Source organism: Camellia sinensis, chromosome 11 (genome assembly GCF_055761805.1).
Source record: "Camellia sinensis isolate YWXY chromosome 11, ASM5576180v1, whole genome shotgun sequence".
Taxonomy (NCBI): Eukaryota; Viridiplantae; Streptophyta; class Magnoliopsida; order Ericales; family Theaceae; genus Camellia; species Camellia sinensis.
Genome location: NC_138971.1, coordinates 138,059,240 through 138,131,328, shown reverse-complemented (window position 1 = coordinate 138,131,328; position 72,089 = coordinate 138,059,240). Strand labels below are relative to the sequence as shown.

Genomic DNA, 72,089 nt, shown 5'->3' with positions numbered 1-72,089 from the left:
ATTTTTTACAAACATATAATTCTGAACGAATTTTACACATTGAATGGTTCAGATGATCAAAACGGGACTTGTGGTGGGACCCCATGGGCCCAACATTACCGTCCAAAATAGTGATTTTATATACGTAATTTTTTTTTCCCTGTCCACGGTGCTAAAGGGGTCAATTCAGTCCCGAAAAATGTGTAAAGTTGATTTGATTAAAATATTATATATATTAATTTTTTAATATTTTTAATTTGTGAATAGTGATAACTTTTTGAATTTTTTTTAACTTTTTGACTTTTTAAATTTTTTGAAACACCTCAAACCAGACCTAAAAATTATGCGTATTTTATTAAACAGTTATGCTATGTAGCTCAAATCAGCCTTTCCCTGAATCCCCTCGAAATCAAAACGACGTCGTTTCATTGTTTTGATTTTTTTTTTTCCAGAAGAAGAAAATCAAAAAGAAAAAGCAAGAAGAAGGAAGAAGAAGAGAGAGAGAGATTGAGACCCCGAGACCAAGAAGAAGAAGAAGAAGAAGAAGAAAAAGAAGAGAGAGAGAGAGAGAGAGACGGCGGAGGCGGGGGTGACGGCCTCGACCCTTCATTTCAGATCCAGAAAAAAAAAAACAAAAAACAAAATCGGGCTGGACCCTCGATCGGCGGAGGCGGAGATAGCGTCGATCGGTGACGGCCTCGACCCTCTCTCTCTCTCCCCATTCTCTCTTCCCCTCTCTTCTCTTTCTCTCTTTCTCTCCCCCTCCCTCTCTCTCTTCCTCTATGCATTTCAGATATAAAGGAGGAAAGAAAAAAAGGAAACTGCCCAAAACGATATCGTTTTGGACAGTTCGTGAAATTTGAGGAGGAAAAATTTGGGAGAAAAATCATTCTCCTTTATTAAAATAGAATAAAATAAAATTTGTTTTGTTTTTTATTTAAAAAAAAAATAGAGGTAGGTGATGTGATGTGTGCTCTAGAGAGGAGAGAGAGAGAGAGAGAGAGAGAGAGAGAGAGAGAGAGAGAGAGAGAGAGGAGAGGAGGAAACTGACGTGCGAGGGAAAGGGTTGATTGTGTGTCAGTTTGTGAGTGGTCCATGAGAGATGAGAGAGATTTGAGAGTTACCGGTAAAATGATAAATGATTATTAATTTTTCGAAAAATGTTTAATAATTTAAATTTTGTAATTTATATGACTTAAACGTATTAAAATAATATTATTTTACTCTTAAAATAACATTATTTTAAAATATTCAAGTTATTCAAATCATGAAAATATAAATTACTAAACATTGTTGTAATTTTCATACTGGCGTAATTTTCAAAGATTTCTCGTTAATTTGTGGTTTACATCCTCTGCGCCCACTCCAAGTAATTCCTCCTAACTTTAACATCATTGTTGTTTAATATCATAGGCCGTGGCTTCACTCTAATCCTATTAAGTTCGTAGGAGTTTATTACGGGTCTTATTTTGATAATTTGAACCGTTTAATGTATAGAATTTGTCGAGTACTATATACTTACAAAAAATCACGTTGGTAGAATATAGATAACTGTGTAATTAAATCAATTTTCTGTCAACCGTTTATTTTTTCACCGTCTATTTTTTTATACAAAACTGATTTGATCACGTAACTATCGATATCCGATCAATATGATTTTTTACAGGCATATAGTACTCGACGAGTTCTACATATTACATTGTTCAGATTATCAAAACGAGACCCGTGATAAACTTTCACAGGCCTAACAATACCCTCCAATCTAATTATGGATTGGAGGGAAGCTTAGCCCAATATCATATTAGTCGATCAATAAAGTCTTCAACTTTTAAAATTGAATAATACTTGGACCTTAAAATTTGTGACCCGATATTTTTAATTGATTCATAACCATTTATTATTTATATTTTTCCTCGCTCCTCCCTCTCTCTTATAAATGTGTGCGGAGGTGTGAGGGTCGTGGGATCCCTATTGAGTAATGTTAGGATCATGAAAAAAATATTATGAAAATAATTATGAAAGATTCTCCACCGCTAGATTATACATACGAGAAAACACCACATACTAATCAAAGAATGAAAAATTTTCATAAAACATTTTATGATATTTTTTTTTTATAATTCCTAATATTATTCATCCCTATCATAGTTGTTTAAAATTTGATGGGCCAATGCTATAATATTTTTTCCCTTAGGATTCATGTGCTAAGATAAGGTGAGCAGAGAGTCCAAACTAAAATTTCGTGATAATGGTTTATGAAAATAAAATTTGTGATTTTTAGCAAACATAACATATAAAGTAGTTCACTATGACTTCGTTTGGAAAGAATGGGTTGGGTGGGTTTGAGGCTATTTTAGTTACAAAAAGACAAAATAGATTTTTTAGCCCAACAAGACAAAACATCACATCCAGCCTATAATCATTATATTTTCTCTCACAAAAAGTCAAAAAATCATTTCCAAACGAGACTTTTTAACTTCAGGCTAAAAAAGTCAAAAAGTTAAAAAGTCAACTCACTTTCCAAACGAATCCTATAAAGTTCAAGAAAAATGCTTCAAAGCTCTAGAGTTGCTATAATGATGTGACAATTGTATAGGTCTCACCTTAATGTGATATTATGACTTAAGTTATTTATTTATTTATTTTTTTTTTGAATATGCCAACTCAGTAGAGCTCTGTTTATAACTCAACTTTTAGAGTTATGAATCACAGTTAAAATTTATAAAAAGGCAAAATAAGTTAAATTAGTCAATAAGATAAATTGTCATATTAAATTCATAATTATTTCATTTTTCTCTCACAAACATCACATCCAATTATAAAAAAATCCAACCATCTTCTCAAATACAAAAATTTTAATCTATTAAAATAGCTAAAAATTAAAATAACATACTAAAATAATTAACTTTCTAAATGAGGCCAAAGAATCATTTTGAGGACCACCAATGCAACCGACATTCAACTGATGAGCATCCCACCACTGCATTATCTCTTCCTTTAGAGGGGGAAAAAAAAAGAATTTAATTACATGACATGGCTTTTGATACATTGTATAAATTAAAAAAAAAAAATCTATTTTGTTAGAACTAACAACATAATATAATAACATATATAACACATACAACTAATGTTCGGTTGTAGAACAGGCTAACAGGTGATGCATAATGCTCTAACTAGCAATCACCCTATCTAGCTTGCTTGTTTCCCATCAAGTGGTAGACACTCGGCCAGTCGTCTACTAACCAGTTCCGAACATGGAGTCCATGCCTAAACCATCCATGGAAAGTGACGATAAGCTACACATAGTTATGCTCCCATGGTTAGCCTTTGGTCACATGATTCCTTTCCTAGAGCTTTCCAAGCTCATAGCTCAAAAGGGTCACACAGTCTCCTTTGTATCCACTCCTAGAAACATCGACAGACTCCCCAAAATGCCTCCAGATCTAGCCCCTCTCATCAATCTAGTGAAGCTTCAATTGCCTCAGGTCGAAAAACTCCCCAAAAACGCAGAGTCCACCACCGATCTTCCCTATGACAAGGTCAAGTATCTGAAGATGGCCTACGATCAACTCCAACAACCCATGACTCAGCTTCTAGCAGATATGGCTCCCGATTGGGTGATTTACGATTTCGCACCTTATTGGCTAGGCCCTGTTGCTGCCAAACTAGGCATTTCTAGAGTCTGCTTCAGCATCTTCATTGCCGCTACGTTGTGCTTTGCTGGTCCCATACCAGTCTTGAAGGGCGAAGATGATCGTACAACGCCCGAGGACTTCACTGTTACACCCAAATGGATCCCCTTTAAATCTAACATCGCATGCTTTCGGCTCTTTGAGGTTAAGCGTATCTTTGACGACCTAGCCAGTGTCGATGACGAAAACATTCCCGCTACATATCGGTTTGGAGCAGGCATCGAAGCTTGTGACGTATTGGTTGTGAGAAGCTCTTATGAGTTCGAACCCGAATGGTTAAAACTTCTTCAACAGATTCACCAGAAGCCGATTATACCCATCGGTCTACTTCCCACCACGGCGTATGATAGTAGTGACAGCGGTGAAGCTTGGACGGAGATTAAAGAGTGGCTTGACAAGCAATCTAAGAGGTCGGTTGTCTACGTTGCATTCGGGAGCGAAGCAAAGCCAAATCAAGCCGAACTCACTGAGATAGCTCTCGGGTTAGAGCTATCTGAGTTTCCATTTTTTTGGGTTCTGAGGAATCGGCGTGGTGTGGCTGATACTGAGGTGATCGAGTTACCAAACGGGTTTGAGGAGAGAACTAAGAAACGAGGTGTAGTTTGCACCAGTTGGGCGCCTCAACTCAAGATACTGAGTCATGACTCGGTGGGTGGGTTCTTGTCTCACGCTGGGTTGAGTTCAGTTGTTGAGGCTATACAGTTCAAGAAGCCACTCATTTTGTTGTCTTCCCTGGCGGACACAGGGTTGATCGCTAGGCTTTTGGAAGAGAGGAGAATGGCATACTTGATACCGAGAGAGGAGCAAGACGGGTCGTTCACGAGAGGCTCGGTGGCCGACTCACTGAGACTAGTGATAGTTGAGGATGAAGGCAGGATTTACCGGGAGAAGGTTAAAGAGATGAGTGGGTTGCTTGTTGACGATGCTGTACAAGATAAGTACGTTAATAATTTTTTGGATTATCTCAAAAAGCATAAACAGTGAGCTTAATAAGAAGAAAAATGAAGCTTCAGAAACATGTTAGAAGTGAATAGGCAATCAAAAAATTATTTTCAAAGTTATTTCGAAATTTATTTGTGTAAACTATGTTTTGCTTTGTGGCTGCTTCTTGAATATTGGTCTGGTTTGTATTGCTTTTGCTATCTGTAATGTTTTGCTTTCTAATTTGTATTTGTTGAGAATAATATAAATAAAGACAAATTACATCATTTTAGTTATTGTTATTTGAGTCACTCCAATTAATTAGTAGGCTCAATTTAGTTCTGAATTTTTTATTTTAACTCAAATTGGTTTAATTAATTTTAGTTCTTTTATTTTTACTATTATAAAAATAAAAAACTTTATTAACCAAAGAAACAAAGTACAAGAATGACTTACATCAATAAAGAAGAAAAATGCACTGAGTATCATAGCTAAACTCTAAAATTCTAACTAAGTTGATACCAAAAAACAAGTATCATATGCTAGCATCTAATCCAACCATTGGTGAGAGACCAATCAAGCAACAACCAAAGAAACAAAAATAATACAACAGTAACAAGATTGATTAAGCCCCAAAAGCTAGACAAACCAGGTCCCCTACAGTAGCAACAACCTTGAAGGATGGTATGCACACTTGGCTACACACACTCCTGTTTCAGATTTGAGACTATGGCTTATTTTGGCAACATGGCTAAAAGTCACTTTTTTTGGTTAGTAATAAAAGTCAAAAGTTGACTTTTTTGGCTTTTTTTTCATTTGGCAAGTTGGTTTTTAGCCAACGGTACAATTACAATTTTACCCCTCATGGGTCACAATGTGTTACGTAGGTTCAGTTGTAAATATTTTAAATAAATGGGGGTAGTTTAGTCATTTTATTATGATTTGACATCATAAACAAATATTAATCAAAAAAGTCAAAAGTTACTTTTTACCAACTTCCCAAATCATTTGTCTAAAAAAGCCAAAAATTTAATTAAAAGCCAAAAAATCACTTTTTACCATCTTCCCAAAACAACCCTATATCATGCACCAAGTACGTTCAAATGTGCACAGGAGTGATGCATATTATGCTTTAAGGAGCAATATTATAAACTTATCAATTCAATGACTAATTTAGTGAGCATCTTCTGTCAAAAACCTTAGCATAGGGATGGAAATGGATAACCTATCCTATGTGTATTCATAGAGACCCAATCTAAATATATGGATTTTCTTTTTCTTTTTTTTTTATCCATTGGGTAGGGTAAGTAATATTCTTTAAATATCCACAGGGGATGGGTCGGGGATGGGTACCCACTACTTTTCTCATATTTTTTTTTTATTTTTATTTTTTTATTTATTTTTTAAGATTCACAATCAAAGCTAAATATACATTCAATTTTTTTTTCTTTTATTTATTTATTTATTTTTTCAGGTTCACAAAGATTTTATTTATTTATTTTTTTATTTTAAGATTCACATCCATTTTTTATTTTTTTTTAATTTTTAAGATTCACAACCAAAGTTAAATATACATTCAATCTTTTTTTTTTTTTTTTTTTTAGGTTCGCAACCATTTTTTTTTTTTAGATTCATAACCAAAACTAAATATACGTTCAATCTTATTTTATTTTATTTGGCTCAACAACAAAATCAAATACTCATTAATTAACATTGTCACATTATTCTTGTCAAATTTTATGCACATCTAGAATTTTTTAATTTATTTTGAAAAATTCTATTCCTACAAAAAAATTTCATCTTCTTTTTTAAATTTTTTTTTTAATTATGTATCTCCTTCTCCTCTCTATTAATTGATCTTCGATAATCTGAAGGTGAATTATTGCTCTCGTTTCCATCATCATCATCATCATCATCTTCTTCTTCTTCTTCTTCTTCTTCTTCTTCTTTTTTAAAAATTTTTATTTGCATTTATAGAATGAATTTTCTTGTTTTAATATCTCCTGCAATTGTTTTATTGGATTTCTCTCTGATTTGATGGTAGCCTTAGATTGAATTTCCCAATTTTCATCTTAACTAGCGATCACCTTAATTAAAATTTTATACATTTTTGTCTTCAATTTTCATGTTTTGGTTATGATTAATTGCTTGTTTTTGATCGATAGTTACAATCTTGTCACCGCTAGATTGTCATCATCGCAAATCGCCATTGCCGTAGTGAGAGGATGAGAGAGAGTGAGAATTAGAATTCTAATTGTCAACAGAGTAGTGAAAACATATGGAGAAATTATTTTCCGATGTACCCAAAAAAAAAAAAAATTAGTGGGTACCCATCCCCGGTTGAGATTTAAAGAACATTACGTACCCTACCCGACGAACAAGAAAAAAGAGGAAACCCAAGTATTTGGGTTGGGTCTCCATGGATACCCACATGGTAGGTTATCCATTGTCATCCATACTCTATTGACAATTAGAGTTCTAATTCTCACTCTCTCTCATCCTCTCATTACGACAACGGTGATTTGCAATGACGACAATCTAGCGATGACAAGATTGTGACTGTCGATCAAAAACGTGCAATTAATCATAACCAAAACATGAAAATTGAAAACAAAATTGTACAAAATTTCAATTAAGGTGATCACTAGTTAAGATGAAAATTGAAAAATTTAATCTAAGATTACCATCAAATCAGAAAGAAATCCAATAAAAAAATTGCAGGAGATATTGAAACAAGAAAATTCATTCTATAAATGCAAATAATTTTTTTTTTTTTTTTAAAGGAAGAAGAAGAAGAAGATGGAAATGAGAGCAATAACTCACCTTCAGATTATCAAAGATTAATTAATAGAGAGGAGAAGGAGATACATAAAATTAAAAAAATAAAATAAAAAAGAAGATGGAATTTTTTTTTGTAGGAATAGAATTTTTCTAAATAAATTTAAAAAATTCTAGATATACATAAAATTTGACAATAATAATGTGGCAATGTTAATTAATGTGTATTTGATTTTGTTGTTGAGCCAAATAAAATAAAATAAGATTGAATGTATATTTAGCTTTGGTTGTGAATCTTAAAAAAAGAAATAAAAAATTGAATGTATATTTAGCTTTGGTTAAGATTGAATTTTTCGAAATAAATTTTAAAAATTCTAGATACACATAAAATTTGACAAGAATAATATGACAATGTTAATTAATGTGTATTTGATTTTGTTGTTGAGCAAAATAAAATAAAATAAGATTGAATATATATTTAATTTTGGTTGTGAATCTTAAAAAAAAAAAAAATTGTGAACCTTAAAAATTAAAAAAAAAAAGATTGAATATATATTTTGTTGTGGTTGTGAATCTTAAAAAAAAAATTAAAAAAAATAAAAAATAAAAAAATGGGGGGGTCAAGTTGGGTTGGGGAATATCCAAACCCATTAGGAGATGGGGAAGGTAGTACCCATGGGGAATGGGGAAAGGGGAAAAATAATTTTAGGGGAATGAGAATGGAGAATTAATATCCACCCCATTAACCCCCATTGTCATCCCTACCTAGCAATGTTATAAATAGGACTAAATTGACGCACAATACAAAATTAAGGATTAAAATTGAGTCAATTGTAATTATAGGGACCAAAATGACATAAGAAGTAAAATGTAAAGACTGACAATATAACTTGCCTTATAAATAATAATGTCGTCCGTCTCTTTCAATGTTTAATTAACTTTTTTATTTTTATTTTTTATCGACGAAAAAGAACTTTATTGATGAAATTCAAAATGATTACATATGAACCAAGATCAATAAGGGGGGGGGGTTGGGGGCACATAGTATCAAGTGAACCTTCCTAATCCTAACTAGGTTGGTACTAAAAAAGCCACACAATCATATGTTAACTCAAGCCAAAGTTGGTGAGAAACCAACAAAAAAGAAAGAACACAACAAAATGCTACAGACAGCAAGCAGAAACACCAAAGAAAAAAACTGCTGCAAGCAGCTACTACAAGCACTGGACACAAACATTCCTAGGTTTCCCTCAACAACCTCCCAAAGCATTCCAACTCTAATTTTTATAAGTTTACAAAGCTCCCATATATCTGGTGCTGCATTCTTAAATATACATTCATTTCTGAGTTTCCACAAGGACCAAAGAGTTATTGTTGGGATGGCTCCCCCCACCCAACACACATACACACACTAGAGATAGCCCACTGTGAACCCCACCAACTCAAAATGGCAGACACACCCTCCAAACAAAGGGACGATGTTGTAGCACGTGAAGTGATGATTCCTCTCGTTCTTGGACAAACCACAAAGTGTAGATGCATTGCCATTAAGGACTCCAATTCTCTGCAAGAACACTGTAGTTTTGACCTTATTCTTCCAAGCAAGCCACCTAAAAAACTGAACTTTAGGAGGAAGAGTATTATTCCATATCATTTTGCACAGCCTAGGATGAACGACAGGGCAAGTTAAGAAAGCCTTATAAAGAGATGAGAAAGAGAATATACCAGATGTTGAAGCTAACCATTTTGGGCCATCAATGATCTCCAACCTTAATTAGGGAGCTGAATTCAAGACATTTACAAGTCTAACCATCTCCAATTTTTTCCACTCAAAGATATTCCTTCTAAGAAACAAATTCCATTCCCCTGCTATTCCTTTCAGGTCAAAAAACATACTGGGAGAGACTTTCTTTTCCACTGACTGAAAATCCAAGGGAATTCATTTTTCAAACACAAATTGCCACACCAAATGTCCTCCCAAAATCTAACCATTTTGCCATCCCTAACCTCTATCTTGAAGTTGTTTAAATGCCCACCCCCATGACTGCTTTGAAGCAATTTCCCTAGGTGGTAACCAGCTGCAATCATCTAACTTGTACTTGCTACAGACCACTCTCCTCCACAGTGCTTTAGTTTCACGTGCAAATCTCCACCACCATATATACAAGCAGCAAAAATTGACATCTCTGACCCTTCTCATGACCAAAACACTCGGGGTCCACCCTTTCAGTTACTTCCTCCCATTTAACTAAATGAACCCTGGTTCACCCTCTCTGACCCTTTTTAAACAAGTTGGTGGTCTACCAATGAAGTTATTCTATTTATTTATTTTTTAAAAAAAAGCACACCTCTTCATTTGTGAGGCTAATAAGAGGATAATATTTCTATATAATTGCCCAAAATATTTATTCAAAATCACACCAAATTTAAGTATATAGTGCAAATTTTACGTTATTGTATGATCACACTTAAATTAAATTTGATTTCTTTATTTGATTTTAATTTTTAAAGAGACAAGATAATTTTTGAAGTACATGGAATTACTAGAAAGGAAATATGCCAGATTTATACAAAAACTTTATGATGGATTTTTAACCTTGTTGGCAAATTGTTCAAGGAGTTTTATATCCTGTTGGATTCTAGATCTATATTCTATCAGGATTGCTACTGTTGGTGGTTGATGATGCTTTGTTTGTTGTTGTTGTGCTTTCTTTTGGGTTTTGCTTATGTAGCGGTATATTCTTGGGTTGTTGGTTTGTTTGTTTTGGTTTTTTTCTCTATTTAAATTGGTTTGCCATCAGCATAGTGCTTTTATATGATCGGGCTTGTATTTCGATCACAACAAAGTTGGGATGGATTTGCTTTGCAATGATACTCTTGCACTTGCCCTTTTTTTTTATTGATATATAATTCTGGATTTTGTACTTTTATTGTTCATCAATAAAATTTCTTTGTTGTTGATTAAAAAAAATCAGGGAAGTTTTGCAATGAGAGACACCATATATGAATGAATGGCACAATGGCATTGGTAAACATGAAATCGAGGATCACGCTGTGCAACTTTGTGAGTTGTCGTGGAAGTTTGTCTCAAACATGTTTCAGTAATTCGAACTATTCATATTATAATGTTGGCCGAGTAGATTATTTATGTAAAAAAATCGAGTTGATTGAAAATGTGTGTGGAGGTGTAAGGGTCCCGGGTCCATATCACAGCTGTTTAAAATTTGATGGGCCAATGCTATAATATTTTTTCCCTTAGGATTCATGTGCTAAGATAAGGTGAGCAGAGGGTCCAAAGTAAAATTTCTTGATAACGATTTATGAAAATAAAATTCATGATTTCTAGCAAACATAACATTTAAAGTAATTCACTATAAAGTTCAAAGGCCCCTCTTGGGGAAGTGGATTTATGGCTTTTTTTTAGGTTAAAATTTATAAAAAGGCAAAATACGTTAAAATAGTTAATAAGACAAAATGTCACAATAAACCCATAATTATTTTATTTTTTTTCTCACAAACATCCCATCCAACTATAAAAAAATCCAATCATCTTCTCAAATATAAAAATTTTAGCCTATTGAAATAACTAAAAACGAAAATCACCTACTAAAATAATTAACTTTCCAAATGAGGCCAAAGAATCATTTTGAGGACCACCAATGCAACAGACATTCAACTGATGAGCATCCCCCACTGCATTATTTCTTCCTTTAGAGGGGAAAAAAAAAAGAATTTATTTACATGACATGGCTTTTGATACATTTTATAAATTATAAAAAAATTAAAAAAAAATCTATTTTGTTAGACCTAACAACATAATATAATATAATATATATATATATATATATATGTATATATATATATATTTATATATATTTGATTAGCAAACAAAGGACTATATTGATAATAGACATAGTTACATCAATAACAAGGTTGCATGCAAACGCATCAAAGCAGAGCAAATTGATCCCAACAAATTAGGCACCAATAAGCTAGCTCAAACAATTTGCTAGCATAACAACAAGTTGGTGAGAAGCCAACTAAAAGAACCAACCAAAACAAAGAAACAAAGAGAAGACAGCAAAAAACCACAGCGTAACAGCAGCAGAAGCAGAACAAAGGACAACAACAGCAGAACAAAGGGCAACAGCAAAACAAGAACAGAAACAGAGTGAAGACAGTAAAAACCCACAGGGGTAGCCCCATCCTACAGGAAACAGAAAACACAGCAAAAGCATCACATAGTGCAGACCAAGAAACGCACACCCAAACACATCACTGTTCCATCTTGTCGGAGCTTGCTTAACCTGCTGGAGTTTTTTAAGCATTATAAACCCTCCCCACCCAGTGATTTGTCACTCTTCGCACACCTTCCTTACCACTTTAGAAAAGGTAGGATTAACAGTCCAAGCATTCAAAAATCTGAAAGGTTTGGGGCCCTAATCCCTTTCATCTTCCATTAGCAAAATTGGGCAATGATCAGACACAATTTTTGGCAACCTCCACAATTTAACATTGAACTTCTCAATCCATTCAGGATCCAACAAAAACCTATCAATTCTGCTCCATAACGCACCCTCCTATGCATTACACCATGTAAATGTCCTTCCAATCATTGGGATATCTGTGAGCTCATAAGACTCAATAAAAAACATTAAAATCTATCATTCCTCTATCCCTCCTTGACACACCTATACGCTTACTAATTAGCCTAATTTCATTGAAGTCCCCCCCCCCCAAATACCACGGGTTGGGGAAAATGTTTCTAAGCTGTTTTATAGTGTCCCACAGCCTCCCCTTTTTGCTTACATCAGTAGGAGCATATACATTCATCAAAACGTAGACAAAAGAATGATAGATAGTACTTGTCAGGAGTAAAAATTTCCTGCTGCCATAACACTCCTGTAGCTGAAAAAACTCAGGATCCCAAACACAAATAAGACCACCCGCACTGCCTTGCGAACCAACCTCCATATATTCGAACCGAGCCCTCCCAAAATGATATAATATCCCATTCTGATAACATCGATCTCTTCGATTCCTGAAGGAGAAGCATCCCAATTTTTCTTTCCTTTACTAATTTCTTGATTTTACCCCTCTTCTCTGACTGACCCAACCCTTTGATATTCCACGAGAGTATCTTCCTTTAAAACTGCTAACCACACTAATAACCACCTACCTCCAAACTAGCTTACTCTGATGGACCAATTATGGCCCCCATTTTTTCTTTGTCCTGCTGTTCAAACACCACAATACGATCAACAATACTTGTTTCATCCTGCTCATACTTCACCCCAAGTAATTTACCCATATGCAGAGTTGCCTGAGCTTTATTCAGAATCAGATTCTCATTTCTTGAACCACTACTGTTTCGGTTAGCTAACGATCTGGACAAAGCAGCAGAGGCCGATTTGAACAAAGCTTCTTTTTTGGGAATTTCCTCTTGTTAAGGACTCACTCTGTCCTCTTCTCCTTAAACATATTTTTCTATGATTTTTTCCGGACCATCCTACAAGCTGTAGAAGCAGATTTTAGAATTTTTTGTGTAGATCCCCCTCCTAATGCCTTAGCACTTCCATCTTGGGCCAATTCCTTGTTATGACTAAAATTCTTGCCCACCAATCCAATATCATGACCTTGACTAGAACATGGCCCTACCGGCCCACCGAGCACAAACTCCCCAATTGGGCTTAAGAAAAACGCACCTCTAAATGGACTTTTGGCCAACTTCTATCTGCTGCACTAAGGCTCTTCATGAACCCATATGTGATCATGTGCCCATCAAGCTGCCCATCGAGCCGCACACCTATATCATCATCACACCTTTTTGTAGATGTTGTTTCTAATACAACCATCTTATCGGAGGCTTCTTTTAAATTACCACTGCTGTCAACAGTTTCAGCCACCATCAATGCATTCATCCAGTTAACATTGCCACCACTTCCCACGTCACTCGGAACAACCCTTAGAGCCTTTTCCACATCATCTTGCTTGACCACTCCGCATTGCCACATAAGCTTCTCCTTCATCCCTATTATGGCCGAAGACTGAGACCCCATCACTATTCCCAGCGGAGCCATGTAACCCATCATAACTTTGGTTGTCCAGATTCATGTATTTGGAAAATACCAATTGCTCTTCACAAATTCTAACTGGGTACACACCACTACTAGACTCTAGATTGATTGCTACATTGACAGCCTCCATGCATTTCGTTACTATCCAACCTTGCTGCATACGAATGACAACGAGTCACCAATATTTATTTGGTTTGTATTATTCTTTTGGCCCCTCCGAGAGAGGGCGAATTTTGTAATAAGCGTGCGTGTGTGTGATGCATGTCTTCCAAGCCCACGTCTTTCTTCCTTTTACTTACCTGCTTTCAATGGTTAGTCTTAGGGCACGTTTCAATTAGCATACTTATGATAGCATGTTTACATACATTCATTCGTATTGAACGCACCGGACTCGGCGCATCATACTAATTGCATAGTATTTCAATTCCAACTTGAATACGTGTATCGAGTTGTCGCATTTCACATGCCATTCTTAGGGTAGCCGAGCCTATCTTAGTTGCATTTTGCATGCGTTGCATTAGCCATTGCTAACATGAACTAGGATCATGCATTGATTACTAACTAGTTTTCTGTTTTGGCTTGGAGTACTAGGTAAGCGTTTATGCTTTAGCATCTTGCATGTATGTGAGTTTTGCCATGATAGCATGCTTACCATGAGGCTAAATTGCTTATGTGATATAACTACCTGAATGCCTATGGGTGAAGGTTGGATTGCTTGAATTGGAACAATTCATTGGAATCCGTGTTTTAGCCTACTTACGAGTAGCAAACTTCAAATCATTTTCCAAACAAACGGATATGCAATGCTTTGTTCCAAATTAGGCGATCTAGTCTATACTTGTTTTGATGTGCGCATCACATATTAAATTCTAGCTAATTAATCGGATTAAGAATGCATAATGTTTTCAAAACTATATATCATGGTTAGTAGAGGCCGATCTTTGATAGGGCGAGCGAGGGTGCTCATAGCTGACCTGCCCCAATCGTACCCAAGTTCTCGAGCCGAGGCAACTTTGGTGATGACGGACACGTGGCCTTAGGCAAACGAGTCAAGGTTTCCTAAATTCCCCCATAAAAAATATTTAGGTGGCGACTCTGTATCTGGCAAAGCAGTCCATGTTTGGCACTTCTTTCTAAAAATCAGTTTTCCAAAACGATTTGCCAGATTTGGACTCTTTGGTGATTTATCAGTCTTGCATTGCACTTTGCAAGATCAGATTAAGAACCGTAACATTGAGTCCGAACTATAGTGAGCCCAAACGAACAGAACGGGATTCCCTCCCGGGACGTTCGGGGACGTCTACAATCTTGATTTGCTTTGTCTTTAAAACTTGATCTGAACATTTCTCTAGATTGTATGCTAAATTTTATTTAGTTTTTTAACCTCTTGTTTGTATGCTGAGAAAATTTTAGGAACCAACCGAATTTCAAACTTTTACTATTATGCTTTTATGTTTGTTTGGCTAGAAAGCTCTGCTTTCTTGTTCTTCTGGACTACTCATTGAGGAGTTGGATGTTTCTTCAATGGCAACTTTATCTAACCACCTACATTTAGGAAGCGTGATAGAAAACAAATTACAAATTTTGTACTCAATAATATGGGTAACTAATTTTGAATACCTCACCAATGTGTTGGTTTAGTAGCCTCATTATTTTTCATGCTTTACATTAATGTATTGGTAATACATAATGGAGATTGTTTTTGATAGCTAGGGGTGGATAGACTAGACGGAGGTGGAAAGAAGGAATGAAAAATTGATTACAAAACATTGGAAATCATCCTTTTTTCTAGAATTTAGTAAATTATATATTAATACTAGTTTTCATTTTTAAAACAAAAATAGACTCTACAAACAAGTTTGGTTTCTAGTTTTCAGAACTAGTTTCCATTTTTAATGATTCATTCTGTTTTATTGTATTCACCATATTTAATCCTAATTTAATCCCAAAAAAGAAATCATAAAAATTCAAGAACTTTCTATGATTAAGACTATATTCTTGATCATGAATCATCTTGTGATGTAGAATTAATATAAAATAAACTACAAATGTCCATCAATATATAGAATCTGTGAATCATAGACAATAAAGTAATTCACTCACTCATCACCCTTCATGTCACTCTCTCCATGAACATCTGGAATTTATTGATCATATAAAGAGACCTATGGTTGATTCATATTTGACAGCAACATCACATTACTAATCCATTTGTCTAATTACGACATTAGTATTTACAAATTAATCTTCCAAAAGGGTGTTGGTGTTTGATGGTATTATTGTCTCAGTTGTTGAGGTCTTGGGTTCATCCATCTTACAGATGGATTACGTTTGTTGTGCTTTTTCTATATTTTTTAAAATGTATTGTTAGACTATAATATGTTTGGTGTAACTTTTTTTCAAACTGACAGATCAAAATAAAAAATTAGGATCTAAAAGTCTCCCCTTTCTCAGGTTCTAGATTACTAATTTTTTTCTAACTATTTATACTATTTCCATCTCATAAGCTACAAAACAAAGTTGCATCAAAACAAAGTGATTAAAATATCTATTAATTAGTTAGAACCTCTATACTTTCCGTATACTTGTTGAGATTTCTCTTTTTCATGTTTGGAAGTTTCTTTATATTAATTATGTATTGTATTTAGTTCAAGGACTTCTAAATTATGTTTTCCTTGTTATGATTATTGTGCATATTTGAATGTCCAATTCAATAGATTTCTCTAAATGTCCAAAAAAATAAAATGAGCCAACTAATGAACAAATTAAAGGTACAAATGATACAATGAAGTTGTAACAAATGAACAAATACAATAGATTTCTCTCATGTTTCGGCATAAAGCAGTGTTGGAGCATTCAAGTTCGATTTTGATTCAAGAGGTTAGAAGAAGTTACATACTATCCACCTTGTTGTTTCACCAAACTTTTTTTGAGTTCTTACAATGACTTTATTTTTCATGATCTCACAGTTGGATCCGTACACAAGGGGTGTTTTTTGACCAAGGGGTGTGATTTAATCATTTTAGGAAACTGATTTTATTATTTAAAAAGAAGACCATAAATTAATAGAAGCCATGTTTTTGACATATTGGCATTGAGAACATGAGTTTAATTTAGACTTGAGTTGTTCAAGTGAGCGTTGTGAAGGAAAATAGAATGTTTACTCACATAACTAAATGATTTGGATTACTTTAAACTTGGGTCTGGTGGAGCAATCCTCTACCATATGATGTCAGTTGAACTCTTTTGACATGGCTCTATTGATCTATCAACTCTCTTGAATTGATCTCATAACTAAATGTGTTGTTCTGATTTTGAGGTATGACTAAGGTTTTAGCATGTATAAGGATATATGCATATTTTTTTCTCATTAGTTTCTTAATAATCTATAGGGACTTTATAGAAGGGTGATAGATTTGCTAAAAGCTCCACCATTGGATGCAGAAGATATGTGTAACAATGTAGTGCATGTTTCCTTGTCTAACATAAAATCAATTTGTGAATGTTGTCTTTTTGATTCCGTAGGTGCAGAAGCAACGTTCTTTAGAAAGGACATATTGGCCCTTGAAAGAGGTATAGTTTACCATCCCATTTTTTTGATACTGCATTATTTAGAGAATAAGTTTAAGTTAATTTGTACCCATATGGAGCAATTATATCTCAGTAATGACTTATCGAACTTGGTTCTTGTCTACAAAATTTGTTGTGCCTGTATTGTGGCAGTCATGTGATAGCATAGCAATAGCAGACTTGAACATCCCTTATTGACCTTTGATTGCATAACTTTTTTGAATAATGAGAATATTGAGCATTCACCTGCATAAAGTATATGTTCTTCTGCACCTCCTTTTGGCACTCTTGTGAATTTTTACCACTAACAAAAGTATATGTTCTTTTATTTTCATATTTTGATTATGAAAAGGATATTTTGAGCCAACTTTTGCGCACCAAACTAAGTTTCTTTACAATGTTGAAATTTACTCGCTGCACAAGATAGAAGTATTATATGTTTCCCGCTAATGATGTTTTCGTAATTTCATTATTAAATGATTCTTTTTTTTTTTTTTTTGTCATTTAAGTACATAATTCTTTATGATTAGGAAAAGATTCTATGCACACAGTATTCCATCCATTGAAGTAGAAAACTTGGTAATGCTAAGTGTACAAAATTAAAAAATAAAACATATATTATTTGGTTGACATTTATATTTTGAATGTGACGTGAGTCATACTTCAAATAATATCTCAGCTACACATTACATTTATGTTTTCGTAATTTCATTATTCAACATTAAATTTATTCAAGATGTCTCTTACACAATGCCAATTATGTTAGAATCTATCTTGAACACTAGGAAACTCAAAGAAACCTGAAAGCTAGTCAATGCTTGGTTTTGTGAAACTCCACTAGATCTTTTAAATCTGACCCAAACAACATTCCATTAAATTGAAGATGAGAACCCAATTCTTAGCTTTGAAGGACTTGAATTAATGTTGAAGCATAACAGATATATTAACTCATGTTATGACAATTTTTTAAGCAGTTTCTAATCCTTGATGTGATGCAGATATACTAATTGTTTGCTCATCTTTGAGCCCTTAAAATTATGAACATTGGACTGCAGTCTGATGTAGAAGAAGTGAAGAGGGGTGATAGTTTTGTAATTACGAATGCCATATCTACAAATACAATGGACCTTTCCAAGCTAGGTTTGTGAAAACATATTTCAATCTAGAAAGAAGTGAAGAAGGTTGATAGAAGGTAGTAACATGAATCCTGTTAGAAAGATTTTGCCTCATCGAATTAAGTACTAGTGATGTTTAGGATTTCCCTCTGGGAGTGATACAGCCACCATCTTTCATGTCTCAACTTATGAGGAAGAAAGCACTAATGAGTTTATTTCTTGACATTATTTTAGGTGGTGCAAACTTTGGTCCTCCTAAAAGGATAGACTTTAATTTATGTCGATAAATACATGGGCGTACAGGTAGCAACATTGAGGTGAAGGAATGTAGTTTTCGTTTGTTTTGCTTTGATAGACATCATTTACGCACATGTGACGACCGTTTGGCACTATTATATAGTTTTCTTTTACATCTTAGAGAACCCTTAAAGTATGGTCCCATGATTGTGAATTGGCCAAATTAGCTATAGCTATTAGTGGTCAAATGACTTCTTTTGGGCATGACTTCAATTTGACTTTTCATTCTGTCAAGAACTTGTTTCTCTTGCCAAACAGAAGAACAAATATTGTTGTGTGGCATGTGCAATGCGTGTAGGCTGGATTGTCATGGTACTGTGATTTACACTGTTCAATATGGAATTGAATAGATTTTCTCCTCTAAACATTGAAAGTCAAATATTTTGATCATGGTTTGTTGTTTTAGAACTTCTGGAATAGATATAATAACAGATATAACAGATATAATAACTGGCCTGTTAAACCCATTCAACATGGTGCAACCATGTGAAATGTAGTTAATTCAATGTGAATTAGAACTTTCAAAAGCTTTGCTAACCACCCAATCTAGAGTATTTGTGTGATACCCCTGTTCCGTATTATGCTAATTTATCCTCCTTATGCATATGATTATGTGTTTGTTATGATTTTGAGTGCCATTTATATGAATATATGTGGTTTTGAATTTCTATCTGGTCATCGTAGGAATATCTGTTTGATTATCTGCTTCGGAATTTAAATTGAAGGCTTTATCGGCCACCGAAACCAAAATTGATTGCGCCATTGTGATTAGCAAAATTTTTAGAGCCTACGGTGAAGTTTAATTGAAAAATTGATTCAGACCAGATTAAGTTGATTAAATTGATGATTTAGTGCCCAATTATTTAATGTTATTAAATAATAGATAGTGGGGCCTTATGTGTGAGGCCATATACACTCTCATTGCCCCTTTTGAACTCAAAAATCTGAGTTATACCATTGTGAGAGAGAGAGAGGGCCGGCCATAGAGAGAGAGAGAGGGAGAGACTTGTGCAATTTTTGGCTCAAGCTTAGGAATTTGAAGATTGAACTCAAGAATTGGCTAGAACTTGGGTGTTTGAAGCTCCTAGGTGAGTAATATCTGATATCTGAAATATGTTGTTGTCCAAATTGCTTACTTCTACGTAAGTTTTATAAGTTCATTGATTCGTTTGGTGGACAATGGTTGTTATAATAAATGAATGGGCCAGAGGCCGTTTTGATAATAATAAATGAATGGGCCAGAGGCCATTTTGATAAGAATAAATGAATGGGCCAGAGGCCGTTTTGATAAGAATGAATGAATGGGCCGAAGGCCGTTTTGACATGAATGAATGGGCCGAAGGCTGTTTTGAGAAGAATAAATGATTGGACCGAAGGCCGATTGATATGAATGATTAGACCGAAGGCCGATTGATATGAAGGATTGGGCCGAAGACCGATTGACATGAATGATTGGGCCGAAGGCCGATTGACATGAATGATTGGGCCGAAGGTCGATTGACATGAATGGTTGGGCCAAAGGCCGTTTTGACACAAATGAAAGTTTGACATGCATAAATGGGTCAGTGGCCAGTTTGACATGCATGAATGGGCCAGAGGCCAGATGGACATGAATGAAAGTTTGAAAGGCCTAAAGGCCAATTTAATATGAAAGTTTGAAAGGCCTAAAGGCCAGTTTGATATGGAAGTTTGAAAAGGCCAAAGGCCAGTTTGACACGAATAACAGTTTGACACTAATGAATTGGGCCCAAGGCCGTATGATGTGTTTGGAACCGCAGTTGCTTAACTTACATATGTCTATGTATGTATGCATTAGTAGAAATGTAAATTGGGCCCAAGGCCGTTTGGTGTATATTATTCCAATGTGTATTCGTTATTTGATATTATTCACTGAGTTTTCGCTTACGCTCATTCATGTGTTTGTAGGTGAGCCAAGAGAAGTCCAAACCCAGCCCCAGTCCCAGTGAAATCTGTATGGAACAACTAAGGTTTTGAAGAGTCAGCCCTTGCATTTTACGCACGAGACACGTCTTCGCCCTTCTGCCATTCTATGTTATTTTGTCATGTTGGCGAGGTGTAGACGTCCCCGAACGTCCCGGGAGGGTGAGTCCCGTTCTGTTCATTTGGGGTCACTACAGCTCAGGACTCTCAAATTGTCACGGTTCTAAATCTGAACCAAAGAGTCCAAATCCGGCAAATCGTTTTGAGAAAACAGATTTTTGAAAGAAGTGCCAAACATGGACTGCTTTTCCAGATATAGAGTCGCTACCTAAATATTTTATTTTGGGAAATTTAGGAAACCCTGACTCGTTGCCTAAGGCCACGTGTCCGTCATCACCAAAGTTGCCTCGGCTCGGGAACTTGGGTACGATTGGGGAAGGTCACTTCGTGAGCACCCCCGCTCGCCCGATCAAAGATCGGCCTCTACTAACCATGATATCTATTTTTGAAAAACATTGTGTGTTCTTATTCCGGTTATTAGCCTAGATTTACTATGTGATGCGCACAGCATACAAGTATAGACTGGATCGCCTGAATTGGAACAAAACATTTCATGCTTGTTTTTGAAAGATGGTTTGATGGTGCTACTCGCAAGAGGCTAAGACGTGGATTTGCCACTCTCGGGTGGGCTTAGAAAACATGATTTTGCCACTATCTAGTGGGCTTAAAACACACATTTGATGAATTGTTCCAATCCAAATAACCCAACCTTCACCCACAGGCATTCAGGCAGTTATATCACATAAGCATATATCCTCATGGTAAGCATGCTATTCATGGCAATCACTCACACGCATGCAAGGATGCTAAAGCATAAAACTCACCGAGTACTCCAAGCCAAAACAAAAGCTAATTAGAAATCCATGCATGATCCTAATTATACAGAAATGCCTAATGCAACACATGCAAAATGCAACTATAGCAGGCTCGGCTATTCTAGACATGGCATATGAAATGCTACAGCTAACATGTATTCAACTTGGAATTGAAAATACAATGCAGTTAGTATGATGCGTCGAGCCCAGTGCATGCAAAACAGATGAATGATGCAAACATGCTATCATACTGTATGCTAATTGAAATATGCCCTAATCTAACCATCATAAGCTGGTAAATAAAAGGGAAGAAAGACGTGGGGTTGGAAGACATACATCACACACACGCACACTTATTACAGTTGTGCCCTCGCACAGAGGATCCGAATAAATATACAGTCCCAAATAAGTAATTACAGTCTCGAATAAATACAAAAATCCTAATTAATTTACAAATTAATCTAGGAAAGCTATAAACTGGCATGCAAGCCAGGGACTGCCTTGACTCTGATGAATGATGTATGTTTGGGCTGCCTTGCGCGGAAATCCACTGGGATGCCCCAATTAGCCTCTGTTTTGCAATGATTTCTTGGAAAGCGCGCCAAGCCCCGGAAGACCGCCGATTCTTGATTTGCTGCAACAGAGAGCAGGAAAGGGGCATAGCAATGTATTTTCACAAATGTATGCATGCCTCGATCCTCGTGCCACCAATCACGCATCTCGATGCATGATGGCCGAGGAGTCGAATTGTGCAACTTAATATAGAATGAATGCACATGAAAACAAAACAAAACCCAGACTCCATCATGGATAATCCGGAGTGTCGGCGACTGGGAATTGAGACACGTTCCGTCACTCGGAGTACGAAATGCACCTCGTTTCCCGTGCTCGGGCTAACTCCTATCCGAAGCACAATGCAATATGCATGACATGCATGAATGCAACTAATATACAACCTAGCATGCACGATGCTATGAAATGGCATACACGATGCACGAGGTAACATGGCATACACAATGCGCTAACATACAACCTAGCATACGCAATGCTATGAAACAAAATGGCATACACAATGCATAATGGACTTACACCAACATGAGTGGACCTCATCCACACTCACATAAGAGGCCATAGGATGAAAATGAGATAACTCGGAATGCGTGCACACATGCACGCAAACCGAGGACCGTACCTAAGGCACAAAATGCCACCCTAACAAGACATGGCAAGGCATGGAAAATGGCATACAAGCATGAAAATTTCACTACTAAAATATGCCCCAAAACAGTCCCGAATCATGACAATATAGCCCCCGATGCATGAAATGATCCCGAAATGCAAGATTAAGCACATGAAATGGCTTATAGCTACATCAAGCATGCATTATTTGACTATGATATGTGAAGACAGATTCAAGGCAGTCCCAAAATAAGTATGTTCACAGTTTTAAGCAAGACCAAACAGAAAACACAAACAGGGAAAAACTAGCATGCAAAAATGGCCCTAAATGCGAGATAAAGAAGGAACTCACAGTTACTGTCCCCAAACAGATTAGGGCCCTTCAACAAAGTTGAAGACGGGCCCAAAACATGATCTTTTACAGTTTATGGAAAACCACAAAAACCAGCACAGGTATGGATAAACTCTTATGCAAGAAATGGGCCAAAAGATGGCCAAAGAAGCAAGTGGTGGTTGCTGGCCTTAAACACAAAGGGACCCTTCAACGACATTGAAGAGGGGCCAAAAATAATGCATTTTACAGTTGATGGCCGGACCCAAAACAGTATGCAAATATGTTCAAAATGCTATCCAAAATGAGGCCAAAAAGAGAGATATAACACAAAGTATATAAAATATGCCTCAAACCATGAAAGACCCTTAATGAAACATGAAGAGGGTGTCAAAATAAGACTATTTTCAGTTCTGAAAAGAGCCCAAAAATAGAAGCACAATAGGCTAACAAATCATGCAAAAATGGAGCCAAAATAGAGATATAATGGCAAGTGATAAATGGAGGCCTAAAAAAGCAATGAGCCCTTCAACAATGTTGAAGAAGGGCTCAAAATAAGCAACTTTTCAGTTCATGACAGAGCTCAAAACAATTTATACACAGGCCAAAAATATTACACAAGAAAATGGCATATAAGAGGGATAATGAAGTAAGTGCACCAAGGAGGCCTCAAACGAAAAAAGTCCCTTAATGAAACATGAAATAGAGCTCAAAAAAACACTACTTTCAGTTATGGTCGGAGCTCAGATATACAAGAAAGAGAGGCTAAGAAATGTTGCAAAAAATGAGCTAGAAAGAGGGAAATGGTAACTCACCCTTGTAGACCAATCTTTAGCAACTTCTTGGACCAAATCTGCTGCCTCCTAGCCTTTGAGAAGACCCCCAAGCTGCTGGAAATGGAAGTGGTGGTGTGGTGCTAGGTGATGGTGTGTAAAAATGGTTAAGAACTTAAGGGGTTTTGAGGTTTAGAGTAGAGAGAGAGAGAAATTTAATGTGAGAGACTTATACAAAAATCTATCTCCTTCAAAACACAGCTGGGGTGGCTGTTATATAGACATAAGAGGGTGGAAAAGAGGGGGAAAAATGGAGGGGAAAAAATGGGGGGAAAACAATTCAAGTTTCCCCCCAAAAAGGCCAAAAAGTGGGATATAAAGGTAAGTGGTAGCTGCTGGACCCAAATGGCCGAGAGCCCTTCAACAAAGTTGAAGAGGGGCTCAAAACAAGACACTTTGTAGTTTATGACCAAGTCCGAAACAGCTCACAAGTAAGCCTAAAATACCGTGCAAAAATAGGCCTAAAAGGGCGTTAAAGAAGCAAGTGATAGGAGGAGATCTCAAACAGCAAAAGGTCCTTAATCAAACATGAAAAGGACCTCAAAATATGACTATCTCAAGTTCAGGTCGGGGCCCAAAAATGCAGAATGAAGGTTCGGGAGCCAAAACACGCAGTTCGGGGCCCCGAAAGTGGGCTATTAGGCACCGGAAGTGGTGTCCGACCACGAAGTTGGTCTCTCAGACCACAGTGTCCCTCAAAAGGGAGCAAATAAGATATATGCCAAAACCCAGGGCAAACGGAGGTGGTTAAGCGGTCCCGAACCGAGGCACACGGCCAACAGCTCCGAAAAACCAGAAACCGGACTCCAAACGGGCAAAATAGCCTATGACCACGAAACGTAGCCTACGGCCACTGAGAGATGATCTACGAGAACTCTCCCTCCCTTCGGGAAGAGAAACAGAGAAAACCGAGCCTGGTTCGCAAACCGAGGCAAGGTATGAAAGAGCCCGAAAGTCCGGAGGCAAGGCTCGCAGCCGAGACTCTGAAACTTCTGAGCAAGCACAATATACAATATCACTGAGTGCTCAACTGGTGACGTCTGAGTCTCAAGGTCGGTCAAAAATGGGGTGTCTACAGTTGCCCCTCTTTGACAAAACTCGGAAGTCACAAGTGACGGGAGTGAATGTCAAAGCCCAGAGACGACCCATTTTTGACAAGGCCGAAGACTTAGACTAATCATACAAAATAAACAGAGATGTGCCCGCAGGCATGCCCGCAGGCAGGGGCAAAATGCAAATGATAATGCAAGAAGCCGAACATAACTTATGATCATGCAAATGCAGCAAGCTGTAATGAAGCAAGTATTCGCAAATAGATGCAACAGTTTTAAGCAAAAATGCAAATCGAACTACATTTCATGCAGTTATGGTGCAATCTTAGCGAGCATGTGTGATAGATACACAAAAGTGAAGAGAGTGTGCTGAATACACTATATGAATAAAGTGTGATTGATACACCAAGTGAAGCAAAGTATGATGGATATACGCAAAGTGTGATAGGTGCACTATGTGAACAGAGTGTGATCGATACACTAAAAGCGAACACAAAGTGTGATAGATGCACTATGCGAACGAGTGTGTTGGATACACTAAAGGTGAATACAAAGTGTGATAGATGCAGTATGCGAACGAAATATGATAGATATGAATGAAGTGTGATTGATACACTAAATGTGAACACGAAGTGTGACAGATACACTTAGTGAACAGAGTATGATTGATATACTGAAAATGAACACAAAGTGTGATAGATGCACAATGTGAGCAGAGTATGATTGATATACTGAATGTGAACACGAAGTGTGATAGATGCACTTAGTGAACAGAGTATGATTGATATACTGATGAACACAAAGTGTGATAGATGCACAGTGTGAACAGAGTATGATTGATATACTGAAAATGAACACAAAGTGTGATAGATGCACAATGTGAACAGAGTATGATTGATATACTGAAAATGAACACAAAGTGTGATAGACGCACTTAGTGAACAGAGTATGATTGATATATTGAAAATGAACACAAAGTGTGATAGATGCACAATGTGAGCAGAGTATGATTGATATACTGAAAATGAACACAAAGTGTGATAGATGCACAATGTGAGCAGAGTATGATTGATATACTGAAAATGAACACAAAGTGTGATAGATGCACAATGTGAGCAGAGTATGATTGATATACTGAAAATGAACGCAAAGTGTGATAGATGCACAATGTGAGCAGAGTATGATTGATATACTGAAAATGAACACAAAGTGTGATAGATGCACAATGTGAGCAGAGTATGATTGATATGAATGAATGTGAACACAAAGTGTGATAGATGCACTTAGTGAATGAAGAAAGTGTGATAGATACACTAAAGAAGTGGTCTTAAACCGAACTTCTTTGAATGAACCGTACATACAATATCGTGCATGAATGGGAAGGAAACCTGATAGGTACAATGCAATACAATGCATGATGTTTAATGAACGCAATAAACAGGCGTAGCGGCGCTTTGGAAAGCTCCTCATGAGGTGAGTGGCGGTGAACCGCTCTTCTCCGATGGGGATCTCCCCTTGTGCTGTTCGAACACTTACCTTCAACTCACAGTACAAAGGCTCTGAAATACTGACAAGGATTCTTCACGTAGAACACTTTGGATGTTGCCTTTCTTCCTGATCATATTCACAACTTTCCCTATTCTCCAACGGAGTGACAGACTAGGTTGGTTCAATATCCAGAATTGAGGTGCATACACGCTATCTCAACCTATGGGGCTTCCATACAGGTTTCAAGCCGAGGACACGCCTCTGGGTATTTAAACCAGACTTTAGTCCCGGAAATCCCGAACCTTTACGTTCTAGGCATCAGCCATTCGAACTCTAGTTTCCACCGTTGCAGTTGGTCTCCTAGGAACTCATTGCGAACACAGCCAAGATGCCTCTGGCAGGGAACGGTACTCAGGGAGAGCACTTTTGATCGCCATTCTGGCTTGAAACAGACTTGATCTTGAGCTTGAGGTAGAGGCACACTCGTACTTCGGAGCATTGGCAAGACCTGAAGAGGTACACAAGGAATGTAGTCTCGGAACTTACTGAAGTTTGAACAAACTCAGATACCCGACATTTCCTCTTTTCTTTTGCTTTGTAGTCTGGAACCCATATAGCTTCAAATAGGTCCTAGTTTTGCTGTTCTGACATGACCTGGGCTGAACCCTGCGGTTTTATGAAAGAATGAATCTTGTTTTGCACAGATGTGGAGAACGGCACGGCACTCGGAGTGCAAAACGATTTTATTTTGGAATTGATAAATGAGCTCTTGACCGGGTATCGAGCCTACGACTGAACACAGCAAGACAACTCAACACGGAGATAAAAGGCACACAACCTAAACACCACTCAACAAAGGAAAAACAAAGTAAAACAACCTAAACACATCAAGACACGCTCGGAACGACTCAAAGCAAGAATCGAGACAAACAAAACAAAAGACACGACACACAGACGTGCACAGGGAGCCTGTTTCACCGGGTATTGTTCCCCACCCTCTCTCATTTGTGATCCTCACATCACTCGGCCCTCAAGCTCTATTTTTCTGAAAAAGCCCTTTTCTCACTTTTTCTCTCATCGCACATCTCTCTATTCTTCAATCTCTCATTTTTTCATCCCTCCCCTGGGTGGTTGAGGGATGAACAACAAATTGTGGGCTCGTGCCCCTAGTATTCTGCTAGATTCTCTTTCTTCCGCTCACAGCTAGTGAATTCCCCCCACGGAAGGGTTGCGCTACAACTGGGTGTGTGGCAAATCCGCAACTAACATCAGTTGATGATGCTTTGCTAGGGAGCTTGGACGTGATAAGATCTGTCCAGATGATGGAGTGGAATATCTTGCCCCATTCTAGTTCGTGCTTCGCACTTGGCTTGATACCTCGTTGGTTTGGAGGATGTGAGAGCTTTCTGCCCTTTGTTGTTAACTTCAGTTGTGCCCTATTCTGGCAGGTAGAGTGCCCTTCTTGGCAAGTATGTTGACAATGGGAAAGTCAGGAAGTCTGACTCAACTGTGCCCCTAGTTCATCATTTTGACCATTTTTTGTTTTTGCTTTCTACTAAAACAGTTTTGACCAACATGAGAGTTAGATTAACGCGCTTGTTCGATTTTCTGATTTAAAATCATGCAAGTTAGGCTGTGAGCACTGAGAGTTTTCCTTTTTTGGGTCCGAGAAATGGTCCAGTTTTGAAAAATGGAGTACTTTTCAAGAAGATTAGTCAACCTCAGTAAAAATTCTCAAAAACTATTTTTGCAAACGACCACTGCTCAACGAGCACGGAACCTACTCTCGAGATGCACAACCTCGGATCCATAGCAATGAAAAATTGCCCCTTGTCTGAAAGACACTGCATGGCAAAGGAAAGTTGCCCATTGTTTGAAATGACACTGCGGCGTTCTGAATGGCAACGGAAAGTTGCCCCTTGTTTGAATAGCACCGTAGCGCATTGAATGGCAACGGAAAGTTGCCCCTTGTTTGAACGGCACCGCGGCGCATTGAATGGCAACGAAAAGTTGCCCCTTGTTTGAATGACACCGCGGTGCATTGAATGGCAACGGAAAGTTGCCCCTTGTCTGAATGGCACCGTAGTGTATTGTAGTCAGTCCTCAGAGCGATGATTGCAACTGAACTCTCGGATATAGAGAAGGCAAAGATTATCAGAACCATTACATGGACATGATTGAGTTTGAAGTGTTTTATGGCTGAACTTCAGAATGAAGTTGCCTACGTATCCCAAAGATGGGAATCAAGCCTCATGTAGTTCTGGGTTAAGGTACGCTCGGGTATTAATCTCTCCTTTTTAGGCTCTAACTTTTGCCAAGGTGCCCGTTACGGGTTTTCGACCTTGCGAGCTTTGTTTTTCTTCTTTTCAATTTTCGTGTTCTTTTCTTTTCATTGATTTTCTTTTTTTTTTGTTCTTTTCTTTGCATCTTTCTTTTCTGTTCTTTTGTTCTTTTCTCTTTTTTTTGTTCTCTTTCTTCTTTTCTTGCTCTAACTTTTGCCTGGGCCGCCCTTCCGGGTTTTCGGCCCAGCGAGCCTCTCAAGGGTAAAAGTGTAACAAGTCCATGCCAAATGGTTTTAGGATCTCGAAGCCATCCGTATCCAAGAGAGTGGCTGTTAATTTGCAAGAGGACTCATCTTCAGCTCTTCGAGCATGTCTGATATCTTTGCCCCTAGTTCGAGGGGTACTCCTGTTCTAGCTTTGCAAGCTTCTTCTGATCTTCTGACCTTTTTTATCTGACTTTCTTGGCCTATTGTTCGAGGGCTGCTTCAAATCCGGCCACACAGGCCTCATATCGCGGTTGACCGTTGAACATTCTGAATCCAAGGTCAAGGTTTGAAAGCAAGGGCTCAAGTCTCGAGGCTGAGAGCGATCCTAAACTGCACAATCTCAAGAGTGATTCCACACAGGTCTTCGCAGGACCACGCAAAATATTTTGTTTTTGAAATTTTTTAAGAAAGCGACAAATCGCTCGCGCTGAAGATAGTGTGAAACCAGTCTGGATCAAGCCAGGGTCCTTCTTAGTACTCACGCTGACAAGCATGATTCCATTCATTAAGGGCTTAGCACGCCTTTCTTTCTCTCGCATGATCAAAGTTTTGCAAAACCCGAGGAATTCCTTCCTCTTTGTTTTCACCGCAGTGTTCAAAAAGTTTTGAAAAACTTAGGTCAATGCAATGATTTTGGGGTGCAGAAGAGTAGGTGAAAAATACTGCCGTTTCATTCAAACTTTCTGGCACAATTGGCGCACGACCGAGGCAAACACAAGAGTGTGAAAATCACTACTGTTTCATTCAAATCTGTTGGCACAACTGGCTCCCCGGCAGAAACAGACTCAAAAGAAAGCCAAAAAAGACAAGCTCAAAACAAGCAAGTGATGTCCGAGGTAACACCCCCGAAATCACCAGACTCCAACAAAACAAGACTGACTCGGTACAACAAGACAGACCCGACTGACTCAATATGAAAAGACTGACTCAATACAAAACGACAAAACTGACCGAATACCCAAGTCAGAAACTGGCATTTGCAAATGCTCAAAGCAGTGCCTGTCCTTCCCACATCTAGAGTAAATCGAGTGCCACCCGCAGCTGGTTCAACCTCTGATCAGATCACATTATCCCCCCACAAATTCACTGATCAAGCGCCGATAGACTTTGTAGGACCTGGTGCGGCAATGACCCCGTTGTCAAACAGACCTTGTACATCATGGCGCAGACGAAAGCAACTGTCGGTGTCATGACCGGTTTGTTGATGGTAAGCGCAGTATTTAGTCTGATCATGCTTTGCAGGGATAGGATCGGGTAGGGGCCGTTGTTCCAACGGTTTCAGATGCCCTTCCCGGATTAAGACCTCTAGAGACTTTGACAAAGGCATATGAAGTGGGGTAAAAACCCTCTTGACTCGAGGTGGGTATTTGGTTCCTTGTGAGCTACTTCCAGACGCACCGGTGAATGGGGTAGCTGTTTTTGATACGGTGGTGGTAACCATGCCCACATCAGAAGATCTTGCAGCTGCATCACCACTGGTGGTCGCATTTGAACTGCGGGAAAACGCCCTCCTGGGCTGCTCTTTCTCCTGGTCAAGAAGGCCCTGCTTCATAACGTCCTCAATTTGTACCCCCATCTCATGTAAATCAGAAAAGGTAGGGAAGGGGAGTACAATCATCTTTTGCATCAGTTTTGGCTGGAGATTGTGCACAATCATCCTGATCTGGTCCTTATCAGTAGGTCTCAGGGTCATCATTGAAGCTTTGGCCCTCCAGCGGGCTACGAAATCAGAAAAACTCTCCTTAGGCTCTTGCCTTGTTGTCTCAAGATCACGGGTTGTGACCTCGATTTGCGTGTTATAGGAGTACTACGCAACGAAGGCCTCGGCCATCTCATCCCAGCTTCGTTTTACTGAATCCTCCAATTTGGCATACCAGATGGCCGCAATACCCGACAGGGTCCTGCCAAAAAGGGAAAGCTTCTGTAATCTTGTCAAGCCCATCGGGCGTAGAACATCTGAAAACAAACTCAGGTGGACCATGGGATCTCCTGACCCGTCAAAACGGTCGATATGAGGCATCTTGAACCTGTCCGGTAGTGTCACAGCTGCGTCGGTGTACCTGTCCTCAATGTCCGGGATGAACTTTACCCCCTGGGATTTTTTGAACAACTTTTCCAGCTTGCTCAATTTCAACGCTGTATGGTCTACCTCGAACTCAAAGGGAGAATCCAGCGGGTTGATCGGTGCTTTAGACAACTGGGGTAAGATCGGGGGCGGAGCCGGTCCTCTCGAAATATTCGTATCTCCCTGGACATTTGGTGCCTACCCAGGCGCTGGAGCTCCTGGTGGGGGAGGGGCTTGGTGCGAAGCAGATGCTCCATTTTGCTGTTGTAGCCTAGTGATTAGCTCTGCCTGTTGGGCCATGACCGCAGCCTGCTGTTTGGCGAATTCAGCTTGGCGGACAACATCTTGCTGCATGAGTTTCATACTTTCTTGCATCTGGCGCATCATTGCCTCCATCCCTGATGTGTTCTGCTGATCCATCTAACTGACTGGTATCTATCCCTGTAGTAGAAACTGAGACCTCAGCCTGACTGTTCACTGGTGGGGTGGATAAGGGTCACCGATCTGGTAACCGCTGGACCGGTGATCTGTGCCTACCTGGCCCCTTTTACCCTGCCTCTGGCGGAGGAACACTGATTTGCCCTTGAACTGAATTTCAGACCTGACAAAGTCTATCAGCACAAGTTCGACGAACCTCGGGGGATATCGGAGCTTTCCGAAGCTATGGTTCCCAGACTACCCCTAGCAAAAGAGAAAACATGCAGCATCTCAGCCTGATTTCACCTGAACAGATATGAGCATAGTTGAATGAGTGTGCTCTCTACTGAATTCTGCCCAAAATTCCACCGGCGAACTGATACCCTCAGGTAAAACTGATTCCCAGATACTGATGTCCGCAGGCCTGATGCCCAAACTACTAAACTGGTGCCCGCAGGCCTGATGCCTAAACTTGTAGACTGATACATGCATTCATATAGAGACGCACTCTAAAAGCACATAACAAGCAAGTGAGAGCCAAAACACCCCTATGTTGGGGTAGGGTTTCCCTGTCCTATTTCGTCAAGAGCTAGGGTTTCACTACGCACGCAGCGGTTCAAACAACCTATATCGGGTAAGCAACCTGTCCTAGTTTGGAATGGTCACTATGGATTCCGAATATGCACTAGGCCGAATGGTCAAAAGGGGTGCCCCGGTAAAACCGGGGTTTGTGTTCCCATACTGGCAGAGCCCATAACCGGTCAGCCTTATGGTCATGCCTTGACAAGACAAGCCTCCGGCAAACCGTTCAGGAATAACAGATGGCAAACACGGTGTCCTAGGCGCACTAATGCAAATGCAATGCAAAGAAACACACAAGTGTAGTCAAAAACAGATATCACGAGTTCGAGCCAAGTTCTCTAAATCCCCAGCGGAGTCGCCAGAAACTGTAGACGTCCCCGAACGCCCCGGGAGGGTGAGTCCCGTTCTGTTCATTTGGGGTAACTACAACTCAGGACTCTCAAATTGTCACGGTTCTAAATCTGAACCAAAGAGTACAAATCCGGTAAATCGTTTTGAGAAAACAGATTTTTGAAAGAAGTGCCAAACATGGACTGCTTTTCCAGATATAGAGTCGCCACCTAAATATTTTATTTTGGGAAATTTAGGAAACCCTGACTCGTTGCCTAAGGCCACGTGTCCGTCATCACCAAAGTTGCCTCGGCTCGGGAACTTGGGTACGATTGGGGAAGGTCACTTCGTGAGCACCCCCGCTCGCCCGATCAAAGATCGGCCTCTACTAACCATGATATCTATTTTTGAAAAACATTGTGTGTTCTTATTCCGGTTATTAGCCTAGATTTACTATGTGATGCGCACAGCATACAAGTATAGACTGGATCGCCTGAATTGGAACAAAACATTTCATGCTTGTTTTTGAAAGATGGTTTGATGGTGCTACTCGCAAGAGGCTAAGACGTGGATTTGCCACTCTCGGGTGGGCTTAGAAAACATGATTTTGCCACTATCTAGTGGGCTTAAAACACACATTTGATGAATTGTTCCAATCCAAATAACTCAACCTTCACCCACAGGCATTCAGGCAGTTATATCACATAAGCATATATCCTCATGGTAAGCATGCTATTCATGGCAATCACTCACACGCATGCAAGGATGCTAAAGCATAAAACTCACCGAGTACTCCAAGCCAAAACAAAAGCTAATTAGAAATCCATGCATGATCCTAATTATACAGAAATGCCTAATGCAACACATGCAAAATGCAACTATAGCAGGCTCGGCTATTCTAGACATGGCATATGAAATGCTACAGCTAACATGTATTCAACTTGGAATTGAAAATACAATGCAGTTAGTATGATGCGCCGAGCCCAGTGCATGCAAAACAGATGAATGATGCAAACATGCTATCATACTGTATGCTAATTGAAATATGCCCTAATCTAACCATCATAAGCTGGTAAATAAAAGGGAAGAAAGACGTGGGGTTGGAAGACATACATCACACACACGCACACTTATTACAGTTGTGCCCTCGCACAGAGGATCCGAATAAATATACAGTCCCAAATAAGTAATTACAGTCTCGAATAAATACAAAAATCCTAATTAATTTACAAATTAATCTAGGAAAGCTATAAACTGGCATGCAAGCCAGGGACTGCCTTGACTCTGATGAATGATGTATGTTTGGGCTGCCTTGCGCGGAAATCCACTGGGATGCCCCAATTAGCCTCTGTTTTGCAATGATTTCTTGGAAAGCGCGCCAAGCCCCGGAAGACCGCCGATTCTTGATTTGCTGCAACAGAGAGCAGGAAAGGGGCATAGCAATGTATTTTCACAAATGTATGCATGCCTCGATCCTCGTGCCACCAATCACGCATCTCGATGCATGATGGCCGAGGAGTCGAATTGTGCAACTTAATATAGAATGAATGCACATGAAAACAAAACAAAACCCAGACTCCATCATGGATAATCCGGAGTGTCGGCGACTGGGAATTGAGACACGTTCCGTCACTCGGAGTACGAAATGCACCTCGTTTCCCGTGCTCGGGCTAACTCCTATCCGAAGCACAATGCAATATGCATGACATGCATGAATGCAACTAATATACAACCTAGCATGCACGATGCTATGAAATGGCATACACGATGCACGAGGTAACATGGCATACACAATGCGCTAACATACAACCTAGCATACGCAATGCTATGAAACAAAATGGCATACACAATGCATAATGGACTTACACCAACATGAGTGGACCTCATCCACACTCACATAAGAGGCCATAGGATGAAAATGAGACAACTCGGAATGCGTGCACACATGCACGCAAACCGAGGACCGTACCTAAGGCACAAAATGCCACCCTAACAAGACATGGCAAGGCATGGAAAATGGCATACAAGCATGCAAATTTCAGTACTAAAATATGCCCCAAAACAGTCCCGAATCATGACAATATAGCCCCCGATGCATGAAATGGTCCCGAAATGCAAGATTAAGCACATGAAATGGCTTGTAGCTACATCAAGCATGCATTATTTGACTATGATATGTGAAGACAGATTCAAGGCAGTCCCAAAATAAGCATGTTCACAGTTTTAAGCAAGACCAAACAGCAAACACAAACAGGGCAAAACTAGCATGCAAAAATGGCCCTAAATGCGAGATAAAGAAGGAACTCACAGTTTCTGTCCCCAAACAGATTAGGGCCCTTCAACAAAGTTGAAGACGGGCCCAAAACATGATCTTTTACAGTTTATGGAAAACCACAAAAACCAGCACAGGTATGGATAAACTCTTATGCAAGAAATGGGCCAAAAGATGGCCAAAGAAGCAAGTGGTGGTTGCTGGCCTTAAACACAAAGGGACCCTTCAACAACATTGAAGAGGGGCCAAAAATAATGCATTTTACAGTTGATGTCCGGACCCAAAACAGTATGCAAATATGTTCAAAATGCTATGAAATATGAGGCCAAAAAGAGAGATATAACACAAAGTATATAAAATATGCCTCAAACCATGAAAGACCCTCAATGAAACATGAAGACAGGGTCAAAATAAGACTATTTTCAGTTCTGGAAAGAGCCCAAAAATAGAAGCACAATAGGCTAACAAATCATGCAAAAATGGAGCCAAAATAGAGATATAATGGCAAGTGATAAATGGAGGCCTAAAAAAGCAATGAGCCCTTCAACAATGTTGAAGAAGGGCTCAAAATAAGCAACTTTTCAGTTTATGACAGAGCTCAAAACAATTTATACACAGGCCAAAAATATTACACAAGAAAATGGCATATAAGAGGGATAATGAAGTAAGTGCACCAAGGAGGCCTCAAACGACAAAAGTCCCTTAATGAAACATGAAATAGAGCTCAAAAAAACACTACTTTCAGTTATGGTCGGAGCTCAGATATACAAGAAAGAGAGGCTAAGAAATGTTGCAAAAAATGAGCTAGAAAGAGGGAAATGGTAACTCACCCTTGTAGACCAATCTTTAGCAACTTCTTGGACCAAATTTTCTGCCTCCTAGCCTTTGAGAAGACCTCCAAGCTGCTGGAAATGGAAGTGGTGGTGTGGTGCTAGGTGATGGTGTGTAAAAATGGTTAAGAACTTAAGGGGTTTTGAGGTTTAGAGTAGAGAGAGAGAGAAATTTAATGTGAGAGACTTATACAAAAATCTATCTCCTTCAAAACACAGCTGGGGGGGCTGTTATATAGACATAAGAGGGTGGAAAAGAGGGGAAAAAATGGGGGGAAAACAATTCAAGTTTCCCCCCAAAAAGGCCAAAAAGTGGGATATAAAGGCAAATGGTAGCTGCTGGACGCAAATGGCAGAGAGCCCTTCAACAAAGTTGAAGAGGAGCGAGGAGCTTAAAACAAGACACTTTGTAGTTTATGACCAAGTCCGAAACAGCTCACAAGTAAGCCTAAAATACCGTGCAAAAATAGGCCTAAAAGGGCGTTAAAGAAGCAAGTGATAGGAGGAGATCTCAAACAGCAAAAGGTCCTTAATCAAACATGAAAAGGACCTCAAAATATGACTATCTCAAGTTCAGGTCGGGGCCCAAAAATGCAGAATGAAGGTTCGGGAGCCAAAACACGCAGTTCGGGGCCCCGAAAGTGGGCTGTTAGGCACCGGAAGTGGTGTCCGACCACGAAGTTGGTCTCTCGGACCACAGTGTCCCTCAAAAGGGAGCAAATAAGATGTATGCCAAAACCCGGGGCAAACGGAGGTGGTTAAGCGGTCCCGAACCGAGGCACACGACCAACAGCTCCGAAAAACCAGAAACCGGACTTCAAACGGGAAAAATGGCCTATGACCACGAAACGTAGCCTACGGCCACTGAGAGATGATCTACGAGACCTCTCACTCCCTTCGGGAAGAAAAACAGAGAAAACCGAGCCTGGTTCGCAAACCGAGGCAAGGTATGAAAGAGCCCGGAAGTCCGAAGGCAAGGCTCGCAGCCGAGACTCTGAAACTTCTGAGCAAGCACAATATACAATATCACCGAGTGCTCAACTGGTGACGTCTGAGTCTCAAGGTCGGTCAAAAATGGGGTGTCTACACGAGGACTTTGGTGTACGTCTGTATATAGCTTTGATTTGGCTGACTTAGATTTGAATGATCCTGTCTGTATAGAACTTTATGTTACTATACTTTCTGTTGTGAGTTATTAACATATGTATGTATGGAATGTTATGATGTGCATGTAAGCACGGCTCTATGGACAAAGGTTTAAATTTGCTTCCGATTTGGCCCCTTTACTTTGATGAGTTTTGTCTTATTTGATTTGAGGCCGTAGGTAATCTCGTGATTCCTGGCCGGTTATGGCCTTAACCCATAGGGGCGGGTTCAGGTCGTGACAATTTGTATTAAGATGTTTCGGCCTCAAATATTTCCGTAACATCCTCTGTTTTTTTTTTTGTCAGGGTTTTTGTTATGTAAAATCATAATGACAAATCTATGCTCTGTAACCATTTTGATGTATACAATCGTTTTTTTATTATTGTAAAACCAAATAATATTAAAGGCAACTCATTTAGTATAGGTTCTGAAATTGTCTTTCATTTTTTGCTTGTTGCATTAATTACTGTAGATTAAGAAGTGGAATGAACAGCGAGAGAACGGAAATTTCGCAGGACCTCTTTAATCGAACATCTTCACTTGGCATGGAGTTTTTTAGATAGAATTTTGTGATTTGTTTGAAACTAATTGTTTGGTTTTATTTGAAGCATAAGGGATTAATAAGGCTCCTGAGACACTCTTCTTGAACATTGACACTTGATTATTGTTTGTGAGCAAGTTACTTAAGAGCTCGAAAGGGGCATGGCGTGTTTCTTTCTTTCTTTCTTTCTTTCTTTTTTTTCTTTTTTTTTTCTTTTTTTCTTTCTATTATGTTTTCATTTTCATTGTTTTTTTTTTTTTTTTGCCAAGTCCCATTTCATCTCCTGAACGAACATTACATTGTTATGTTTCTTGTTGGTACTTAATGGATATTGTTTTGGCCATGACTATTCCTAGAGTGCTTAACGTTACAACTTTTTTTTTTTTTTCGACAGTAACAAGATGGTCGCTAATACATTGTAGGCATTTTTTGAACTTTTGCTACAGTAAAACATTAGCCGCCATAAGTAGGTTAGGCAGTCGCAAATAGTTTGCGACTGTGGTTTTGCGGTCACAAAAAGTATTTGTCATCCTGTAAACACCCCATTTTTGACCGACCTTAAGACTCAGACATTACCAGTTGAGCGCTTGGTGATACTGCATATCGTGCTCGTCTAGAAGTTTTAGAGTCTCGGCTGCGAGCCTTGCCTCCGGACTTCCGGACTCTTTTGTGCTTTGCCTCGGTTTGCAAACCAGGCTTGGTTTTCTCTGTTTCTTTTCCTGAGGGGAGGGTGAGGTCCCGTAGACCATCTCTCAGTGGCCGTGGGCTACATTCTGTGGCTGTAGGCCATCTTTCCCATTTCGGAGCCCGGTTCCCAGTTTTCGGAGCCGTCAGGCCGTGTGCCTCGGCTCGGGACCGCTTAACCATCTCCTATTGCTCCGGTTTTTGGCATGCATCTTATTTACTCCCTTTTGAGGGACACTGAGGTCTGAGAGACCCACTTCGTGGTCGAACACTACTCCCGGTGCCTAACAGCCAGTTTTCGGGGCCTCGGGCTGCGCGTTTCGGCCCCTGAACCTTCATTTTGCATCGGTTTGGGCTCATTTTTGGTGGAGACCTTATTTTCACTATTAGAAAGCTTGTAGGAGGGTGGGAGGCCAGCAATTTTGCTGAAAAGCCAACTTCTTTTTGGTCAAAAGTGGTTCAGCATGAATCCGGGAAGGAGAAAAATCTGCGCGGCTTCACCGAAACGGGCGTAACTATTTGTACAAGAGGAATTAAGATATGAGGCCACCACCATTGGAAAGCTTACTTCCGGGGCTTCATTTTGCACTCAAGAATCTCCCAAGTCCAAGTCCGGGGGGGGGGGGAGATGTTGTTGGTTGAAGTCTGGTTGGACCGAATCTGCGCAGCTTCACGGAAAATGGCATAACTTTTTCTACAGGAGGAATTTTAATGCAAGGTTTGCGCCATTGGAAAGCTAACTTCTGGGGGCTTCATCCTAGGAGGTGGCCGGCCACTTTTTTCCCTTTGATCTAGCCGGCCGGCCACTTTTTCTGGCCGGCCGGCCACTTACCTGGTGGTTGACCTTTTTCTCCCTTTTAAACTGGCCGGCCATGATCCTCTCAATTTGCACTTTACAGCTGTATAGCTGTTTCCCCCAGAAAATATCTCAATCTGGGGGATATTTTGTGGGGGAAGACTTGCCTCCTTTTCCCCCACCTTTTCCCCTCCTTGTCTCTCCCTTTTTGGTCCTTATAACCAGCTGCAAGCATTGGTCTTGAGGGGGAGAAAAATTGGTCTTCAAGCTTGTATACAAAAATCCTCCTCCATTTCTCTCATTTTCCTTGAAAACCTCCAAGTCCTACACCACCATTTCTTCTACACCACCAACCCCACCCTTCCATCCTCCATTCCAGAAGTTTGAAGGTGTTCTCCAAGGTCTAAGGGTGCTACAAACTCAAGCCAAGAGTTGCTAAAGGCTTGTCTTCAAGGGTGGGTTGCATTTTCCCCTTTTTGGTCCATTTCTTGTATCTTTTGTAAGCCATACATGCTTACTGTTTTTAGCTCCGGCCCTAACTAAAAGTGGCCTTCTTTTGAGCTCTTTTTCACTTTTTCTTAAGGGCTCAACCCTGTTTGAGCCCCCCATCTTGCACTTGCTTCAATATCCTTCTTGAATGCCATTTTCTTGCATGATATTTTTAGCTTGTGTATGATCTGTTTTGGAGCATGATGTAAACTGTAAGTAGGCTTATTTTGAGCCCCTCTTCAACATTGAAGAAGGGTTCATCACCGTTTGGGACCTACATGTACCACTTGTCATTATATCCATCTTTGGTCCCCATTTTTGCATGACTTGGCAGCCCCTTGTGCTTCTGTTTTTGGTAATTTTACAGAGCTAGAAAAGGTCTTATTTCGGTCCATTATTCATGTTTCATTAAGGGCCTTTCATGGTTTGAGGCATCTTTCATATACTTTGTGTTGTATCTCTCTTTTAATCCCCATTTTTGCATGATTTGTTAGCCTATTGTGCTTCTGTTTTTGGTCATTTTACAGAGCTAGAAAAAGTCTTATTTTGGCCCATTCTTCATGTTTCATTAAGGGCCTTTCATGATTTGAGGCATCTTTTATACACTTCATGTTATATCTCTCTTTTGGACCTCATTTTGCATAGCATTTTTGACATATTTTCCTACTGTTTTGGGTCCGACCCTCAACTAAAAAATGCCTTATTTTTGGTCCCTCATCAGTATTGTAGAAGAGTATTTTTCTGTTTGGGCTTTGCATCTACCACTTCCTTCTTTGGCCATCTTTTGGCCCTTTTCTTGCATAAGAGTGTAGCTATACCTGTGTTTGTTTTTGGGATATTTTTAGAACTGAAAAAGATCATATTTTGGGCCCCTCTTCAACTTTTATGAAGGGCCCTAATTTGTTTGGGGACAGCAACTGTGAGTTGCTTCTTTATCTCTCTTTTAATCCCCATTTTTGCATGCTAGTTTTGCCCTGTTTGTGTTCACTGTTTGGCTTTGATATAAACTGAAAAAGTGCTTATTTTGGGGCTGCCTTGCTTCTGTCTATTCATTGCATGTCCATATTGTGCATGTTTGGTATAGCTATAGGCCATTTCGGGTGCCAAAATTCATGTTTCGGGACTATTCCATGCATCGGGTGTACTTTCGCCTCATTTCGGGGCTGTTTTTCCCCACATTTCAGTGCTGAAATTCCATTAGCATGTTTGCATATCATTTTCCATGCTATTGCATTGCGTATGCCATTGCCTCGATTTGCGTGCCCATGTGTACGCATTTCGAAGCACTTCATTTTCATCCACCGGCTTCTTATGTGAGTGTGGCTGAGGCTCTCTCATGTTAGTATAAGTCCATGTTGCATTTTTCATGCCATTTTAGCCATATTGCATTGCGTATGCCATTGCCTCGGTTTGCGTGCCCGTGTGCACGCATTTCGAGGCACTTCATTTTCATCCACCGACTTCTTATGTGAGTGTGGCTGAGGCTCTCTCATGTTAGTATAAGTCCATGTTGCATTCTATATGCCATCCCATGCCATTGCATTGCGTATGCCATTGCCTCGGTTTGCGTGCCCGTGTGCACGCATTTCGAGGCATCTCATTTTCACACCATAGTGTATACTAGGTTGTATCTTAGATCGCATTCATGCATTTTCTCAGTTTGCGTGCTCGTGTGCACGCATTTCGAGGCATCTCATTTCCATAGTATCGTGTATGTTAGGGTTGTATCTTAGTTGCATTTCATGCATGTCATGCATATCGCATCGTGTTCGGGATAGGAGTTAGCCCGGGCACGGGAAACGAGGCACATTTTGTACTCCGTGTGATGGAATGTATCTCAATTCCCTAGTCACCGACACTCCGGATTATCCATGATGGAGTTAGGTTTTTGTTGTGTTTTCATGTGCATTCATCCTATATTGAATTGTGCAATTCGACTCCTCGGCCATCATGCCTCGGTATGCGTGATTGGTGGCACGAGGATCGAGGCATGCATATATTTGTGAAAATACACTGCTATGCCCCTTTCCTGCTCTCTGTTGCAGCAAAATCAGGAATCAGCAGTCTTCCGGGGCTCGGCGCGCTTTCCAAGAATAAACTGCTAAATAGAGGCTAATTGGGGCATCCCGGTGGATTTCCGCGCAAGACAACCCGGACATGCATCATCCATCAGAAGCAAGGCAGTCCCTGGCTTGCATGCCAGTTTTATTTATTTTCTTAGTTGATTTGTTAATTAATTAGGAATATGTATATTATTTGTACTGTAATATTTGGACTGTAATATTCTTTTATTCGGAACTGTATTATTTATTTGGACCCTCTGCACGACGGCACAACTGTAATAAGTGTGCGTGTGTGTGTTGTATGTCTTCCAACCCCACGTCTTTCTCCCTTTTATTTACCTGCTTATGATGGTTAGATTAGGGTATGTTTAAATTAGCATACAGTACGACAGCATGTTTGCATCATTCATCTGTATTGCATGCACCGGGCTCGGCGCATCATACTAACTGCATTGTACTTTCAATTCCAAATTGAATACATGATAGTTGTAGCATTTCATATGCCATCTTAGAATAGCCGAGCCTACTATAGTTGCATTTTGCATGTGTTGCATTAGGCATTTCTGTATACTTAGGATCATGCATGATTTCTAATGTAAATTCTGTTTTGGCTTGGAGTACCCGGTGAGTTTTATGCTTTAGCATCCTTGCATGCGTGTGAGTGACTGCTATGATAGCATGCTTACCATGAGGCTATTTGCTTATGTGATATAACTGCCTGAATGCCTGTGGGTGAAGGTTGGGTTATTTGGATTGGAATAAATCATCAACTATTTGTTTTAAGCCCACTAGATAGTGGCAAAACCATCTTTTCTAAGCCCACCCGAGGGTGGCAAAATCTGCATTTTAAGCCTACTTGCGAGTAGCAAACCACCTTTCAAATAAACAAACATGAGATGTTTTGTTCCAATCCAGGCGACCTGGTCTATACTTGTATGCTGTGTGCATCACATAGTAACCTAGGCTAATAACCGGAATAAGGACACACAAAGTTTTCAAAAATAGATATCATGGTTAGTAGAGGCCGATCTTTGATCGGGCGAGCGGGGGTGCTCACGAAGTGACCTTCCCCAATCGTACCCAAGTTCCCGAGCCGAGGCAACTTTGGTGATGACGGACACGTGGCCTTTGGCACCGAGTCAGGGTTTCCTAAATTTCCCAAAACAAAATATTTAGGTGGCGACTCTGTATCTGGCAAAGCAGTCCATGTTTGACACTTCTTTCAAAAATCTGTTTTCTCAAAACGATTTACCGGATTTGGACTCTTTGGTTCAGATTTAGAACCGTAACACGAATCGAGTCCGAACTGTAGCGAGGTCCCCCGCGGACTTGTTACACATCCCCACATCTGCAACCCTCATTTGTCATCGTATGGGTCGTCACAAAAGATCTTTTGCAACTATATTTCTATTATTTGCGACGGCTTGTAGCAGTCGCAAAAAGTACTTTTTTTAGTAGTAGTAGGTGTTTGGGGAAATGGCTATTTTTAAGATTTTTGGCTTTTTGACTATTTTAGTAGGCTATTTTAGTTTTTATATTTGGGAAGATATAATAGATTTTTATTTGAGTTGTTGTATTGAGAAATATATTTGAAATGATGTTTGAAGCTGAAATGACAATTTTGTCCCCAACCTCACTTTTTTCAAATTTGGTCTAAAGGGGCAAAATTGTCATATACCAACAATGGGACAGCCTGCCAATGTGACAGTGGTAGGCTGTGCCTACACTATCACTGTGACAGCCCCACTGCCGAGCTGCTTTCTTCTTCTTTTATTTTATTTTTTTTGTATTTTTATTTAATATAAATCATTGGTTTAGGGGCTATTTGGCTCCCTTCTCTTTTTTTTTTTTTGGAGGTTATTTTAGCCTCAAACTTAGGTTCCCAAACAACCCCTTAAAATACCCTAAGATCATACACACAACTCACACCCTTCCTCCTATACAACTTCTAATCTGTAGAATATTGAACAAAAAATCATTGATAGAGTAGCATAGATCCTTGGATAAAGCTTTTGGCCAAATAGCTAATTTAAGGATGATTGATTCCTGCAATTCCTCCATCTTTGATTGAACACCATTAAACAAGCATTCATTCATGTGCTTCAGAAAGGACCAAAGGGTAACTAAAGGTATGACATTCCAGATTCTTTGAGTGTGTTTGGTAACGTTTACGTTTTCAGTTTATATTTACAAAAATTTTATGAACTGATTTTTGTTTATTTTTAGAAAAACATAAACTACAAACGCGTTTGGTAATTGACAAAATGTTTAAAAAAATTTAAAAATATAAAAAAAGAGTAAGAAATGGCAAGTGGTGGCAAGTGGCGGCGGAAGACGGTAGTGGAAAGTGGTGACGGAGGGTGGTGGGTAGCTGGTGGTGGTGGGTGGTGGCGGGTGGGTGACGGTGGCAGGTGGTGGGTGGTAATGAGTGGGAGGTGGTGGTGGCGGGTGGCGGGTGGTGGGTAGTGGTGGCAGGTGGGTGGCGAGTAGGTGGCATGTGGTGAGTGTTGAGTGGCCGATGGCGGGTGGTGGTGGGTGGCAGGTAGGTGGTGGTAGTGGGTGGGTGGGTGGGTGACGGTGGCGGGTGGTAGCGAGTGGGTGGTGGTGGTGGTGGCGGGCGGGTGGGTGGGTGGGTGGGTGGGTGACGGTGGCGTGTAATGGGTGGTAGCGAGTGGGTGGTGGTGGTAGCGGCGGGTGGTGGGTGGTGGTAGCAAGTGGGTGGCGGATGACGGGTGGTGTCGGGTAGGTGGCGGGTGGTGGTAGTGGTGGTGGTGGTGGGTGGGTGGGTGACGGTGGCGGTGGTAGGTGGTAGCGAGTGGGTGGTGGTGGTGGTGGTGGGTGGTGAGTGGTGGTGGAAGGTAGGTGGCGGGTGGTGGTGGTGGTGGGTGGGTGGGTGACGGTGGCGGTGGTAGGTGGTAGCGAGTGGGTGGTAGTGGTGGTGGTGGGTGGTGAGTGGTGGTGGCAGGTAAGTGGCGGGTGGTGGTGGTGGTGGGTGGGTGGGTGACGGTGGCGGGTAGTAAGTGGTAACGAGTGAGTGGTGGTGGTGGTGGTGGTGGTGGTGGGTAGGTAGTGGGTGGTGGGTGGTGGTGGCAAGTGGGTAGCGGGTGGATGGTGGGTGGTGGTGGTGGTGGTGGTGGTGGTGGCGGATGGGTGGCAGGTGGCAGGTGGTGAATGGTGGTGGCAGGTGGGTGGTGAGTGGTGGTTGCAAGTAAGTAGCGGGTGGTGGTGGCAGGCGGTGAATGGTAGTGGCAGGTGGTGGGTGGTGGCGGGTGGGGGGTGGTGGCGGGTGTTTGACAGGTGGGTGGTGGTGGTGGCGGCGAGGGATGGGTGGTGGTGGCGAGTGGGTGGCAGGTGGGTGGTAGTGGCGGGTGGTGGCTGGTGGTAGTAGGTGGGTGGTGAGTGGTGGTAGTGGCAGGTGGTGGTGGAGGGTGGATGGTGGGTGGTGGTGGCGGAATATGGTGGTGGAAAATGGTGACGGGTGGTGGCTAATGTTCGGTGATAAAAAAAAAAAAACTGAAAACTCAAAATGGAAACACATTTTTTGTGTTTTCATTTTTTCGCCAAATTTATAAACTGAGACCACTGATTTATAAATCAAAAATTTTATCAAACAAGTTTTTATTTGAATTTTTAAAATTTTTGTAAATATAAACAAAAAACTGAAAACGTAAGTGTTACCAAACGGCACCTTTCAGATTTCTTGAAGCAGTTGCCAGCCCACTAATGCAATAGACACATTGAGTTTGGTTATGCACCTTATTAGGCCTATTTCAGTACTTAATTCGATAATTTGAACCGTTCATATTTTAAAGGTATTAAGTAAAGTATACCTATAAAAAATCACGTCAATCGGATATCGTTGGGCTTTTTATCGAATTACATTCGTATTTTTAAAAAAAAAAGATAAATGTAATTTAAAATATAAAACTCAATGCAAATATAATTTGATGAAATAGATAACGATATTCGATTGACGTAATTTTTTACAATATATTTGACTCTATACCTTTTAAAATATAAATAATTTAAATTATCGAATTAGCCTCTAAAATAGGGCCAATAATAAGCATAACAGTTGTTGTTGCGCATTATGCACAGCAACAATCCCAACTGGATAGACATTCAACTGATCCAGGCACAACCATTGAGCACCCCACCACTGCATTGTTTCTTCCTTTTCGAGGAAAAAATAGAATTTAACAACATAATATAATAACACATATAACACATACAAGTACTGTTCGGTTGTGGTAACCATCTAACACGTGATGGATCCTGCTGTAAAATAGATAGAATTTTTAATATATAAATCTAATTTATATAAATTAATATTATTCAAAAAATATCAACAATATATTTAAAATGAAACTAATATTTACTACATTTAATAAAAATTTAAAGTATATATATATATATAACTTGCATAATTAAAATGGTTTGAAATTAATGTAAATAATAATTATTTAGAATTACTTTTTGAATGGAATAAAATTATTTTTATTTACTAAAAAATTTAGAGACTAATAAAAATTAAAACATTTACTCAAACTTAATAATAATAATAATAATAATAATAATAATAATAATAATATTCAAACCATATAAATGTTAACTTAGATTGTATAAATAAAAAATAATAATAAACCATACAAATCATAATTAAACATACAAATAATAATAATATTAGTTTATTTTGATAAATATTGTATAACTTTTAAACTATAAAATTTTTTGTTATAAAATTGATACTGTTAAGAATATATTGACAATGAGATTAATATTAAATATATTTACTAAATTTAACATAATAATTTAAAATAATTTAAAAATTACACTGTTTTAAAATATTTAAATGATTAAAATGAAATGTTAGATTAAAATTGATATGAACAAAAATTGAGCTGGTTTCAAATTGACAATTTTAATTGATTTTTTAAAAAATTTTACGAAAAACTTGTAAAAAAAGAAAGAAAGAGAGGAGTAATGCTAGAGACTCATAATTTGGATTCCTAATATGGCAAGAAAGGTAGATCCTATACAATTGAGTATATGATAAATCAAAAGTGGACATGTATCCTCTATTACATCAATGTGGATCAAATTGTAGGAGATTATGTGTGAGTCTTAAACATTTTTCTATAAACTATTTAAATTACTTAAACAAAAAAAAAAATAATTCAATTATTAATACTTTAAACACTAATGATCACTATTTGGTCACCTTCGCAAAATTATTTTTTAAACTACAAATAAGTTTGATGAAAAAGAAGAAGAATAAGATATTTTGTAAATCTTAAAATTACATTTTTTTAAATTTAAAAATATCTTTTTTAAATTTAAATTATCAAAAGTAATTTTTTGTACCAACTTTAGCCACACATCACATTTTAATTATTCAAATATTTCAAAATAATGCAACTTTTATTTTTTTTTTAAATTGTTATTTTATATCTTTTATTAAATATTTTTAATATTATTGTTTTTTTAAAAGTATGGTCCATATCATCACAATGTTATTAATTTATAAAAAATGAAATTTGTATTTTAAAATTTATACATAGTTTATAAAAATAACAATAAAAAAGTCACTAAAATTATCAATAAAAAAAATAGTTATCAACAAAAAATAATATTGAAACATAAAAATATTAACACAAATCATATACTAAAAACAGTTACAAAAATTAGTTTAAAAAAATTAATCACATAGTATATTTCAATATTATAAATAGTCATAAAAATAGCAAAAAATAGTCACAGAAAAATAATTCACAAAATATATTTTAGCTTTAAAAATATTTGTGCGGGGTGCCATTTAATTGCCTTGCAAGTCCAGTCTAGTTAAGGTGCAAGTCCAATTTCTGTGGGGTTCAAGTTTAGTCTGTATAGGGTGCAAGTTGAAGGTGCAAGTTTAGTTTGTGTGAAGTACAAGTCCAATATGTGTGGGATTGCAAGTCTAGTCTGTGTGGGATACAAGTTGAATATGTGTGCAATTTCAAGTGCAATTTGTGAATTAAGGTCCCGTTTGTTTTCAAAAGTAGAATGGATGGAATTGATAGTGAGGAAATTAATAGTAAGGGATTGTTAGTGAGGGGATTGATAGTGAAGGGATTAAGTAAAATTGTGTTTGTTTTGATGATAATTGTCAGTGTAAAGATTGTTAAATTATTTTTATATAAAATAATAAAACAAATACAAAAAATACAAAAACATTAAACATTAATGTTCAAAAAAAAAATGCCCAACATGTAAAAAATTAAAAAAAAAAATTCCAGAAAAAAATAAAACAAATAAAACAATAATTTTTACTTAACAAAAAATACAAAAAATTAAACATTAATGTTCAACAAAAAATACCTAACATGTAAAAAATAAAAATTAAAAATTAAAAAAAATTAAAAATTTCTAGTCTTTGTGACTATTTTTCTAATACCATCTCCATCTCCTCCATCTCAATCCTCTTCCAAGGCCTATCTTAATACCAAGTGAATCCTCTCTCCATCTCTTAAAACAAACATCCCATATAATGGATCTCACCTTACTATCAATCCCAATCCCCTCCCTATAATTCCAAACAAAGGGGCCTAATATTTGTATGGTCTGGATATATATATTTTTTATTTGTATGATTTGAATTAATATTTGTACCGGTGAAATATTATTTATTATTATTTTTACTAAAAGTTATACAATATAAAAATTATTTATAGTATAAAGTTGAAATATAATATAAAAATTAATTTTTGTAACTAATTTTGATTGAAGCTTAAAAGTTGAAATAATTAGTTTAAAAACATTACAAAACATTAATATTTGTAAATATTTATGAGATTTGATTTAATATTATGCAATTATTAAGAAAAATAATAATATATAATATTTCACCCGTATAAATATCAATTCAAATCATACAAATATTAATTTACAAAATTGGATTTGCACCCCCACACAGACTAGACTTGGACTTTCGACTTGCATCCCATATAAATTGGACTTGCAACCCCACATATATTCGACTTGCACCCTCAATAGACTGGACTTGCACCCCTACACACAGACTAAACTTGCACCTTACATAGATGGACTTGCACCGCCCACACACTAAATTGCACCCCACACAGATTAGACTTTCAATTATCATATTTGATTTAATTCTGTCTTATAAAATTTAAAAAAAATTACAAAAAGATACAATCATATGAAATATATTTTTTTTTAGAAAAATAGAAGACAAAATTCAATCAAAAATGATAAATTGAATTTCTCTTGTCTTAATTTTTTGAAACTATTTTTATTGCTAAAATATATGTGACTATTTTTTTTGATTATTTTTAATGAACTTTTTTGTATTAATTTGTCTTATTTTATTATATGATTTGAGTTGATAAAAATACAAAATAATATTTGTATGGTTTAATTATTATTAGTATTTGTATGATTTATTATTTTTTATTTATACAATCTGAGTTAACATTTGTGTGGTTAAATATTATTATTATTATTATTATTATTATTATTATTATTATTATTATGATGTACAACTTGAATTAATATTTTTAGTTTTATTAGTCTTTACGTAGTAAATAAAAATAAATACTTTTTTTTTATTGAAAAGGTAATTCTAAAGCATAGTGAAACCAAGCATATAGATCATTTTAATTATTTAATTTTTTTAATATAATTTTTTAAATTATTAATTTAAATTTTTATTAAATTTTTGAAACATTAGTCTTATTTTAAATATTTTGTTTATATTTTTTGAGTAATATTAATTTTATAAAAATTAAATTTATATATTAAGGGGTTCTTTGGGGTGTCCTAAATAAGTGCACTTTTTGTCTTTTTAGAAAAAGTTAAGGGAAAAAAGATGGATGTTTGGTTAAATTTTTAACTTTTTATGAAAAAATGTGTATTAAAAAATTGTATAAATAAGTGTGTAAGAGAAGAGAGTGGATTAGGCCGTACAGGTTGGGCAGGGTAGTGGGTTGGTTATGAGATGGGAAATGATTGCCTCCTTTTCGGACTTGAATTGGACGGTGTTATTCGGCTCGTGGGAGCCCACCACAGATCCCGTTTTGCTATTCGGAACCGTCAATGTGTAGAACTCGTCGAGTACTATATGCTTGTTAAAAATTGCATTGATTGGATATCGATGGCTATCTGATCGTGTTAGTTTTTTTTTTTGTCAATTGTTAATTATAACATCAATTTTTTATACAAAACTGATTTGATCATGTAGGTAGCGATATCCGATCAACGTGATTTTTTACAGACATATAATTCTAAACGAATTTTACACATTTAATGGTTTAGATGATCAAAACGGGACTCGTGGTGGGCCCTCACGGGCCCAACATTACCGTCGAAAATAGTGATTTTATATACGTAATTTTTTTTCCCCTGTCCACGGTACTAAAGGGGTCAATTCAGTCCCAAAAAATGAGTAAAGTTGGTTTGATTAAAATATTATGTATATTAATTTTTTAATATTTTTAATTTGTGAATAGTGATAATTTTTTGACTTTTTTTTAACTTTTTGACTTTTTAAATTTTTTGAAACACCTCAAACCAGACCTAAAAATTATGCGTATTTTATTAAATAGTTATGCTATGTAGCTCGAATCTGCCTTTCCTTAAATCCCCCCGAAATCAAAATGACGTCGTTTCGTCGTTTTGATTTTTTTTTTTTTCCAGAAGAAGAAAATCAAATAGAAAAAGCAAGAAGGAGGAAGAAGAGAGAGAGAGACTGAGACCCCGAGACCAAGAAGAAGAAGAAGAGAGAGAGAGACCGAGACGGCGGAGGCGGAGGCAGAGGCGCAGACGGAGGCGACGGCCTCGACCCTTCATTTCAGATCCAGAAAAAAAAAAACAAAAAACAAAAAACAAAATCTGGTTGGACCCTCAATCAGTGGAGGCGGAGACGGTGACGGCGTCGATCGGTGACGGCCTCGACCCTCTCTCTCTCCATTCTCTCTTCCCCTCTCTTCTCTTTCTCTCCCTCTCTCTCTTCCTCTCTGCGTTTCAGATATAAAGGAGGGAAAGAAAAAAGAAAAAAAAAAAAAAAGAAACTGTCCAAAATGATATCGTTTTGGACAGTTCGAGAGATTTGAGGAGGAAAAAAATTGAGGGAAAAATTTTCCTCTATTAAAATAGTATAAAATAAAATTTGTTTTGTTTTTTATTTAAAAAAAATAGAGGTAGGTGATGTGATGTGTGCTCTGGAGAGAGGGAGAGAGAGAGAGAGAGGAGGAAAGTGACGTGCGAGGGAAAGGGTTGATTGTGTCAGTTTGTGAGTGGGTCATGAGAGATGAGAGAGATTTGAGAGTTACAGGTAAAATGATAAATGATTATTAATTTTTCGAAAAATGTTTAATAATTTAAATTTGTATAATTTATATGGCTTAAATGTATTAAAATAATATTATTTTATTTTTAAAATAATATTATTTTCAAATATTCGAGTTAATCAAATCATGAAAATATAAATTACTAAACATTGTTGTAATTTTTCATACTGACATAATTTTCAAAGACTTCTCGTTAATTTGTGGTTTACATCTCCTGCGCCCACTGCCACGTAATTCCTCCTAACTTTAACATCATTGTTGTTTTATATCATAGGCAGTGGCTTCTCTTTAATCCGTGACCGGATTAGAGAGTACTATTAAGCTTGTAAGAGTTTATTATGGGTTTCATTTTGATAATTTGAACCGTTCAATATGTAAAATTTGTTGAATATTATATACTTACAAAAAATCACGTTGATAGAATATAGATAACTATGTAATCAAATTAGTTTTCTGTCAACCGTTTATTTTTTACCATCTATTTTTTTATACAAAACTGATTTGATCACGTAGCTATTGATATCCAATTAATATGATTTTTTACAGGCATATAGTACTCGACGAGTTCTACATATTAACGGTTCAGATTATCGAAACGAGACCTGTGATAAACTTTCACAGGCCTAACAATACCCTCCAATCTGATCATGGATTGGAGGGAAGCTTAGCCCAATATCATATTAGTCAATCAATAAAGTCTTCAACTTTTAAATTGAATAATACTTGGACCTTAAAATTTGTGACCCGATATTTTTAATTGATTTATAACCATTTATTATTTATATTTTTCCTCGCTCCTCCCTCTCTCTTATAAATGTGTGTGGAGCTGTGAGGGTCATGGGATCCCTATCGAGTAATGTTAGGACCATGACAAAAATATCATGAAATTAATTATGAAAGATTCTCCACCGCTGGATTATACATACGAGAAAACACCACACACTAATCAAAAAATGAAAAATTTTCATAAAATATTTTATGATATTTTTTTTTATAATTCCTAATATTATTCATCTCTATCATAGTTGTTTAAAATTTGATGGGCCAATGCTATAATATTTTTTCCCTCAGAATTCATGTGCTAAGATAAGGTGAGCAGAGAGTCCAAACTAAAATTTCGTGATAATGATTTATGAAAATAAAATTTGTGAATCCTAGCAAACATAACGGATAAAGTGGTTCACTATGACTTCGTTTGGGAAGAATGGGTTGGGTGGGTTTGAGGCTATTTTAGTTATAAAAAGACAAAATAGATTTTTTTGCCCAACAATACAAAACATCACATCCAACCCATAATCATTACATTTTCTCTCACAAAAAGTCAAAAAGTTAAAAAGCCACCAAACGAATCCTATGAAGTTCAAGAAAAATGCTTCAAAGCTCTAGAGTTGCTCTAATGATGTGACAATTGAATAGGTCTCACCTTAATGTGATATTATGACTTAAGTTATTTATTTATTTATTTATTTTTTGAATATACCAACTCAGTAGAGCTCTGTTTATAACTCGACTTTTAGAGTTATGAATCACGGTTGAAAGTTCAAAGGCTCTCAGGAAGTGGATTCATGGCTTTTTTTTAAGGTTAAAATTTATAAAAAGGCAAAATAAGTTAAATTAGTCAATAAGACAAATTGTCATATTAAGTTCATAATTATTTCATTTTTTCTCTCACAAACATCACATCCAATTATAAAAAAAAATCCAACCATCTTCTCAAATACAAAAATTTTAATCTATTAAAATAGCTAAAAATTAAAATAACATACTAAAATAATTAACTTTCCAAATGAGGCCAAATAATCATTTTGAGGACCACCAATGCAACAGACATTCAACTGATGAGCATCCCACCACTGCATTATTTCTTCCTTTAGAGGGGGAAAAAAAGAATTTATTTACATGACATGGCTTTTGATACATTTTATAAATTATTAAAAAAAAAAATCTATTTTGTTAGACCTAACAACATAATATAATAACATATATAACACATACAACTAATGTTCGGTTGTAGAACCGGCTAACAGGTGATGCATAATGCTCTAATGCATAATGCTCTAACTAGCAATCACCCTATCTAGCTTGCTTGTTTCCCATCAAGTGATAGACACTCGGCCAGTCGTCTACTAACCAGTTCCGAACATGGAGTCCATGCCTAAACCATCCATGGAAAGTGATGATAAGCTACACATAGTTATGCTCCCATGGTTAGCCTTTGGTCACATGATTCCTTTCCTAGAGCTTTCCAGGCTTATAGCTCAAAAGGGTCACACAGTCTCCTTTGTATCCACTCCTAGAAACATCGACAGACTCCCAAAAATGCCTCCAAATCTAGCCCCTCTCATCAATCTAGTGAAGCTTCAATTGCCTCAGGTCGAAAAACTCCCCAAAAACGCAGAGTCCACCACCGATCTTCCCTATGACAAGGTCAAGTATCTAAAGATGGCCTACGATCAGTTTAGTTGAAAGGAATCAAGACTTGGTTGTGGGTATGTCTGCTACAACTGCCCCGAAAAGGAAGATGCCTAAGAAGGTGAAAGGTAAAGGTATTGCAAGACTTTTGGAAGTAAAAAAGGTCCTATTCAAATTGGTGGTAAATCCTCTCCGAATCTGAGAAAGGGAGCCATTTTTAGGCCTGCTGTTGCAACAATCTCTTTGTCAATGGCAAGTAAATCGGGTAGTGGTCAGCGGTTGTTGAACGAAACAGAAGCAACGCTTTAAATTGGCAAGGTTTTGGGGCTGAATTGCGAAGGAAATGAGGATGAAGTTATGAGTAAACTAATGGAGATGGAAGCGCAAGATAAAGCAATGATGAGGAGGAGGGGTGAAGGTGCCGTCTGATCTGCAATCCCAGGTGGTTGGTGTTTTGAATTAGTTACTATGAAGATCTTATCTTGGAATGTAAGGGGGCTTGGCAAGCCTGCTAAAAGGAATAAAATCAGAAAGATATTCTTAGATAGAAAGGTTGATATGGTTCTGCTACAGGAAACAAAGAAGTCTTCCATTGATGAGGAGTTTGTGCATCAAATTTGGTCTGTAGATAAGCTGGAATTCATGGCAGTGGATTCGGATGGAGCAGCTGGCGGGTTACTTTGCATTTGGAATCCAGATGTCTTTCAGATGCTAGATTGTTGTTCAAACAAAAATTTCATTATCTTGTCAGGTACTCTCTTTTTTAGCTTTGAATGTGTTTTCCTTAACATTTATGGCCCTAATGATTGTGCTAGAAGGAAAAAGGTGTGGGATAGTTTAATTAGACTAAATCAAGTTCATGACAAACCTTGGTGTCTGGGGGGCGATTTTAATGAAATCAGATGTATATCCGAAAGGAAAGGTTGTTCTAGGAGAGATCGGGGTATCAGGGAGTTTAATGATCTAATTGACAACCTGGAAGTGTGTGATCTGCCAATGATGGGAAGGAAATTCACCTGGTGTAATTCGCAGGATGGAGAGAAGTGGAGTAGGATTGACAGGTTCTTGCTCAGTCCGGAGTGGATGCATAAGTTTAATTTTAAACTTTGGGGGTTACCAAGAAGAATCTCAGACCACTGCCCTATCTTGCTTATGGAAGATGAACGAGATTGGGGTCCAAAGCCTTTTAGATTTCTTAATGCCTGGCTCTTGCACCCAACTTTCTTAGCTTTTGTGGAAAAAACCTGGGCTGAAACCACTGTGGTCGGCTGGGTTGGTTTCCAATGTCTAAAGAAATTCCAATCACTCAAACTGGCCTTAAAAAAGTGGAATAATGATGTCTTTGGTAATGTGGAATACAATCTTAAGCTTCTAGAGGAGGAACTTCATAGTCTTGATCTGGCAGCTGAGGTTAGACCCTTGACTGATTCAGAGTTATCTAGAAGAAGGTTGGCTAAAGAGGAAGCCTGGAAATTGAGTAGAATGGTTGATTGGATTTGGATGCAAAAATCCAGAACTAATTGGGCATTAAAAGGGGATAGAAATACTAAATTTTTCCACATTTTGGCATCTTCCAGGAGCAACAAAAATGCATTAAGTTCAATAACTGTGGATGGGGTTATTAAGGAAGATTCTGGAGATGTTAGGGCTGAAGTTCTGCAGCACTTTAAAAATCAATTTGCAGAATATTGGCCAAGTAGACCAAGCTTATCTGGCCCTTTTAAGTCCATTGGGGGAGCTGATGTTAGAGCTACATTAGAAGCTGATTTTACTGAAGCAGAAATAGTAGCAGTTGTAAAGGGTTGTGCAGGGAACAAGGCTCCTGGGCCTGATGGATTCAATATGATGTTGTTTCAAAAATGTTGGTCAACAGTTAAAGGCGATGTGATAAAGTTTGTTAAGGAATTCCATAAGAATTCTAAATTGGTTCAAGGCCTTAACAGTTCCTTTGTGACTTTAATTCCAAAATCTGACAATCCTTCTTGCCTTAATGATTTCAGGCCTATTAGTCTAATAGGTTCTTTGTATAAAATTCTTGCCAAAATTTTGTCAAACAGGATGAAGAAGGTAATGCCATGCATTATTAGTGAAACTCAATCAGCATTCATTGGAGGTAAAAATATTTTGGATGGTGTATTGATTGCGAATGAAATAGTGGATGGATGGAAGAAGAATCAGAAGAAGGGCATTGTACTAAAACTTGATTTTCAGAAAGCCTTTGACTCCATTAACTGGGCTTTCCTCCTTTCTATGCTATCTAACTTTGGGTTTGGTATTAGTTGGATTCAAGAATGCTTAACATCAGCAAAAATTTCTATCTTTGTAAATGAATCTCCCACATCTGAGTTTACTCCGGGGAGGGGACTGCGTCAAGGGGACCCATTATCACCATTTCTGTTTAATATTGTGGCTGAGGTTCTTAATATTCTGTTACTGAGAGCTCTACAGAAGGGATTGATTAAAGGGGCAGTGGTAGGAGCAAATGACGTTAGGATCACCCATCTTCAGTTTGCAGACGATACAATTCTATTTTGTGAGGCTGATTGGGGCGAGATAGTTGCAATCAAAAGGATTTTGAGGTGTTTTGAAGTACTATCCGAGCTGAAGATTAACTATCATAAGAGTGTGGTATGTGGGGTTGGGTTAGATGATGAACTTACAAAGGAGTTTGCTACCAAATTGAATTGCCTTCAACAAAGTCTGCCTCTTAAATACTTGGGTTTGCCATTAAGAGCTAGTCCAAGAAGAAGAAGGACATGGCAACCAGTGATTGATAAATGCAAACAGAAATTGGCTACTTGGAAGAGAAGGTTCCTATCCTTTGCTGGTAGATTGACACTTATAAAATCTGTGTTGTCCAGTTTACCAATCTTTTTCTTATCTTTGTTTAAGATGCCAGCGGGTGTTGCAAAGGAAATAGTCAAAATTCAATCTAGATTTTTATGGGGTGGTGATGAGCTTAGAAGGAAAGTTCATTTGATCAGTTGGAAGGAGATTTCACAGAGGAAAAGCCAAGGAGGCCTTGGAATCAAGAGACTTACATTTATGAATGATTGTCTTCTTTTGAAGTGGTGGTGGAGGTTTGGTTCTGAAAATGATGCCTTATGGAAACAGGTGATCTGTAGTAAATACAGCGAGGCTGGTAAAGGCTGGTGGCCATTACCTGTGGTAAATTCCAAGTCTTCCCAGATATGGAAGGGTATTATGGGTGTTGCTTGGCATAATCCTGACCTGGTTGGCTTCTTCAAGAGCAAGTTAAGCTTAGTTATTGGGGATGGGAGAAGAGCACAATTTTGGGAGGATATCTGGATCGGCAATGTCTGCTTAAAAGAGGAATTTCCTAGATTGTACTCCTTATCAGTGGACAAAGCTGAATCTGTGCATTTGGTGCTCAGTAGGTGGGTTGGTTTGGTGGAGGATAATCTATGCTTCAGACGAGTTCTGTACCAGTGGGAGGGTGAGGACTTGAGGAGGTTATATGAGATGCTCTCCAATGCACCTGCTCTTGTAGAAGGGACTCCTGATAGATTATCATGGGCTGCTGATTCATCAGGGCTCTTCTCTGTTGCCTCTGCATACAAGGGGTGTGAGTTGAGTCTTGTTAACAATAGTAAAATAGCAGATTTCATTTGGAAGAATGTCTCTCCACCTAAAGTTCAATTTTTTGGTTGGTTAGCTTGGAAAGGTAGGATTAAGACTTCTTACTATCTCAAAAGAATTGGAGTTCTCAGTGGTGGGTTTGATCCTCGTTGTATGTTCTGTAAAGGTGAGGTGGAGAATATTAATCATGTGTTATTATTTTGTCCCTTCACTTGGAGGATTTGGTCTAGAATCTTACAATGGTGGGGTATTCAGTGGGTTTTGCCTGGGTTTATCAGTTGTCTGTTTAACTGGTGCATTGGTATTAAGCTTCAAAAGCAAGAGCAGATGATCTGGAGAGCAATCCCCCTAGCAGTGCTATGGTCAGTTTGGAAACGTAGAAATGAGTGTATCTTCGGTAATGCTCAGGTGGATATTGATGAACTATGTGAATCCATTAAGGTTAGGATTGCTTTGTGGGTTAAATCTTCTTGCCCTTCCATCAATTACTCTGTTATTGACTTAGTACATCGCCTTCAGCAAGTTAGAATCTGCATTAGGAGTGGGTCTTGAGTTGGTTTCTGCAGCTGCTAGTATGGCAATTGTTGCTGGTATGGTTCTGCTTCTGATGCTTCTAGTATGAATTTGCAGCTGTTGAATGTTAAATCTGTAGCTATTTGGCCACCACCTTCAGCCAGTTAGAATCATCTACTGGTATCTACAGCTATTGGTATGGCAATTGTTAGAATCTAAATGATGGTTGTGATGCTTTCCCTGTTGTTGCTGGTGTATCATCTGTTGGCCTGGGTGCTTTGGGTGTTTTTTTCTCTCTTTTCCTGTTGGTTTCTCACCAACTTTTCGGTGGTGCTAGCAAATGATTAGGTATCCTCCTTGGTGCCAACCTAGTTGGGATTGGGGGGTGTACTTTGATGCTTTTTGCACCTCCTCTCTTTATTGATGTTTTTCCATATGTACTATATGATTTCTCATCAATAAAGTTCTTTTTTTGCTGATCAAAAAAAAAAAATGACTCAGCTTCTAGCAGATATGGCTCCCGATTGGGTGATTTACGATTTCGCACCTTATTGGCTAGGCCCTGTTGCTGCCAAACTTGGCATTTCTAGAGTCTGCTTCAGCATCTTCATTGCCGCTACGTTGTGCTTTGCTGGTCCCATACCAGTCTTGAAGGGCGAAGATGATCGTACAACGCCCGAGGACTTCACTGTTACACCCAAATGGATCCCCTTTAAATCTAACATCGCATGCTTTCGGCTCTTTGAGGTTAAGCGTATCTTTGACGACCTAGCCAGTGTCGATGACGAAAACATTCCCGCTACATATCGGTTTGGAGCAGGCATCAAAGCTTGTGACGTGTTGGTTGTGAGAAGCTCTTATGAGTTCAAACCCGAATGGTTAAAACTTCTTCAACAGATTCACCAGAAGCCGATTATACCCATCGGTCTACTTCCCACCACGGCGTATGATAGTAGTGACAGCGGTGAAGTTTGGACGGAGATTAAAGAGTGGCTTGACAAGCAATCTAAGAGGTCGGTAGTCTACGTTGCATTCGGGAGCGAAGCAAAGCCAAATCAAGCCGAACTCACAGAGATAGCTCTCGGGTTAGAGCTATCTGAGTTTCCATTTTTTTGGGTTCTGAGGAATCAGCGTGGTGTGGCTGATACTGAGGTGATCGAGTTACCAAACGGGTTTGAGAAGAGAACTAAGGAACGAGGTGTAGTTTGCACCAGTTGGGCGCCTCAACTCAAGATACTGAGTCATGACTCGGTGGGTGGGTTCTTGTCTCACGCTGGGTTGAGTTCAGTTGTTGAGGCTATACAGTTCAAGAAGCCACTCATTTTGTTGTCTTCCCTGGCGGACACAGGGTTGATCGCTAGGCTTTTGGAAGAGAAGAGAATGGCATACTTGATACCAAGAGAGGAGCAAGACGGGTCGTTCACGAGAGACTCGGTGGCCGACTCACTGAGACTAGTGATAGTTGAGATGAAGGCAGGATTTACCGGGAGAAGGTTAAAGAGATGAGTGGGTTGCTTGTTGACGATGCTGTACAAGATAAGTACGTTAATAATTTTTTGGATTATCTCAAAAAGCATAAACAGTGAGCTTAATAAGAAGAAAAATTAAGCTAAGATTGGTGCCTAGAAACATGTTAGAAGTGAATAGGCAATCAAAAAATTATTTTCAAAGTTATTTCGAAATTTATTTGTGTAAACTATGTTTTGCTTTGTGGCTGCTTCTTGAATATTGGTCTAGTTTGTATTGCTTTTGCTATCTGTAATGTTTTGCTTTCTAATTTGTATTTGTTGAGAATAATATAAATAAAGACAAATTACATCATTTTAGTTATTGTTATTTGAGTCACTCCAATTAATTAGTAGGCTCAATTTAGTTCTGAATTTTTTATTTTTACTCAAATTGGTTCAATTAATTTTAGTTCTTTTATTTTTATTATTATAAAAATAAAAAACTTTATTGACCAAAGAAACAAAGTACAAGAATGACTTACATCAATAAAGGAGAAAAATGCACTGAGTATCATAGTTAAACTCTAAAATTTTAACTAAGTTGATACTAAAAAACAAGTATCATATGCTAGCACCTAATCCAACGATTGGTGAGAGACCAATCAAGCAACAACCAAAGAAACAAAAATAATATCCAACAGTAACAAGACTGATTAAGCCCCAAAAGCTAGACAAACCAGGTCCCCTACAGTAGCAACAACCTTGAAGGATGGTATGCTCACTTGGCTACACACACTCCTGTTTCAGATTTGAGACTATATCATGCACCAAGTACGTTCAAATGTGCACAGGAGTGATGCATATTATGCTTTAAGGAGCAATATTATAAACTTATCAATTCAATGACTAATTTAGTGAGCATCTTCTGTCAAAAACCTTGGCATAGGGATGGAAATGGATAACCTATCCTGTGGGTATCTATAGAGACCCAATTTAAATATATGGATTTTCTTTTTCTTTTTTTCTTATCCATTGGGTAGGGTAAGTGATATTCTATAGAGACCCAATTTAAATATATGGATTTTCTTTTTCTTTTTTTCTTATCCATTGGGTAGGGTAAGTGATATTCTTTAAATATCCACAGGGGATGGGTCGGGGATGGGTACCCACTACTTTTCTCATATATATATATATATATATTTATTATTTTTATTTATTTATTTATTTATTTTTAAGATTCACAATCAAAGCTAAATATACATTCAATTTTTTTTTCTTTTATTTATTTATTTATTTTTTCAGGTTCACAAAGATTTTATTTATTTATTTTTTTATTTTAAGATTCACATCCATTTTTATTTTTTTTAAAATTTTTAAGATTCACAGCCAAAGTAAAATATACATTCAATCTTTTTTTTTTTTTTTTTTTTTTAAGGTTCGCAACCAATTTTTTTTTAGATTCATAACCAAAATTAAATATACGTTCAATCTTATTTTATTTTATTTGGCTCAACAACAAAATCAAATACTCATTAATTAACATTGTCACATTATTCTTGTCAAATTTTATGCACATCTAGAATTTTTTAATTTATTTTGAAAAATTCTATTCCTACAAAAAAATTTCATCTTCTTTTTTAATTTTTTTTTTAATCTTATGTATCTCCTTCTCCTCTCTATTAATTGATCTTCGATAATCTGAAGGTGAATTATTGCTCTCGTTTCCATCATCATCATCATCATCTTCTTCTTCTTCTTCTTTTTTAAAATTTTTTATTTGCATTTATAGAATGAATTTTCTTGTTTTAATATCTCCTGCAATTATTTTATTGGATTTCTCTCTGATTTGATGGTAGCCTTAGATTGAATTTCCCAATTTTCATCTTAACTAGCGATCACCTTAATTAAAATTTTATACATTTTTGTCTTCAATTTTCATGTTTTGGTTATGATTAATTGCTTGTTTTTGATCGATAGTCACAATCTTGTCACCGCTAGATTGTCATCATCGCAAATCGCCATTGCCGTAGTGAGAGGATGAGAGAGAGTGAGAATTAGAACTCTAATTGTCAACAGAGTAGTGAAAACATATGGAGAAATTATTTTCCAATGTACCCAAAAAAAAATATGGGAAAATTAGTGGGTACCCATCCCCTGTTGAGATTTAAAGAACATTACTTACCCTACCCGACGAACAAGAAAAAAGAGGAAACCCAAGTATTTGGATTGGGTCTCCATGGATACCCACATGGTAGGTTATCCATTGTCATCCCTACTCTATTGACAATTAGAGTTCTAATTCTCACTCTCTCTCATCCTCTCACTACAACAACGGTGATTTGCAATGACGACAATCTAGCGGTGACAAGATTGTAACTGTCGATCTGTAGACACCCCATTTTTGACCGACCTTAAGACTCAGACGTCACCGATTGAGCGCTTGGTGATGTTGCATATCGTGCTCGTTCAGAGGTTTCAGAGTCTCGGCTGCGAGCCTTGCCTCCGGACTTCCGGACTCTTTCATGCTTTGCCTCGGTTTGCAAACCAAGCTCTGTTTTCTCTGTTTTCTCTTCCCAAAGGGAGGGAGAGGTCTCGTAGATCATCTCTCAGTGGCCATAGGCTATGTTTCGTGGTCGTAGGCCATTTTGCCCGTTTGGAGTTCGGTTTTCGATTTTTCGGAGCCGTTGGCCTTGTGCCTCGGTTCGGGACCGCTTAACCGCCTCCGTTTGCTCCGGTTTTTGGCATGCATCTTATTTGCTCCCTTTTGAGGGACACTGTGGCTCGAGAGACCAACTTGGTGGTCGAACACCACTTCCGGTGCCTAACAGTCAGTTTTCGGGGCCTCAGGCTGCGCGTTTCGGCTCCCGAACCTTCATTTTGCATCGGTTTGAGTTCATTTTTGGCAGGGACCTCTGTTTCATTGTTAGGAAGGTCGTAGAAGGGTGGGAGGCCAGCAATTGTTCTGACAACCATTTTTATTCCTCCGTCGCCCTCCGTCTCCCGTTTTTTCCACTTGAAAGCCAATGTTGACCACCCTAGGGCCACTTTTTCCAACCCTAAACCACATATTTGTGTTGTACACACCTGGGAGGCCACCAATATCACATGGCCGGCCAGTAATTGTGTGTGACCCTTTTGAACCCCTCCTAAAAGTGGCCTTTTCTCTCTCCTGGTTCATTCTCTCCAGTTTTTGACCACATGGTTGTGTTGTGCACACATGAGAGACCCTCTTTTTGGCATGGCCGGCCATTAATATTCATTGACCCTTTTGACCCTTGGCCGACCGGCCATGGGGAAGGCCGACCGGCCACCTAAACCCTAGGAAATCGGCCGGCCATGATCCTCTCTCCAGGTACTTTACAAAAGTGTATTCTGTTTCCCCCCAGACTGTGTATCCGGAGGGGCCAACTTTTGGGGGGAAACTTGAATTCCATTCCCCCCCTTTTTTCCCCCTCTTTTCCCCCCTCTTTTCCCTATATAACAGCACCTCCAGCTGCATTAGAAAGGAGAAATTTTTTTTTTTAAGCCTCCTACATTTAATTTCTCTCTCTCTATATTCCAAGCATCAAAACCCTTTTGTTTTTTTTTTTTTGGCCCCTTTCTACACCACCACATAGCACCACCTCACCACCATCCTTTCCAACACTTGGAGCTGGTTTTCCAGAGGCAAGGAGCACCTTTTCTCAAGCCAAGAGTTGTTGAAGCATTGGTCTTCAAGGGTAAATCTTATATCCCTCTCTTTGGTCCTATTTTTGCTCAATATATTAGCTCCTCTTGCTTGCATATTTGGGCTCCGACCCTAACTGAAAATAGCATTATTTTGAGCTCCTTTTCATGTTTGTTTAAGGGCCTCTCCCTTTTTGAGGCTTTCTTTTTACACTTGCTTCTTTACCTCTCTTGTATGCCTCTTTCTTGCATAGTATTTTAGGCTCATTTGTAAATTGTTTCGAGTTTGGTTATAAACTGAAAATTAGCTTATTTTGATCCCTTATTCAACATTGTTGAAGGGTTCTTCACTGTTTGAGGCTTTCTTTTGTCACTTGCCTCTTTATCCCTCTTTTGGCCTTATTTTCGCATGTTTTGTTAGCCCCTTGTGCTTGTATTTTTGGGCTCCGACCCAAACTGAAAATAGTCATATTTTGACTCCCTCTTCATGTTTGATCAAGGGTCTTTTTCTGTTTGAGGCTCCCTTTTTACACTTTGTGTTTAAACCTTCTTTTAGGCCTATTTTTTGCATAGTGTTTTAAGCTTACTTGTGCACTGTTTTGGACTTGGTCATAAACTGTAAAGTATATTATTTTGAGCCCCTCTTCAACTTTGTTAAAGGGCTCTTCTTTTTTGGGGGCCAGCTGCTGTCCCTTTGTGTTTAATCTCTATTTTAGGCCTTTTCTTGCATGATAGATTAGCCCTATTTGCATTCGTTTTTGGACTTGTTATAAACTGAAAATATGCATGTTTTGGGACTTTCTTTCTTCTGTCTTCATACTTCATGATCAAATAATGCATGTTTTGTATAGCTATAGGCCAATGCATATGCCTAGTTTTGTGTTTCGGGTTCATTCCATGCATCGGATGCCATGTTTCCATGTTTCGGGGCTGTTTTGTATCATATTTTGCTACTGAAATTTGCATGCTAGTATGCCATATTCCATGCCTTGCCATGTCTTGTTAAAGTGGCATTTGGTGCCTTAGGGTCGATCTTCGGTTCGCGTGCACGTGGACACGCATTTCAAGTTGTCTCATTTTCATCGTATGGCTACTAATGTGAGTGTGGCTGAGGTCCACTCATGTTGGTGTAAGTCCATTGCGCATTGTGTATGCCATTTCATTTCATAGCATTATGTATGTTAGGTTGTATGTTAGAGCATTGTGTATGCCATGTTACCTTGTGCACCGTGTATGCCGTTCCATAGCATTGTGCATGCTAGGTTGTATGTTAGTTGCATTCATGCATGTCATGCATATCGCATTGTGCTTGGGATAGGAGTTAGTCCGAGCACGGGAAACGAGGGACGTTTCGTACTTCGAGTGACAGAACGTGTCTCAATTCCCAGTCACCGACACTCCGGATTATCCATGATGGAGTTTAGGTTTTGTTGTGTTTATATGTGCATTCATTTCATATTGAGTTGTGCAATTCGACTCCTCGGCCATCATGCATCGATATGCGTGATTGGTGGCACGAGGATCGAGGACTACACTCCCTGAAGGGTAGTCATGCATACATATGTGAAAATACTTTGCCATGCCCTTTTTTTGCTCTCTGTTACAGCAAATCAAGAGTCAGCAGCCTTCTAGAGCTTGGCACGCATTCCAAGAACAATTGCAAACAGAGGCAAACCGGGGCATCGCGAGGGATTCTCCGCACAAGGCAACCCGAGCATGCATCATTCATCATCCGAAGCAGATTTGAACCAGTCCCTGGCTTGCATGCCAATTTATTGCTTTCCTAATTTAATTTGTTAATCAATTAGGGTTTTGTATATATTTGGACTGTAATTATTCATTTGGGACTGTATATTATTTATTCAGACCCTCTGCGCGAGGGCACAACTGTAATAAGTGTGCGTGTGTGTGATGTATGTCTTCCAACCCCATGTCTTTCTCTCTTTTATTTACCCGCTTATGATGGTTAGATTAGGGCATGTTTCAATTAGCATACAGTATGATAGCATGTTTGTATTCATTCATCTGTTTTGCATGCACCGGGCTCGGCGCATCATACTAACTGCATTGTATTTTCAATTCCAAGTTGAATACATGTTAGCTGTAGCATTTCATATGCCATGTTTAGAATACCCGAGCCTGCTATAGTTGCATTTTTGCATGTGTTGCATTAGGCATTTCCGTATAATTAGGATCATGCATGGATTTCTAATTAGCTTCTGTTTTGGCTTGGAGTACTCGGTAAGTTTTATGCTTTAGCATCCTTGCATGCGTGTGAGTGACTGCCATGAATAGCATGCTTACCATGAGGCTATATGCTTATGTGATATAACTGCCTGAATGCCTGTGGGTGAAGGTTGGGTTATTTGAATTGGAAAAATTCATCAAATGTGTGTTTTAAGCCCACTAGATAGTGGCAAAATCATGTTTTTCTAAGCCCACCCGAGAGTGGCAAATCCACGTCTTAGCCTACTTGCGGGTAGCACCATCAAACCATTTTCAAAACAAACAAACACAAAATGTTTTGTTCCAATTCAGGCGATACAGTCTATACTTGTATGCTGTGCGCATCACATAGTAATCTAGGCTAATAACCGGAATAAGAACACATAATGTTTTCAAAAATAGATATCATGGTTAGTAGAGGCCGATCTTTGATCGGGCGAGCGGGGGTGCTCACGAAGTGACCTTCCCCAATCGTACCCAAGTTCCCGAGCCGAGGCAACTTTGGTGATGACGGACACGTGGCCTTAGGCAACGAGTCAGGGTTTCCTAAATTTCTCCAAAATAAAATATTTAGGTGGCGACTCTGTATCTGGCAAAGCAGTCCATGTTTGGCACTTCTTTTCTAAAAATCTGTTTTCTCAAAACGATTTGTCGGATTTGGACTCTTTGGTTCAGATTAAGAACCGTGACAATTTGAGAGTCCCGAACTGTAGTGAACCCCAAATGAACAGAACGGGGGACTCATCCCTCCCGGGGCGTTCGGGGATGTCTACACGGTAAAAAATGTTCAATTAATCATAACCAAAACATGAAAATTGAAAACAAAATTGTACAAAATTTCAATTAAGGTGATCACTAGTTAAGATGAAAATTGAAAAAATTAATCCAAGATTACCATCAAATCAAAAAGAAATCCAATAAAAAAATTGCAGGAGATATTGAAACAAGAAAATTCATTCTATAAATGCAAATATTTTTTTTTTAAAAAAAAAAAAAGGGAAAAAGAAGAAGAAGATGGAAATGAGAGCAATAACTCACCTTCAGATTATCAAAAATTAATTAATAGAGAGGAGAAGGAGATACACAAAATTAAAAAAATAAAATAAAAAAGAAGATGGAATTTTTTTTTTGTAGGAATAAAATTTTTCTAAATAAATTTAAAAAATTCTAGATATACATAAAATTTGACAATAATAATGTGACAATGTTAATTAATGTGTATTTGATTTTGTTGTTGAGCCAAATAAAATAAAATAAGATTGAATGTATATTTAGCTTTGGTTGTGAATCTTAAAAAAAGAAATAAAAAATTGAATGTATATTTAGCTTTGGTTAAGATTGAATTTTTCGAAATAAATTTTAAAAATTCTAGATATACATAAAATTTGACAAGAATAATGTGACAATGTTAATTAATGTGTATTTGATTTTGTTGTTGAGCAACATAAAATAAAATAAAATAAGATTGAATATATATTTAATTTTGGTTGTGAATCTTAAAAAAAAAATGGTTGTGAACCTTAAAAAAAAAAAAAAAAGAGTTGTGAACCTTAAAAATAAAAAAAAAATTAAAAAAAAAAAGATTGAATATATATTTAGTTGTGGTTGTGAATCTTAAAAAAAAAATAAAATAAAATAAAAAAATGGGAGGGTCAAGTTGGGTTGGGGAATATCCAAACCCATTAGGAGATGGGGAAGGTAGTACCCATGGGGAATGGGGAATGGGAAAAAATAATTTTAGGGGAATGAGGATGGAGAATTAATATCCACCCCATTAACCCCCATTGCCATCCCTACCTAGCAATGTTATAAATAGGACTAAATTGACGCACAAAAATCAAAATTAAGGATTAAAATTGAGTCAATTGTAATTATGGGGACCAAAATGACATAAGAAGTAAAATGTAAAGACTGACAATATAACTTGCCTTATAAATAATAATGTCGTCCATCTCTTTCAGTGTTTAATTAACTTTTTTATTTTTATTTTTTATCAACGAAAAAGAACTTTATTGATGAAATTCAAAATGATTACATATGAACCAAGATCAATAGGGGGGGGGTTGGGGGCACATAGTATCAAGTGAACCTTCCTAATCCTAACTAGGTTGGTACTAAAAAAGCCACACAATCATATGTTAACTCAAGCCAAAGTTGGTGAGAAACCAACAAAAAAGAAAGAACACAACAAAATGCTATAGACAGCAAGCAAAAACACCAAAGAAAAAAACTGCTGCAAGCAGCCACTACAAGCACTGCACACAAACATTCCTAGGTTTCCCTCACCAACCTCCCAAAGCATTCCAACTCTAATTGTTATAAGTTTACAAAGCTCCCATATATCTGGTGCTGCATTCTTAAATATACATTCATTTCTGAGTTTCCACAAAGACCAAAGAGTTATTGTTGGGATGGCTCCCCCACCCAACACACATACACACACTAGAGATAGCCCACTGTGAACCCCACCAACTCAAAATGGCAGACACACCCTCCAAACAAAGGGACGATGTTGTAGCATGTGAAGTGATGATTCCTCTCGTTCTTGGACAAACCACAAAGTGTAGATGCATTGCCATTAAGGACTCCAATTCTCTGCAAGAACACTGTAGTTTTGACCTTATTCTTCCAAGCAAGCCACCTAAAAAACTGAACTTTAGGAGGAAGAGTATTATTCAATATCATTTTGCACAGCCTAGGATGAACGACAGGGCAAGTTAAGCAAGCCTTATAAAGAGATGAGAAAGAGAATATACCAGATGTTGAAGCTAACCATTTTGGGCCATCAATGATCTCCAACCTTAATTAGGGAGCTGAATTCAAGACATTTACAAGTCTAACCATCTCCAATTTTTCCCACTCAAAGATATTCCTTCTAAGAAACAAATTCCATTCCCCTGCTATTCCTTTCAGGTCAAAAAACATACTGGGAGAGACTTTCTTTTCCACCGACAGACTGAAAATCCAAGGGAATTCATTTTTCAAACACAAATTGCCACACCAAATGTCCTTCCAAAATCTAACCATTTTGCCATCCCTAACCTCTATCTTGAAGTTGTTTAAATGCCCACCCCCATGACTGCTTTGAAGTAATTTCCCTAGGTGGTAACCAGCTGCAATCATCTAACTTGTACTTGCTACAGACCACTCTCCTCCACAGTGCTTTAGTTTCACGTGCAAATCTCCACCACCATATATACAAGCAGCAAAAATTGACCTCTCTGACCCTTCTCATGACCAAAACACTCGGGTCCACCCTTTCAGCTACTTCCTCCCATTTAACTAAATGAACCCTGGTCCACCCTCTCTGACCCTTTTTAAACAAGTTGGTGGTCTACCAATGAAGTTATTCTATTTATTTATTTTTAAAAAAAAGGCACACCTCTTCATTTGTGAGGCTAATAAGAGGATGATATTTCTATATGATTGCCCAAAATAATTATTCAAAATCACACCAAATTTAAGTATATAGTGCAAATTTGACGTTATTGTATGATCACACTTAAATTAAATTTGATTTCTATATTTGATTTTAATTTTTAAAGAGACAAGATAATTTTTGAAGTACATGGAATTACTAGAAAGGAAATATGCCAGATTTATACAAAAACTTTATGATGGATTTTTAACCTTGTTGGCAAATTGTTCAAGGAGTTTTATATCCTGTTGGATTCTAGATCTATATTCTATCAGGATTGCTGCTGTTGGTGGTTGATGATGCTTTGTTTGTTGTTATTGTGCTTTCTTTTGGGTTTTGCTTATGTAGCGGTATATTCTTGGGTTGTTGGTTTGTTTGTTTTGGTTTTTTTCTCTATTTAAATTGGTTTGTCATCAGCATAGTGCTTTTATATGATCGGGCTTGTATTTCGGTCATAACTAAGTTGGGATGGATTTGCTTTGCAATGATACTCTTGCACTTGCCCTTTTTTTATTGATATATAATTCTGGATTTTGTACTTTTATTGTTCATCAATAAAATTTCTTTGTTGTTGATTAAAAAAAATCAGGGAAGTTTTGCAATGAGAGACACCATATATGAATGAATGGCACAGTGGCATTGGTAAACATGAAATCGAGGATCACACTGTGCAACTTTGTGAGTTGTCGTGGAAGTCTGTCTCAAACATTTTTCAGTAATTCGAACTATTCATATTATAATGTTGGCCGAGTAGATTATTTATGTAAAAAAATCAAGTTGATTGAAAATGTGTGTGGAGGTGTAAGGGTCCCAGGTCCATATCACAGCTGTTTAAAATTTGATGGGCTAATGCTATAATATTTTTTCCCTTAGGATTCATGTGCTAAGATAAGGTGAGCAGAGGGTCCAAAGTAAAATTTCTTGATAACGATTTATGAAAATAAAATTCATGATTTCTAGCAAACATAACATTTAAAGTAATTCACTATAAAGTTCAAAGGCCCCTCTTGGGGAAGTGGATTTATGGCTTTTTTTTAGGTTAAAATTTATAAAAAGGCAAAATAAGTTAAAATAGTTAATAAGACAAAATGTCACAATAAACCCATAATTGTTTTATTTTTTCTTTCACAAACATCACATCCAACTATAAAAAAATCCAATCATCTTCTCAAATATAAAAATTTTAGCCTACTGAAATAACTAAAAACTAAAATAACCTACTAAAATAATTAACTTTCCAAATGAGGCCAAAGAACCATTTTGAGGACCACCAATGCAACAGACATTCAACTGATGAGCATCCCCCACTGCATTATTTCTTCCTTTAGAGGGGAAAAAAAAAAGAATTTATTTACATGACATGGCTTTTGATACATTTTATAAATTATAAAAAAATTAAAAAAAATCTATTTTGTTAGACCTAACAACATAATATAATATATATATATATATATATTTGATTAGCAAACAAAGGACTATATTGATAATAGACATAGTTACATCAATAACAAGGTCGCATGCAAACGCATCAAAGCAGAGCAAATTGATCCCAACAAATTAGGCACCAATAAGCTAGCTCAAACAATTTGCTAGCATAACAACAAGTTGGTGAGAAGCCAACTAAAAGAACCAACCAAAACAAAGAAACAAAGAGAAGATAGCAAAAAACCACAGCGCAACAGCAGCAGAAGCAGAACAAAGGGCAACAGCAAAACAAGAACAGAAATGGAGTGAAGACAGCAAAAACCCACAGGGGTAGCCCCATCCTACAGGAAACAGAAAACACAGCAAAAGCATCACATAGTGCAGACCAAGAAACGCACACCCAATCCCCAGATTCAACCTATTCCTTTGCTAAAAAACTTGATTTGTTACAAGTTAAACAAGAAATCATTGATAGAGAAAGGCATACTAGGAGTAGAGGCTCTAACCCACAAAGCAACCCTGGTTTTAATTTGATCACATAAACCAGACAGATTTGGTTGCATATCAGAAAACTTCACGTCGTTCATATGCTTCCAAATCGACCACAGAATAGCAAGAGGTAGAACATTCCAAATTTTCCTTTTAATTTTGTTACCAGTGGACCCAGCCCACATCTGCAAAACTCCATCCACTGATGGCAGCATAACCCATTGTGACCCCCACCATAGAAATATATCTGCCCAAACCCTCCAGACAAAAGGACACCACAGCAGAACATGATTAACCAACTCTGCTTCAGCTTTGCAGAACACACATTGAATGCTAGCAGAAGCAAGAATGACACCAATCCGACGTAGGAAATAAGTGGTTTTCAACCTTTGTCTCCAAGCTAGCCACACAAAAGATTTAACTCTAGAAGGAGATACATTCTGCCAAATCATCTTGGAGATAACCTCATAATCCTGTGGTTGCAGAATTTTCTCACACTACCCATAAGCAGATGAGATGCTGAAACACTAAGAATTTCCAACCCTCCAACAAAAACCATCAGCCTTATCAACTCTCAACTCACTAGTATTATTAACTAGGTTAACCAAGCGAGCAACCTTATCCTTTACTCAAGCTCGAACCCCTCTATTAAAGAAATCCTTCCACTCCTATATACTCCTCATTTGTTCAAGAACTTGCTTAACTAGTATCAGTTTATCTGGGGAGATACAATAAAATCTAGGAAAATCATCTTTTAGACAACTATTACCAGTCCACTTATCCTTCCAAAAAAGGGTCCTAGCCCCATTACCAACCGATATAAAGGCATTTTAATAAAGAAGCTATGCAGATCAGGAAAGAATGTTTCCACATAAATAAATATCCTTCCATAACCGAGAGTGCATCTGAGAGGCTGCCGTATTTGGGTACCACTTGCTTCCTTGAATGCTATATTTTTGACATAGAACTTTCTTCCACAACAAATTCTCATCTGCACCAAACCTCCACCACCACTTAAGTAGCAGACAAGCATTAACATCTCTGAGACTCTTGATGTCTAAGCCCCCTTTAATGACACTCCTAGTTACTTCAGACCATTTAACCATGTGTAACTTACTCTTGATCACAGACCCACCCCATAGAAAAGCAGTGTGAATCTTGTCTAGCTCTTTAGTAACTTCTTCCGGCATCTTAAACAGTGAGAGGTAGTAAACCGGAAGGCTAGAAAGAACTACCTTAATATGCCATGGATAAGAACCTTCTCTTCCAGCTAGCCAACTTAACCTTAAATCTGTCCACAATAGGTTTCCCTGTCTTTAATCTACTTGGATTAGCCCCAAGTGGCAAACCAACGTACTTAAAAGGAAGCTTTTGGCATTTACAATTCAACCTACTAGCAAATTTAGCCAACAAATCATCTTGCACCCCTATACCACTAATAACACTCTTGTGATAATTAATCCTCAGCCCAAATATCATTTAAAAGCATCGAAGAATCCTCTTGATATTCACCACTTCCCCTCATTCTGCCTCACAAAAAATAATAGAGTCATTCGCAAACTGAAGATGGGACATAGAGATTTCATTAGACCCAAGAACAACCCCTTTGAATAAATTTAATTCCTTAGCCCTTGTCAACAAAATGTTAAGACCTTCCGCAACCATATTGAAAAGGAAATGGGAGAGAGGGTCTCCTTGCCTAAGGCCTCTTGATGGACTAAACTCAGCTGAGGGGGAACCATTTACCAGAACTGAAACTCGTGGAGTTGAAATACACTCCTGCACCCAAGCCAGCCACTTTGCTCCATAACCAAAACTCTTCATCATAAAAAATAAAAAAGACCAATTGACAGAATCATAGGCCTTTTCAAAATCAAGTTTCAGAATAATACCTCGCCTTTTGGTTCGCTTCCACCAGTCAACAATTTCATTTGCAATTAAAACCCCATCAAGAATACTTCTACCACCCACAAATGCTGACTGCTCCTCACTGATTATTCTAGGCATCATCATCTTTAATCGGTTCACCAACACCTTAGAAAGAATCTTATATACTGACCCAATTAAACTTATAGGTCAGTAGTCCCCAAGACTAATTGGATTATCTTTCTTGGGCACGAAAGTAATAAACGAACTGTTTATACCCCCTACCAGTTTACCATTTTGATGAAAGTCCTGCATAAACTGAAGAACATCCTTCTTTACAACCTTCTAACATTTCTGAAAAAATAACATATTGAAACCATCTCGTCCTGGAGCTTTATTCCCATCACACCTTCTCACTGCAGCCCGAATTTTATCCTTAGAAAATTCTGCCTCAAGGGACTCTACCACTGCTGAGTTGCCAATTGATTTGAAACTACCTGCCAATTTTGGTCTACAGCTCCATACTTCAAAGAAATGGCCTTTGAAAAAGTTAAACACCTCCTGTTTGATTCGGACTGGTTCATCATATACAATTCCACCAAAGTTCAAGGAGCCAATGCCATTTCTATTCTGCCTACAACTAGCTATAACATGGAAAAACCTAGTGTATTTACCCCCCTTTTGCACCCAGTTTAACCTTGATTTCTGAAGCCAAATCCATTCTTGCATCTTACTCAATTTCCACACCTCATCTCTGACTTCTCTTCTACTTAGTTTCTCCACATTAG

The 72,089-nt window shown here is 38.0% G+C and overlaps 1 protein-coding gene and 1 pseudogene across 1 annotated transcript; both read left to right on the top strand.

The window, feature by feature from the left end:
• Window positions 1–3,088: 3,088 nt before the first annotated feature.
• LOC114312482 (UDP-glycosyltransferase 91A1) lies at window positions 3,089–4,888 on the top strand. The gene has a single exon (XM_028258719.2). The coding sequence runs from the start codon at window positions 3,234–3,236 to the stop codon at window positions 4,653–4,655; it is 1,422 nt and encodes a 473-aa protein (XP_028114520.2). The 5' UTR covers window positions 3,089–3,233; the 3' UTR covers window positions 4,656–4,888.
• A 47,398-nt stretch (window positions 4,889–52,286) lies between these two features.
• Window positions 52,287–58,584, top strand: LOC145802822 (UDP-glycosyltransferase 91A1-like; annotated as a pseudogene).
• Window positions 58,585–72,089: the final 13,505 nt, after the last annotated feature.

Coding starts and splice junctions, on each gene's coding strand:
- LOC114312482 (XM_028258719.2), top strand. CDS start 3,234: ATGGAGTCCATGCCTAAACCATCCATGGAAAGTGACGATAAGCTACAC.